The sequence below is a fragment of the Notolepis coatsorum genome (genome assembly GCF_963971535.1).
Source record: "Notolepis coatsorum genome assembly, chromosome: 1".
NCBI lineage: Eukaryota > Metazoa > Chordata > Actinopteri > Aulopiformes > Paralepididae > Notolepis > Notolepis coatsorum.
This window is the reverse complement of record NC_140165.1, coordinates 143,683,796-143,755,884: the sequence shown is the minus strand read 5'-3', so window position 1 is coordinate 143,755,884 and position 72,089 is coordinate 143,683,796. Positions and strand designations below refer to the sequence as shown.

General features: G+C 42.9%; 2 protein-coding genes across 3 annotated transcripts; one reads left to right on the top strand and one right to left on the bottom strand.

Moving 5' to 3' along the window:
• Positions 1–42,742: 42,742 nt before the first annotated feature.
• Positions 42,743–58,204, top strand: tti2 (TELO2 interacting protein 2). 2 transcript variants are annotated; one of them, XM_084314310.1, is made up of 11 exons: positions 42,743–42,859; positions 43,354–43,846; positions 44,124–44,194; positions 44,996–45,213; positions 46,433–46,490; positions 46,889–47,017; positions 47,761–47,853; positions 51,880–52,067; positions 52,271–52,414; positions 54,174–54,268; positions 57,627–58,204. In XM_084314310.1, exons 2-11 carry the CDS (start codon positions 43,360–43,362, stop codon positions 57,761–57,763), a joined length of 1,620 nt encoding a protein of 539 aa, XP_084170436.1. In that variant the 5' UTR covers positions 42,743–42,859; positions 43,354–43,359; the 3' UTR covers positions 57,764–58,204. The 2 variants fall into 2 exon arrangements, with proteins under 2 accessions (XP_084170436.1, XP_084170435.1); XM_084314309.1 differs by having other exon boundaries at positions 54,109–54,268.
• Positions 58,205–59,289: 1,085 nt separating this feature from the next.
• On the bottom strand, positions 59,290–68,986 carry mak16 (MAK16 homolog). The gene is made up of 10 exons (XM_084320558.1): positions 68,816–68,986; positions 68,366–68,415; positions 68,144–68,253; positions 66,560–66,624; positions 64,419–64,570; positions 63,068–63,122; positions 61,961–62,035; positions 61,515–61,628; positions 60,677–60,742; positions 59,290–60,560 (listed from the first exon to the last, which is right to left on the bottom strand). The coding sequence occupies exons 1-10, from the start codon at positions 68,828–68,830 to the stop codon at positions 60,336–60,338; spliced, it is 927 nt and encodes a 308-aa protein (XP_084176684.1). The 5' UTR covers positions 68,831–68,986; the 3' UTR covers positions 59,290–60,335.
• Between the last annotated feature and the right edge of the window lie 3,103 nt (positions 68,987–72,089).

The following is a 72,089-nucleotide window of genomic DNA, read 5'->3' as shown; positions in this document are numbered from 1 at the left end:
TAAATAGTTAATGTTAGTAGGTAAGAACTTTCTAGACAGTAAAACATTCTAGGCCCAGACTCCCCAAAACCCCATAGGATTGTGATAATGTAGTCCTGGGATAATATGCACAGGGACGTGCATTAGGATAGAAGGGGAGAATGTAACCCCGGGTTCAGATTCATAATTATCGATTACATAAATAGTTCCTGTTTATCTCTGGCTACCACTTCCTGTTTTACCATGAGGTCCCACTTCCTGTATATAGGGTATGATGTCATGATTTGAAGGTTCTGGAACCTTTGTGATGTCATCCTATGATGTCATATAGAACGTTCCGGAACATCTTGGTTTCCTATATATTCAGCCAGCTCTCAAGCAGCCAGTCTCTTTCTCATCAACCACTGGACCCGCAACATCACCCAGACGGACCGGACTAACCAACCGACTGGAAGCCGCAAATCTCCACCAGCACCCCGGAGCAGTCCAGACCACCCCTCACCAAGCGTGCTCGGCTGGATAGATACCCGATGGCGAGCCAACCCCGGAACATTTGATAAGACTAATGGCAGCCTGATGTGAATACCCATGAGGCTCACCTAGTGCTCAACTATTGCTACACCACTAGTCCGGTAGGATTGAACTGAACGAGACTACAAGGACTTCCAAGGGAGGCGATCCCGTTCATCTTATGTTATTTTGATATTGTATTTTGTATTTGAATTGATTTAACTGGATATATGGATACAGATATTCTGCCATTGTATGATGTTATAATAGAACCTTCTAGAACATAGAACCTTCTAGAACATAGAACATTCTAGAATATAGAACCTTCTACACCGGTTGTGGTGATGTCATAATAGACCTCGATTATCGCCGAATCACTTCCTGGTTTAAAGAGTTTAACGGGCCAATTCACCTAATAAGGTATTTGCATTCCGAATGAACCCCAATGTGTTGATCCAATCGACCTAGGCCTTGATATCGACCTAACCCTCCCGCAAGGAAAGGTTACTGACCTAATCTAAAAGGGATACTTCAAAGCATAAGTTGTACTTTACGTACGTATGTATTATTACTGTTTATCTAGCGCGCTTTTAAGTAAAACACCGGTTATTGTTATAACTCTGCCTCTGGTCTACAATTCTTTTAATTGTGTATATTACTCCTTGTCGCATTCGAACCTAGAACTGTGCCCGTGGCAAACAGCTGTTACTGGTATTAACACAAGTGCTACATAAATTTGGCGAGCCAGCCAGGAGGAGTATATCACAGTTAACTGGATTATTAGCCTTTAAGGCAGAAGGGTAAATAGCGTGTAGCGATGGAAGTAGTTCGAACTAGCAGCGTGAGACTCACTCATTCACTCCTAGTCCGCGGTATAGTTGATATTACCTCTGACCCTAAACTGCATGACCACCTGCTGGGACGCGGCACCATTCAGAGGACGTTCGTGGTCGCTCCTGACGGCGGCGATCCCGACTCACGGGTTATTATAGAATACGACGGCCCGCAAGTAGTTACCAAGTTCCGACTAGCGACGCCCCAAGCGGAGTACGACATTACAGATTTGGCCAGCGTATATGACCCGGTAGATAGCGACGCGGCTACACAGATGTTTATCCAACATATAGCGGGGATAGCGGCGAGGAGGGGCGAAGCCCTGGGGGCCGTCCTCAAGAGAGAACTCGTCGCCAATTGTAGTCGTCAGGAAGAAGAACGGCGATGTCAGGCTATGCATCGACTACAGGAAACTGAACCTCCAAACAGTAAAGGACTCATACGCCCTGCCCAACCTGGAGGATTCCTTTTCAGCACTGACTGGGTCCAAATGGTTCTCAGTGCTGGATCTCAAATCTGGTTATTACCAGATCGAAATGGAAGAAAAGGACAAGCACAAGACAGCATTTGTCTGCCCACTGGGGTTCTTTGAGTTCAATAGGATGCCTCAAGGAATAACAAATGCGCCAGGCACATTCCAGCGGCTTATGGAGCGGTGCGTGGGAGAGTTGAACTTGAAGCAAACCCTCGTCTTCCTGGACGATCTGATCGTTTTCTCTTCAATGCTGGAGGAACACGAGGCGCGACTCATGCAAGTCCTGAGCAAGCTGAACGAGTATGGGCTAAAACTATCACCCGAAAAGTGCAAATTCTTCCAGACCTCCGTAAGGTATCTAGGCCACATAGTGTCTGAGAAAGGAGTCGAAACGGACCCAGAAAAGACAACCGCACTCACCACCTGGCCAAAGCCAACCACGCTGAAAGAACTGAGAGCATTTCTGGGATTCTGCGGGTACTACCGTAAATTCGTCAAAGACTATTCCAAGATAGTGAAACCCCTCAACGCACTTACTGCCGGATACCCTCCCATGAAGAAGCATGGGAAAGCTACAGTGACCGCCGAGAAGTATTACGACCCTAAAGCTCCCTTCCATGACAGATGGACCCCAGCTTGCCAGACAGCTTTCGACGCTATCATAGAAAAGCTGACCACTACCCCTGTTCTTGGTTTCGCCGACCCCGAAAAGCCGTACATATTGCACACAGATGCAAGCGCACTAGGTCTCGGCGCCGCCCTTTACCAGGAGCAGCAAGGACAGAAGCGTGTCATCGCGTATGCAAGCCGCGGGTTGTCAAAATGTGAAACCAGATATCCTGCCCATAAATTGGAGTTCCTTGCCTTAAAATGGTCGGTAACTGAGAAGTTCCAGGATTACCTCTACGGACGACCATTTCTTGCTGTCACTGATAGTAACCCCCTGACGTATGTCCTTACCACGGCTAAGCTTGATGCCGCAAGCTACAGATGGTTATCCGATCTATCTACCTTCGACTTCCAGCTGCAATACAGAGCTGGGAACCAGAATCAAGACGCTGATGGGCTGTCCCGGCGACCACACAGCACACCAGAGGATGACGCAAAATCGATAAAAGAGATGGAAAGAATACAACAGTTTGCGAAAAGACACCTACCGGAACCAGAACACACAAACATGAGTGAAGACATCATTATAGCCATCTGCGACAGACACTTAGTTCGCGAAGTGATCGACAACGGCTCTACAGAGACACCATCGAGCCGTGCATTGGTGGGATCACTTGCCCTCCACCCAAGTGCAATCCCAGACAGCTTCCAAGGAGAGGATCAGCTGGGTGGCCTACCCGTCGTTCCGCTGATAACTCCTGCCGAAATGAGAGAAAAGCAAAGAGCCGACACCTGTATCAGTCAAGTACTACAGCTAGTGGAGGCAGGGGAGAAACCTCCACCGACACTCAGAAAGGAAATCCCCGAACTTTACCTTCTACTAAGAGAGTGGAATCGGTTAGAAGTATTGGACGGGGTCCTGTACAGGACGAGGCAAGAAGGCGCACAGACCCACCATCAACTGGTGCTGCCGGAAGACCTGAGACCTATGGTCTTAAAAAGCCTTCACGATGACATGGGCCACATGGGCGTGGACCGAACCCTAGACCTCATCCGGAAGCGATTCTATTGGCCCAAAATGTCAGCTGAAGTAGAGACAAAGATCAGGACCTGCAACCGATGTGTACGGCGTAAGGTTCCACAAGAGAGAGCTGCCCCGTTGGTGAACATCACGGCCACACGACCACTAGAGTTGCTGTGCATGGACTTTCTCAGCCTGGAACCAGACTCCAGTAACACAAAGGACATCTTGGTCATTACGGACCACTTCACGAAATACGCAGTAGCGATCCCTACCGCCAATCAAAAAGCGCGGACAGTCGCTAAATGCCTGTGGGACAACTTCATTGTCCACTATGGTATCCCGGAGAAGCTCCACAGCGACCAAGGTGCGGATTTCCAATCCCGCACAATTAGAGAGCTGTGTGAGCTGGCCGGCATCAAAAAGATACGAACTACCCCGTACCATCCAAGGGGAAACCCAGTAGAACGCTTCAACCGGACCCTGCTTAATATGCTGGGCACCCTGGAGAATCAGAAGAAGAGCCATTGGCGAGACTACGTACAACCCCTAGTACACGCCTACAACTGTACTAAGAACGACACTACTGGATTCACCCCGTATGAACTGATGTTCGGGCGACAGCCAAGATTGCCTGTGGACATAGCCTTCAACTTACCTGTCAACTACAAACCAGGCTCACACTCGCAGTACGTCCGCAGTTTGAGATCGCACCTTGAAGCAAGTTACAGAGTAGCTACAGAAAATGCACAGAAGACGGCGGACCGCAACAAAGCAAGATTCGACAAACGAGTTGTTGAGTCTACCCTGCAGGAAGGTGACAGGGTTCTCGTCAGGAACGTCCGCATCAGAGGAAAGCACAAGCTAGCAGACCGGTGGGAAGCAGATATCTATATTGTAGTGAAACACACTGGAAATGTCCCAGTCTATGTAGTGAGACCTGAAACCAGAGATGGTCCACTACGAACGCTCCACCGAGACCTACTGCTACCTTGCGGCTTCCTTCCTACTACCCCTGTGGAGGATGGACCTACTGTAAAGGTCAAAGTGAAGCGACCAAGAACTCGACAGAACCCAAGAGAAGAAAGCTTGAATGAATCGGAGGGAGAGGACCCAGATGATGACTATCTTGATCTCCCTTATCACTATGACCAGGGAGGTCTAGTGGTGGAAACACGACTCTTTCCAGTGTCAGAGGAGAACAATACTAACATGAATGAACTGGAGAACGAACACGATGGACCGAGAAGGTCGACAAGACATAGGGAACCTCCCAAAACCCTGACTTATCACCGACTAGGAAACCCACTAGTGACGATATTCAATATTACAGAGTCTAAGCTCAGTAATGACAGACTCGTTAGGTGACTCTGACTCCCCAGAACCCCATAGGATTGTGATAATGTAGTCCTGGGATAATATGCACAGGGACGTGCATTAGGATAGAAGGGGAGAATGTAACCTCGGGTTCAGATTCATAACTAGCGTAGGAACATAAATAGTTAATGTTAGTAGGTAAGAACTTTCTAGACAGTAAAACATTCTAGGCCCAGACTCCCCAAAACCCCATAGGATTGTGATAATGTAGTCCTGGGATAATATGCACAGGGACGTGCATTAGGATAGAAGGGGAGAATGTAACCCCGGGTTCAGATTCATAATTATCGATTACATAAATAGTTCCTGTTTATCTCTGGCTACCACTTCCTGTTTTACCATGAGGTCCCACTTCCTGTATATAGGGTATGATGTCATGATTTGAAGGTTCTGGAACCTTTGTGATGTCATCCTATGATGTCATATAGAACGTTCCGGAACATCTTGGTTTCCTATATATTCAGCCAGCTCTCAAGCAGCCAGTCTCTTTCTCATCAACCACTGGACCCGCAACATCACCCAGACGGACCGGACTAACCAACCGACTGGAAGCCGCAAATCTCCACCAGCACCCCGGAGCAGTCCAGACCACCCCTCACCAAGCGTGCTCGGCTGGATAGATACCCGATGGCGAGCCAACCCCGGAACATTTGATAAGACTAATGGCAGCCTGATGTGAATACCCATGAGGCTCACCTAGTGCTCAACTATTGCTACACCACTAGTCCGGTAGGATTGAACTGAACGAGACTACAAGGACTTCCAAGGGAGGCGATCCCGTTCATCTTATGTTATTTTGATATTGTATTTTGTATTTGAATTGATTTAACTGGATATATGGATACAGATATTCTGCCATTGTATGATGTTATAATAGAACCTTCTAGAACATAGAACCTTCTAGAACATAGAACATTCTAGAATATAGAACCTTCTACACCGGTTGTGGTGATGTCATAATAGACCTCGATTATCGCCGAATCACTTCCTGGTTTAAAGAGTTTAACGGGCCAATTCACCTAATAAGGTATTTGCATTCCGAATGAACCCCAATGTGTTGATCCAATCGACCTAGGCCTTGATATCGACCTAACCCTCCCGCAAGGAAAGGTTACTGACCTAATCTAAAAGGGATACTTCAAAGCATAAGTTGTACTTTACGTACGTATGTATTATTACTGTTTATCTAGCGCGCTTTTAAGTAAAACACCGGTTATTGTTATAACTCTGCCTCTGGTCTACAATTCTTTTAATTGTGTATATTACTCCTTGTCGCATTCGAACCTAGAACTGTGCCCGTGGCAAACAGCTGTTACTGGTATTAACACAAGTGCTACATATGGTCAGGCCTACGCCAGTCCTCATGACCACCAACTTTGATACAAGTATTGTGACAAATGGCAACACGACAACCCATTCTTACAGAGGGCCGTTGCATGCTAGAATGACACAATACCACTTTGAAAAAACAGTGATATTCGCCACCCCAGCATTCCCCTACGCCTATCCCACAGACACCGAATTAAAGGTCGCTATCATAGAGTTATATCTGTGGGGCGGTTATGCTAAGTGTAAGGAAAACACAATCCTCACAGAGAGCCATAATCCTCTGATGAAAAAAAAGGCATCATAGAAACCATGGGTAATAGCATTGGAAGTGCATGTATTGACGCCGATGCAATACCGGCACACAATTACCTAGGAACAGATATTTCTGTGGCAAATGAAGAACCCGTGACTCTATATGAAGCCGAGAAGGATCATGATATAAGAGATAGTAAGTACCTTAAGTATGGCATTATACCCTATATATCTATTATTAATAACGCAGACATCATACAAAACGACTACGTGGTGATGCAGTGGGCCAAGAGGGAGTTGCAATATATCAGATTCCTCAATCATGGTATCTTGGAATCAGAATGGATTTTACCCAGGACAATACCTGCCGTGAAGGTACAGATGTTATTGACATTGGCCCGGGATCGTCCAGGGGACATGTAGGCGACCCATCTGGAGGTGGGTGTGCAATATCACATTTACAACCCCTATGGCCTCATTGACAGTGCCAGGATGACTAACAGTCTGTTCCTATTTGTCATGACATGATACCAGATGAAAAATGACACCGTCAATGTAGAATGGAAAACTATCAACCAACAAAGTACCATGATAATTGAAGACCGGACACCATTGATGATGAATGTAACAGTCTGATATAATTATATTGTAATAAAGAAATATTGACACAAATTGTATTTGTCTGTATTTTATTATGACATAAAATCGAGCCTACGCCTCACATTCCTCCTCATAGTTCTAACAGCTGGAATAACAGGTGGGAACCAATCTTCAATATCAGTAGAGTCATCATCGTCGATATAGACCACGCCCATGTCAGTAGAAGTTGTAGGTCTCATCAAAACAGCAGGCAGCACATCTACATTAGAAAGAATAGAAGGACAACAAGGTGGTCTCAGTCCCAGTCCCATTGCCACATCATACACCCATCTACGCTCCCGGGTGTAGGCATTCACGGTACCAGATATAGGACAGGGACGTACATACCAATATGGTTGCCTATATTGCCAATCATGCTTCTTGTATCCATAACTCTTCTTCCTCGATTTCCCTCTGTATTGGCTATCGTTGTCAGACCCAGAGTCATCACGATACGAACAGTCATTAGGTACATCATACTTTATCCTGACCTTTTCCATCCGTTGAACCTCTGCCATGTCGGTGAATTCATTCAGTTGTGTGATGGTCACCCGTTCTGCCAATATGCCCAGGGCATTCTCTACGGTCTTCTTGCCACAGAAGAACTTTGTCTGTGTCCACTTAAAACGGGAAGGTGGAAGGTGAGATTGCGTTGCCCCATCCTGTTCATCTTCGGAGTCAATATCAAGGGTTTCCCATTCACCTCCCCATTTCCCCACGATCAAGGTCCTCATGTCCGCAGCCTTTTCCTTACGATCTGTCTCATTATCAGGAATGTAGCTGAACAGATAGGAGCAAGAGCGGAGTTTGTCTGTGGTAGTAGACATGGCTATGGTGCAGTGTGTTCATACTCAATACGTGGAGCTTATATAGGCCATGTCAGTGGATCATAGAGAGAGTGGTAAGTAGTAAAAAACATCAGCCATCTTACATAAACTAAACATACTGTATTCAGAAGTGGTCCAATGTACCCATCTGCATGAGCCTTATATAGATGTAAGGCAGTGATCCAGAACCACTAATCACACACACACACACATTCAGAGAGAGAGAGAGAGAGAACCTACGTCACATGGACACACCCCCTCATAAATCAAAGTCACAATTTCATTCTGTAATGAAACCCTTACTAGCTTCATGTGGGGATCCTGTGATTGACCTTGCAAATCCCTCCCCTTTTCCTCCTCTCTTCCAATGTCCTGTCTCGTGCAGTGCCACATGTCCTTTCCCCCTCCTAGACCCTCCCACACCCCACCCTGTGCGCGCAAGGCGCGGCCGGCCATAGATTGATGGGTGGGCGGGCGGGTGGGATGGGTGGGCGGGCCCGGGCAGATCCCTGTGTATGTACGGCTCCATTGGGCTGTGTGGGGTCGGTGTTTGATTTCCATGACTGCATCGTGCCTTCCATTACACCCCTTTCATTGTGGAAGACGAACCTCCTTGTGGATGTTGTGATCACATGTCCGTCTCTCTCATTCCATATAGCCCGATTTACAATCAGGTCCGGAGGTGGTATCGCCCCTCCACCTCCTGCCGGTTCACCTACAGGTCCCCCTACAGGATAAGGGGCAACGTCAACAACATCCGTACCCTCGGGCCCGGTATCGACCTGGGTAATATCCATTTCGATTACACCATCGTTTGACTGAGGGGTCTGAGATATTGCCGTTTCCTCCTGGCCTACCGTCTCACCGCGTATCCGTTTCGTAGGATGTCCGGGTGTGTCTGGCGGGATCCTCCTCTTCTCCCCTCCTCCGAATGGCCTATCATGTACCAGGGGACGGCCGGTGGAATGTATCGTGTCTTCTAAACTCCCTGCCACTGTAGGGAGTATCCCCGCCTCCCCTAGCCTTATATGGTATCCTCCTCCAATTGGCCTATCCTCTACAGTGGGACGGTCGGTGGAATGTATCATGTCTTCTAAGATCCCGGACACTTTAGGAAGTATCCCCACCTCCCCTAGCTTTTCCTTTATATGGAATATGCCTCTGGCTAGGTTACCCGCTATTCCTGTATTGTCCTCTGATAGCCCACGTAATCTATCGGTAAATATACTATCGGCCTTATTTATTGATATATAGGGTATAATGCCATGGTCGAGGTACTTACTATAGGTTATATCATGCTCCATAGCAGCCTCGTCCACGGGATTAGTGGGTTCCCCATTAGGCATAGAGTTACCTGGTCCCAGGTAATTATAGCCAGGTAACGTTAGTCCATTACTCCCGTGTATTAGAGCCGTCAGGTCCGGTTTATCGTCTTCGGAAGATGTGTCGGCCGTAACTTCGCCAAGCCCAGGGCAGAAGGAATATTCGTTCTGTTCCTCTTCTTCGGAGTGGGCAGATTGTGAAAGCCATGGCGTCATGGCGTCCATTGCCCTCTGACCTTCCGTCCTTTTATCTAACTTCCATTTCCCCCCCCTATTGATCATAGGTTTACAGTTAGAGCCGATAGGTGCATTGATACCGCCATTACCCATGGTCCTATGGTGCTGTATACGGCGGATGTGTACGCCTGTATGTATAGAACGTCAATCCCTTGTCATAACTATCCCACAGATATATCTCTAAGATAGAGAACCTCGATGTCTGTGGGATAAGTGTGTCAATGACTTTACACTGATACTGTGTTATCCTACCAAGCACCGCCCCATGCGGGACATTATAATATGCACGTAGAGAGAGAGAGAGAGAGAGAGAGAGAGAGAGAGAGAGATAGACAGAGAAACAGAGAGAGAGACAGAGAGAGAGAGAGAGAGAGAGAGAGAGAGAGAGAGAGAGACAGAGAGAGAGAACCTACGTCACATGGACACACCCCCTCATAAATCAAAGTCACAATTTCATTCTGTAATGAAACCCTTACTAGCTTCATGTGGGGATCCTGTGATTGACCTTGCAAATCCCTCCCCTTTTCCTCCTCTCTTCCAATGTCCTGTCTCGTGCAGTGCCACATGTCCTTTCCCCCTCCTAGACCCTCCCACACCCCACCCTGTGCGCGCAAGGCGCGGCCGGCCATAGATTGATGGGTGGGCGGGCCCCGGGCCAAAGAGGCCCGGGGCCCGCCCACCCATCAATCTATCGGCCGCGCCTTGCGCGCACAGGGTGGGGTGTGGGAGGGTCTAGGAGGGGGAAAGGACATGTGGCACTGCACGAGACAGGACATTGGAAGAGAGGAGGCTAGTATTGTGTGTATTGAGCTGTACTGCATTCTGCAATCTGTTAATAAAGTTTTCAATCAATCAATCAATAAATCAATCAATCGGTCACTGTACCCATTATACAATCTGTTAATAAAGTTTTCAATCAATCAATCAATCAATCAATCAATCGGTCACTGTACCCATTCTGCAATCTGTTAATAAAGTTTTCAATCAATCAATCAATCAATCGGTCAGGTCACGTGTACCCATTCTACAATCTGTTAATAAAGTTTTCAATCAATCAATCAGGGCCTGTGGTGGTCACGTGTACCCATTCGCAATCTGTTAAAGTTTTCAATCAATCAATCAATCAATCAATCCCGCAGTGCAACGTGACCCAAATCATACGGCAATCTGTTAATAAAGTTTTCAATCAATCAATCAATCAATCCCGCAGTGCAACGTGACCCAAATCAGCCAATGGAAGCGAGGGGTATCTAAGCGCGGGGGACCTCAGCCATTGGGTGGGACCCAAATCACGTGACCAAAATCAGCCAATGGAAGCGAGGGGTTGCTATGTGCGGGGCTTGTAAGCGCGGGGCTTGTAAGCGCTGCGGTCTGACGTTCTGCAGCTGCATACTATTGGAATTAACGGGCGGATGAACGCGACGAGTATCCGAGACGGCGTCTTCCAAACTAGATGGAAGAAAGAAAAAGAGACACGATATTAGTTGACCAGTAAACATCTACCCACGCTGGAGGGGGGAGAAGAAAACGAGGTCAGGGTTACAATCATTTGAACACGCGCATCAAAAACAACGAGGTTAGGTAGCAGACAAATAAAATGACAACAATCAACGAGAACTAAGTTAGACAGAAATGTCAAAAGGAAATAATTAAGGCGCAACAAACCTACTGTTCCTACAGAACGAACTTGCATCGACTGCTGGGCTGGTCAGGTGTTTATAGTCCGGGGAGAGGCAGCATTCTGTAATTGTTCATTAGCACCAGCCGTGAGACGTGAACGTCTCGAGAGACGTACGCCTCGGGGTCGTGTCAACGCGCCACGCGTCCTCAGGGGGGAGCCAACAGGCTGAGGTACCTGCTCAAAAGCAGCCCTCACAACAGAAAAGCCTATATGAAATGTGTGTAGGGGAGAACGGGGGACGTTGTCACACGGGTAGGTTGTCACATTCATTATATTTCACCACCAGAGGATCCTGTCTCCCATACTTTGATATTTAAATGTCCAGAATTGGGGTCAGAGTTCACCTACATTGTCATATTTGGAGTGAAACAGCTGAATTTGAGGTGAGGACTTTTTGTGTTTTTCATGTAAATTTTTTCTTCCATCTTTTCATCCATCTTCTAGGCTTTTACACAATTGGTTTATAATGAAACAATTATTACCCTTAAAAAGTGTGAAGGGATAGCTATAGTTTAGATTGTTGTTAGCTAGCTAACTAGTTGTTAGATGGCTGTTAGCCTTGATGCTATCAAGACATTCCAGTTGGGGTTGGTCGTCACATTTTATTTGGGGTTGGTTGTCACATGTTACAACTATGAATTGAAAATGGGGGACCCTGATGTAAACAAGACAAACGACTTTCTCTGGTCTGCATCCTCTTAACAATTGTGTGTATTGAGCCGTACTGTATTGTACCCATTCTACAATCTGTTAATAAAGTTTTCAATCAATCAATCAGGGCCTGTGGTGGTCACGTGTACCCATTCGCAATCTGTTAAAGTTTTCAATCAATCAATCAATCAATCAATCCCGCAGTGCAACGTGACCCAAATCATACGGCAATCTGTTAATAAAGTTTTCAATCAATCAATCAATCAATCCCGCAGTGCAACGTGACCCAAATCAGCCAATGGAAGCGAGGGGTATCTAAGCGCGGGGGACCTCAGCCATTGGGTGGGACCCAAATCACGTGACCAAAATCAGCCAATGGAAGCGAGGGGTTGCTATGTGCGGGGCTTGTAAGCGCGGGGCTTGTAAGCGCTGCGGTCTGACGTTCTGCAGCTGCATACTATTGGAATTAACGGGCGGATGAACGCGACGAGTATCCGAGACGGCGTCTTCCAAACTAGATGGAAGAAAGAAAAAGAGACACGATATTAGTTGACCAGTAAACATCTACCCACGCTGGAGGGGGGAGAAGAAAACGAGGTCAGGGTTACAATCATTTGAACACGCGCATCAAAAACAACGAGGTTAGGTAGCAGACAAATAAAATGACAACAATCAACGAGAACTAAGTTAGACAGAAATGTCAAAAGGAAATAATTAAGGCGCAACAAACCTACTGTTCCTACAGAACGAACTTGCATCGACTGCTGGGCTGGTCAGGTGTTTATAGTCCGGGGAGAGGCAGCATTCTGTAATTGTTCATTAGCACCAGCCGTGAGACGTGAACGTCTCGAGAGACGTACGCCTCGGGGTCGTGTCAACGCGCCACGCGTCCTCAGGGGGGAGCCAACAGGCTGAGGTACCTGCTCAAAAGCAGCCCTCACAACAGAAAAGCCTATATGAAATGTGTGTAGGGGAGAACGGGGGACGTTGTCACACGGGTAGGTTGTCACATTCATTATATTTCACCACCAGAGGATCCTGTCTCCCATACTTTGATATTTAAATGTCCAGAATTGGGGTCAGAGTTCACCTACATTGTCATATTTGGAGTGAAACAGCTGAATTTGAGGTGAGGACTTTTTGTGTTTTTCATGTAAATTTTTTCTTCCATCTTTTCATCCATCTTCTAGGCTTTTACACAATTGGTTTATAATGAAACAATTATTACCCTTAAAAAGTGTGAAGGGATAGCTATAGTTTAGATTGTTGTTAGCTAGCTAACTAGTTGTTAGATGGCTGTTAGCCTTGATGCTATCAAGACATTCCAGTTGGGGTTGGTCGTCACATTTTATTTGGGGTTGGTTGTCACATGTTACAACTATGAATTGAAAATGGGGGACCCTGATGTAAACAAGACAAACGACTTTCTCTGGTCTGCATCCTCTTAACAATTGTGTGTATTGAGCCGTACTGTATTGTACCCATTCTGCAATCTGTTAAATAAAGTTTTCATCCATTCATCCATCCATTCATTCATTCATTCATTCATTCATTCATTCATTCATTCATTCATTCATTCATTCATTCATTCATTCATTCATTCATTCATTCATTCATTCATTCATGTTGTGTAGGCTATTATTTTTAGGCCGATTTATTGTGTTCTTATTTTGTTATATAGGATGGCCTAAAGATGTGTTTCCTGTTTATGTTCATGTTAAGATGCATTAAGTTATGTATTTGTCAACTTGTCAATGCAATTAAACTTTCAAATTTAGTTCTGCCTTCTTGTCTTCTTTTTAAGATTTTCCCATTAAAACACATGGTGATAACCAACCCCATAGTGTGTGACAACCATCCCCATGATGGGGTTGGTTGTCACAATGTGTCAGAGTGTCTTTGATTAACTCTTTGTTACAATACGTTGGAAAATGAGAGGGATACACATTTCAAGCCAACATCTTAAGCTTCAATTTAATGTAGGAATGACTATTGAGAGATGTTTTGATTATGAGCAATTCACACTACAGTAAAAAGTGTGACAACGTCCCCTGTTCTCCCCTATTTGGGCGGCTGGGTGGCGCAGCGGACTAAGCGTTTGTCACCAACGCGAGAGACACTGGTATCAAATCCGGCTGTCAGCGTTGCCTCCGGCTTGGCCGGCCGTCATACTGGCTCAATTGGCAGAGTCAGCGGGAGGGAAGCCGGTGGGTGGTAATCTGGTCGTTGTAAACAGCGACTCCTACAGGTCGGTCAGGGCGCCTGCACAGCGAGGAAGGGAGATGGTGAGGGTAGTGTGAGCCTCCCACACGTTACACCTCACCAATGAGAGTCCGCGCTGGCAGGTGAAAAGAAGTGGATGTGTCGGAGGGGACATGTGATAGTATCTGTCAACCCTCCCTAGACCGACCAGTGGGGGGCAAATGCGAGCAACGACCAGGAAGGGGAGGGGGGAATTGGCATGACTAAATTTGGATGGGAGAAAAACACAGAAAAACAGGAGGAGAAAAAGTGGATCAAAAAAGAATTATGAAATGTGTGTATTCCAGTGCTCGGGAGCATTCACTCTTTCTCATCCATTGATTGGCCTCTAAAGGTTATCCAGTTATGTTGGCTCTGATTACATCCTCTTGAAGTTGGCAGGCTTTAAATTAGAAAAAAACATTATCTTCATTCACTTTTGAGTTAAAAGTACAATATTTCCTTTAAAATGCAAATACTCAAGTAAAGTACACTCGGAATTGTACTTCAGTACTTGAGTAAAGATACTTTAGTTACTTTCCACCACTGTGGCTCATATGCTGTTATATTATCATACTTGTCATCACGTCTTGCTCTTTGCCATTATGAGATAACTCTTATCTCCTAGCACCTACTGTGCTCATGAACAAACAATTTGCACTCACATGCACGTGACCAGGCCACGCCCCCGCGTCCTGCTATAAGACGCCGGACATGGTCACACTCTACCTCCGTGAACTAGTTGTTATGAAACGCAGGGAGAAATTACACAATGTTGGGTTTTCGCCGGAGGTTCACCAGCCCCTGGAATCTTCTCGGCACATCCTAACGGTGCATCGGTTCCCTCATCTCGTGACAGCGGATCGAGCTACGTCGCGCACAGGTAGGGTCTGCGCTGCCAGGCATTAATGCTAGCATTTGTGATACTGCTCGTTGTCCTGTGAGACAGCCGAGTTGTGTATTGGCGCGAGGGGCAGGATATTTGGGTAAACATGTTTCAAGTTTTCAAGTTTCTTTAATAGTTGTCATACAGAAGTACAGAATACTTTTGTACAAAATGCTTCTTACTGTTGCGCTCCAGAGACTGTGCAAGACAAGATAAGTATGAAATAAAAACATAGTAAAATTAGAAGTAAAAAAATGAGGTCACAGTGTTCAGTTTAGACATATGTACAATGTTCGATGCAGAATAGACGTAGTTACCATACAATATACAATACTGTGCAGTGTACTAATATACAATACTATATAGTGCAAGGCAGAAATGGAGAAATGGGACGAGGTGCAATTTAGGTACAATTCACAGTAGGTGTACGAGTTGTAGTGCAAATCCTTTATCAATAAATATAAAGTGTAAGTGTGTTTGTGTGATCTAAAGTGTGGAGAGTGGGTGCTGCAGTGTGTTTGTTTGAGTGAGTGTGGGTGTGTGTGCTGTGTGCATTTGATGGTTGTTGCATAGTGATTATTGTTCGTTTAGCGATTATTGTTCGTTTAGCAGCCTGATGGCCTGGGGATAGAAGCTTCTTCTGAGTCTTTCTGTGCTCGCCTTAAGACTCCGGTATCGCTTGCCTGACCGCAGCAGTTCAAAGAGGCAGTTGTTCGGGTGGCTCGAGTCCTTAATAATTCTCTTAGCCTTCCCCTTGCACCGCTTGTTGTAAATGTTCTGGAGGGTGGGAAGCCCCCCTCCAATTGTGCGTTCGGCTGAACGTGTCACTCTTTGTAGTCTGCTACGGTCTTGTGCAGTGCTATTCCCAAACCAGGAGGTGATGTTGCCGGTCAGGATGCTCTCTATTGTACATGAGTAGAAGTTCCTAAGGATCTTCTGACTGACTTGGAACTTCCTTAGGCGCCTGAGGAAGTAGAGGCGTTGTCGTGCCTTCTTCACAACACTGTCAATGTGTGTGGTCCATGTCAAGTCCTCGGATATGTGGGCTCCGAGGTACTTGAAACTGTTCACTCTCTCAACCGGTGCCCCGTCGATGCTGAGGGGGCTGTAGTCCTTGACCCCCGACCTCCTGAAGTCCACAATCATCTCTTTTGTTTTGCTGACGTTCAGGGAGAGGCAGTTCTCCTGACACCACTGTGACAGGTTCTCTACCTCTTCCAGGTAGGCCCTTTCGTCGTTGGCAGAGATCAGGCCCACCACTACTGTGTCATCAGCAAATTTGATGATGGTGTTGTTGTTCCGCTGTGCTACGCAGTCATGTGTGTACAGGGAGTAGAGGAGGGGGCTCAGAACACAGCCCTGGGGGGCCCCTATGTTGAGCGTGATGGATGAGGAGGTGCAGTTGCCGGCTCTTACCACCTGGGGTCTGCCCGTCAGGAAGTCCAAGACCCACTGGCACAGGTCATAGTTCAAGCCCAGGTCCCTGAGCTTGGCTATGAGTTTGGAGGGGACTATGGTATTGAATGCTGAGCTGTCGTCATGACTCTGATTTGGATGTTTTCCCGGCTATCCTGGAGCGTGCGGCTAATGCTACGATGCTGGGTCACTGTTCCTTTGTTCCCCGCCGTGGGCTGTCGCCACTCTTCCCTCCTCTTAACCGGTTCATTGCTGAAGGTCAATCGGTGTCTAATGTGTTTTTTTTTGCTGAGGCTTATTTACCCCTTTTACGGGTGGATGGGCTGACAACAGGGCGCAAGTCAGGTGTGCCGTGGCTTGAGGGCCAGGTAGCATCGGTCCTTTGCCCTGGCATGGTTGAACGGTGTCCCACTCGGAAGCCGACGCCAGAGGGCGAGTCGGCCCGGCAGGTGGCTGTATGGGCTGATGAAGTTTATACCGCCGCAGAACGGAATTTAGCAGCGACCAGTGTCATTGCTCAGTTGACTGCTTTTCTGTCTACAATGGTGTCAGGTAGTGGGGCCTTAGGGCCAGCCGACGTCGAAAACATCGCCCGTGTTTTTGGGGTTATAGAGCTTTTAACTCAGTCGCAAGCTATAACCACAGGGAGGACCAGGATGCTGTCAACTCTTATTCACAGGCATCTTTGGTTGGAGCAGTCTTCCTTTGAGGAGGAGAAAATACTTCTTCTCCTCAGGGCTCCCCTCTCCACAGAGGGACTCTTTGGTCTTTCCGCAGGAGCGCGGGCGGTATTTGACATAGGCCCCACACCGCCTCACACCACGCAGCCAGAGGTGAGGGCGCGGCCTCGCCAACGACTGTGGCGAGGCCCTCAACCAGCGGCCATGTTTCCCCCGCCTGAGGTACCCTGGACACAAAGAAAACAGGTGATCGCAAGGTCGACAGCCTTGGCGGCTGAGGGATCGGCTACATTAGATGAGCACGCCCTAAAAAAACGTTGCTGTCTAGCTGTGTCTAGCTCGCTCTCCGGTCACTCCCCCCCCAACACCAGCGGGATACGGGCTCTGATTTGTTCCTTTTTTGGCTGCGGGCCACGTGCCTTCAATGAGGCGCAAGCGGCCCCACATTTCGCTTCTCATGGGGACAAGGGCTGACACCCAGTTGCTGGCTAGGCCTGGGTCTGTCCAAATGGCGGTGGGTGCGCTTTGGGATTATCATCACATATGGCTACAGCAGTGCCGTATGTTGAGGTGGATGGAGAGAACGCTGAGGCGGGGGCTTGTGTTGCAGTTTGCGCAACCCCACCCTCCGTTTTCAGGTTTGGTACAGACCCTGTTGTCAGGGTCAGCAGCAGTGACAGCTCTGGCCGACAAGATCCAATCTCTCTTAGCGAAGCAAGCCATTGTCGTGGTCCCAAAGGAGGACGCGATGTGTGGCGTTTACTCCCGGTATTTTCTGGTGCCCAAGAAATCGGGAGGTGTCAGACCTATTCTGGATCTGTCTGCGTTCAATCGGCTGATTGTGACGAGGCGGTTCAGGATGTTGACCGTCAAACACCTGATAATCTCCGTCAGAGTGGGGGACTGGTTCACCTCCATAGACCTGAAGGATGCGTACTTTCACATCCCGATCTTCCCTCCTCACAGGAAATTCCTTCGCTTCCTTTTTCAGGGTGTAGCGTACGAATACCAGAGGCTGCCGTTCGGCTATTCTCTGGCCCCTCGCACATTCACCATATGCGTAGAGACCGTGCTGGAGCCTCTACTCCACATAGGTGTCAAACTCACGGTCCGCGGGCCAAATCCGGCCCGCCACGTCATTTGATGTGGCCCCCCAAGAGCCCAGGTAAAAAAAAAAAAAAAAATTGTACATTAATATTGGGTTAAAAAATTGCAGTGTTAAAATAATTGTGGGTTAATGCGTTAATAAAGCTTTAACTTTGACAGCCTTAGTTATTACACATTCTTACACATACATGTTGTTAGGGTTTGTAACCGACCTCAAACGCAACGGCACAGAGAGAGTTGTTCAGAGTTAGCCAAAGCAAGGGCGTATTTATTTTCAGAGTTACAAGATGGAATGAAGTTGAGCAACCGAACAAACGGGGAATCTGGCTTGTGAAGATTGTTGCGGCTCTGCAGATACTCCCAGTAGGTGGTGGTGAGGAATTGGCTTGTGACGTCTGAAGCGGCTCTGCAGATCCTCCCAGCTTTCACTCCCGGTGGAAACGGAGAGAGAGGGAAAATCAGAGTTAGCCCAGCGCACAACAGAAGCAGAGAGGTGAATGATCCAGTATATATCCAAGTGACTTGATCTTCGGTGTACAACAACACAAATTAGCAGAGAGGTGAATGATCCAGTATATCTCCAAGTGACTTGATCTTCGGTGTACCACAACACAAAATAGCAGAGAGGTGAATGATCCAGTATATATCCAAGTGACTTGATCTTCGGTGTACAACAACACAAATTAGCAGAGAGGTGAATGATCCAGTATATATCCAAGTGACTTGATCTTCGGTGTACCACAACACAAAATAGCAGAGTCCAGAGAAAAAACAATACGGTAATCCAAGGTGTAAATCCAACACAAAAATAGGTGAGAACAGTACAAACAAAAACGGGATCTCTTCGGTGTTTCACAAACACACAAAAAACTGATGATCCAAAAAGAACTGTTTCCAAAAACTCACCAGAGCGCAACGCGTAAAGCGGGCAGAATACGAGGCGCAGCTCCGAACGGGGAAACAGGTTCTCCACAGGGATTCTCCACGAAAGTCCTGGAGAGCAAAGACAGCGACGGGGAAGGCAGGCAAATGCAGGAGTAATTCAGAACGATCCAACATCGATAGTAGGGGGATCAGAGTATATAAAGCCACAGGGCGCTGATTACAAGCTGTGACAGCTGCGGGATGAAATTGATACTTGCTCCAGAAGCGTGCGGTGGGGAAAGCACCAATCAACACGGTACCTTACAGGAACGGAGCGTGTGGCGGGGAATGCAATTAATCAACAAAGTACCTCAAAGGAACGAAGTGTGTGGCGGGGAGCGGACCAAACCTCACACATGTATGTTGAACATCTGAGGTAACAAAGGAAAAAAGCCAAAAGCACTTACTCCTCAGACATTCTTTGACAATTTTACAGCCCAAAATACAAAAAAGATCCAGGCGGAATAGGTAACAAAGGGTTGAAGAAATATTGTCTGAACTGTCAGATGCAAACTGGCTGTGTGACATAACCGAGCATCTCGCTCAATTGAATAAGAAGCTGTAGGGACGCAAACAAGTCCCACCCAAAACTTGACCAATATAGTTGTGAACTGAGACAACCCTTATTTTGTTATTTTTGAGTACAGTTACAGTTGTGTGTTCATGCAGACACATAATAGCAATTTCATTACGAATTGAAAATGGGGGACCCTGATGTAAACAAGTCGAAAGTCTTTCTCTGGGCCCTATTCCCCGTACCTGGTTCAACTAAGTCGATCAAGAGTCCCATTATCCAGCTTCAGTTAACCCGATGTTTGAAGCCGGGATTTTCATGTTCCTTGAAGGTGGATTCAGTCCAGTCTCGTTAACTAGAACCAGACTTGAGACCCAGGATAAGTGCGCGCGGCCGCTTCAGTTGAAAAGCCATCACGTATCGATAGCAGAGATCCTGATTTTTTAACGGCATTGATTGATTAATTGATTTAAAACTTTATTAACAGATTGCATTACGGCTCAATCGCCTCGCCGACAAGTTAAATGCGTTATCTATAGGCTAATTTTAAGTCCCTCATTACCCCAATCAATCAGATTATATTTCTTTAAACTTGCCTGCTGGCAGTAGGTTTATGGAATGGATAATCAAATGAGATCTTGCTAGCGAAAATAATTAGTTAAACTGTTATACGGAATAAGGACACGGCTCTCTTACCCATTGATTGATGTATGGTGGAACTTTTACTTATCTACACTGTGGTGTAATGGTGTCTGCTTTTGACTTTCACACAGGCGGCCCGGGTTCGAATCCCACTTCTCCTAGTCTTTTCCTTCTTTTTGCAATGTAGGAATAATTCAATTTGGTGCACGTTGAGAGCTATATAAAGAATGACATCCTCAATGCATGTAGATTTATAATATTTTAACTTAAAACTAGGCTACTTCTGCGTATAATCATTAATATTATATTCCAAAAAATTATATTAGAAACACGGGGTTTCGAACACCGGTCGCCCGGTTGCCAGGATTGTGCACTACCGCTGCGCCACTGTGCCAGATGGGATAAAATCATTGTTTATACATTAATGAACGAGAGACCCGTGTTTAGAATATTCTTTATTTTGAATGAAGTTTTATCTCTTTATTCTCATTCATTAATGTGACGTCAACGGCTCATTCAATTTCTCAAATCCATCAAACAGCGCATCTCATCAGACATTTTAATCCCAGTTACAATATCACACAAAATCCACAATCCACGCATAGACACTTCAATTTTATGCTTGAATGAAACAAAATCCAGGCGCTCCTCTCCTTCCTCGCTCCTCATCCACAGCGGAGAATATGAAAGGAATCAGAGCCAAACGAGCGATAGGTTTCAATCATTAAGGATATCCCCGCGGGATTCACATTTGCAATGCTGCGCGTTGTTAAAATAACCACATAATGTGTACATCGCACCGAGCGAGCGCCACGGTATAATATAACGTGCATTATTTAGGACAAAGTGAATTTAGTATCAGCATTTTGGGTCTATTTTACATTTCAAATCTGTCTAATCTGGCCGTCGCTTATCAATGACTTGTTTGCAGTCAACATTTCCAGAAAAAAATGCACAAACAGCTGTTTCCACGTGCTACACGCGTACAGTACGCGTGTATGCTTTCTACAACAGCGTTCACCCTGATGTAAACAAAACAAGTCATTGATAAGCGACGGCCATATTAGACACATAGCCATAATTTAAGATATAGTTTATGCATTCGCAAATGTGAGCGCTCTGTCATTGAAGTGGGTGGTGGCACGCAACAGCGTTCACCCTGATGTAAAGTAGCGATTTTTTATTGGTTTGTCATGACAAACCAATTACATAATCCAACATATGTGTAAAGAAACAACATATTCCAGTTAACGGTATATTTTTTTAATGATTCGTTACGGTATAAATTAGGTTAACTGGAGCTTAGTATTGCTGGCTGGCTGAGGGGCTTTTTGCGGCTCATGCGCATGCGCGGGCGTAAGCGATAACTGGCGGCGATAAGGGGGGCGTAATAGCGTAGGGTCACGTGGGCTTAGTGGCCAATCAGAGGAACCCGGAAACACAACTGCGTTGTAGAAAGCATACACGCGTCCTCCCCGGGTCCCTTCGTTAAGTTTTACCTCATGGACAGGCGGTTCTGAGGTCTGGGACCTCCCCTGCGTCCCACCAGTTGGTGGGCTAGCAGGGGTGTGTGGGTGTGTGCCACGGGGTTCTGTGTCACACGTGGTCCCGCCTGTACTGTGCGTTTTCAGGGGTCTTTGGTTCCCCCTTTTTCCACACTTTAGTGGAGTTGACTGCCTTCCCCCCTTTGTTAGGACGGGCGGGTGGACGGGACTCCCCTCCTCCCTGGTAGTGGGGCTTACGGGCCCTCAGGGGGTACACTTGTCGGGTCACGCGTCTGCTCTGTCCCATATCTCATAATGGCAAAGAGCGAGACGCGATGACCAGTATGATAATATAATGAAAGGTTATCCTATAACCAAGTTATATGAATACTGGCAGAGCGTCTCGCTCTTAGCGCCCTGAGGTCCCTTGGTTGGGTTTTCAGTGTTGGAAACTTTTTTCCGAGGAAGGTAGAGTGTGACCATGTCTGGCGTCTTATAGCAGGACGCAGGGGCGTTGCCTGGTCACGTGCATGTTAGTGCAAATTGTTTGTTCATGAGCACAGTAGGTGCTAGGAGATAAGAGTTATCTCATAATGGCAAAGAGCGAGACGATCTGCTAGTATTCATATAACTAGGTTATAGGATAACCTTTCGTTATAATGTATTATAATGTTTCATAGCGGTTCAGTATGTTCTGTGTGTGTTTTCCACTGTCATAACATTTTAATGAACCAAACATGATCAAATATAAAACTAAAACTAAACTAAACTAAAACGAACTAAAACTTGTGTGGCCGTCACATACAGTAGTTAGACTACATTAATAATTATTAGTCATGTAGAGAGGGAAAACGTGTCCTCGATCCAGTTACATACAGTAAACATGAAAAAAAAGTTATGGAAAAAGATTTTTAGGGACCATTTCTGTTGTATTAGATAGTATACATTGATTGATTGATTGATTGATTGATTGATTGATTGATTGATTGATTGATTGATTGAAAATGTTATTAACAGATTGCAGAATGGGTACAATAAAGTACAGCTCAATACACACAATTGTTAAGGGGATGCAGATAGACAGTACTGTTACATCTAGACATTTATGACATACCAGATCTACAAATATACAGTACTGTTTATGAGTACAAAAAGAGTCTAAAAAGAGAGTATATATATTTGAGGGGGAAGAAACTGTACAGGTTGGGTAGGTGGGGTGGGGTTTGGTAGGTGGGGTGGGGGGGGGGGGGACTGTACATTGGAGGTGGTTGGGTGGGTGGGGTGGGGGAGGGGGGGTTGGGTAGGCGGGGTGGAAGGGGGGGACTGTACATTGGAGGGGGTTGGGTTTGGACATTTACAGGGGCCAGTTTCGAATTGCAGTCTCCCGTAGGTGCTCTTTGAGAGTGGTTTTGAAGGTGGGTAGTGATTCACATTCCTTTACAGCTGTGGGTAGGGTGTTCCACATTGATGTGGCATAATTGCGAAACGTGTTTAGTCCCTTGTTTGAGCCGAATCTGGGTTTAACATGATTTGTGGAGCTGCCTCTGGTGTTGTGGTCGTGGTATTCACTGACCTTTGGGAAGTATTTTGACACATGGGTACTGTAACTGAGGGGTACAATTCCCTGACTGTATTGATAAGTATGGTATCATTAAACCACTACCGCTTTATGTACTTTAATTACTGGCCATACAGTACACGATATATGAATATGATGAACACTTCCCACAATGAAATCGGTTCCAGTCAAAAGTATTAATCAAGTATTTAATGGAGCAAAAGGTACATAGGATACTTTACATTATTCTTTGAATGCACTTGTAAGGCAAAGGAGTATGCGTAGGCAAATCAATAACGAATGTCCATTCTCTGGTTACGCAGGAGGTAATTATACAACCTGAATCTTAGGGAATTATATCTATGGTGCACTAGTAATATAGCGGAGACACTGGAAGGGGTTCCCACTGGTTGTAAGCCAGCAAGGGGGGTAGAAGATCTGTCGGTAGTAGGACGTCTGGTCAACGATGACTAGGGAGACTTCAGGTACAGAAGCCGGTGCAGTAGTCTCTTGATCCACAGACGAATACAGCTTGGTTCTCTTGTAGACTGTAGCTCCACAGGGAAGAAAGCTAGGCGGCCTCAGGCTCTCTGAGCGCAGACTCGACTTGACTCCTCTCGGGGTAAATCCAACACGTGCAGTCGTCGGCGATTATCCGCTCCATAAATCACAGGACCAAAGCAAATATATTCCAGCCGCAAATGGCTATGTAGTCGTCGGGTAGATTAATCCAGTGTACATGTCCATACGGCTCTCGCCTAGGTCTCCTCGGGTGAAAGCGCCATGCGGTCGGCCCAGCCTGGATAAGAACTCTAGCTAATACGAGAAAGCGTTGGAGGTGCTGGTCACTGTAGAATTCTAACCGCACGATACACTATACACAAATAGACTATTAAAGACTCAATAGAAATATGTCGCACTCGACGGTATAGCGCCAAACTCTGACAATTCAGTTACTAATTCGCACGCGGTCTCGATGCTCTATTCTGAGGCCAAACAGGCCATACTTCACCGCACGTTGTATCGTGGGTGAGGCTTCAACTTATCGGTAACATGCTAAGGGTACGGAGGTAAGGGGCTAAGGGGCTTCTACATTCACCTGCGCCGTATTTATACGCACGGTGCACAAAACTAGTTCCACTCTCATTTCTGTCGCGTATCCCTGGGCAAGGTTGGGCATGTCCAGACACATCTTGACGGTGACTTTGAACCTGGCTCCGGAGGCCGGTCCCTGGCGCCGGTGGACCGCTGTCCAATAGGAGAATGAACTATTATGGTCTGGGCTAAAGGGATATTCCGTGTATATGTACAAGGAATATACAGGGGATATCAAACGATATACAAATACTATGCAATATATATCAATAAATAAATATATATATTCGGTTTAATCTGATCCTTTGTAACAGGTACCTTAGTGGTGTAGTGTTATCTTGTAGACCAGGCCCATTGCAAGTTGCTGTACTCTGTCGTCTACTCTAAGCCATCCTAGGTTGTCAAAGTGGGCAGGGGTGAGGTGGGTTCTAGGAGTAAGGTCAAGCAGTAGTCTGACCAGTTTGTTTTGTGATGTTTGTAATCTTGTTTTTAGCGCCTTTGAGGTGCTTTGGTACATCTGAGAGTAACAGTGTGTGCGTGTGTGTGTGTGTGTGCGTGCATGCATGCGTGCGTGTGTGTGTGTGAAAGACAAGCAACAAAGGTCAAGAGTCAGATTCAAATCCACCACCTCATCAGCACATCGTTAGCGCCTTAGAGAAACAGGAAAAAGGGAATTCAGTACATCAGAGAAAGGATCAATGGGTAATATTTGCTTCATCTCAGTGGTAATTACATCCTATAAAGACCAGATCACAACATGCGGAGCCCACAGAAGGATCTCTTTCAAACCACTTCCTAGTGTTTGAAATATGATATGTCTTCACGGCTGAATTCACACAAGCAAAAAAAATAAAAAGATAGGATTTTTAACACATGAAACTCTCACTCCAATAATATGATAAATGCAGTAGCCTGGTACTGCTCATATCTACAGCACACAGTTTAAAATCAGAGGGGATACTCAGAATTCACCTCTGCTGTGTTTGTATTTGTCTACTGTTTCAGTACATGATTTCTCATGCCATTCCAATTTACCCCCCCGCCCCACACACGCACGCACGCATACACGCACGCACGCACGCACGCACGCACACACACACACACACACACACACACACACACACACACACACACACACACACACACACACACACACACACACACACACACACACACACACACACACACACACACACACACACACACACACACACAAACAACTGTCGTCTCCTCTAATGGACTTGTCTCATGAAGTATACTATTACCTTAACAGTACAGTACTCTGCTGTTGTTCTATATCTAAGTGGCTTGCTGCGTTACCCATAAGAGAATAGTGAGGTGATGGAAGAATCATCAAGCAAGATGCAGAGCTCTCATCTAAAGTTGTTGCATTTATTGCATATAAAACACAATGTATTTCTATATTAAAAGGTTTGAAATGTCCAACAAAGCTGAGTCTTTGTTGAAAAGAGTCTATATCCAAATAAATGTTGTTCAAAACAGCGTTGAATCTATCTAGTTGATTCGAGTTCTTTTTTGTCTGGAGAAACCAGGAAGTTCTTTGTCCGATCTCTTTTGTTGTTGTTTGATTCGTTGCTATGGTGATGAGTTCCTCCGTCTGTTCTCGTTTTGCCGTCCTGCCGCTGGGGTGGTGTGTGTTCTTGTTCCTTCTTGTGTGTTCCCAGCGCCCCCTTTTTATCAATGAGAAAGACACGTCTGTGTGACGTCATCAAAGGCCGTCCCCTAGACGTTTTCCACCAATCACAAGTGTTCACAGTTCGAATCTCAAAGGGGGTTGTACTTTGTCCAACTGCTCCGTTTTTCATTGTTTCAAATCAGAGTAATAGAATTAGTCAAAAATAGGCTTAATACTTTTGGTATTAAGCCTCAAGATAGTTATAGTTGAATTCTGATTGATTCCCTAAACACAGACATATTATTCTTGACTCAAAAGCTTTTAGGTTTCAGATAAGAGTCAGTCTTTTACTATCAAGCCCAGTTTTATAGTGTTCTAATTATTTCTTTTAACTTATACAATCTTCTATGCTAACAGTTCTTCTTAGTTATCATTTTAAATATGTCCAACTTGGTTCAAACAATGCTTGATTGTAAACCTTCAATGACTCTTTTATCATAACTACAACATGTTTCATATCCTTACGTTCAAGATTACAAGTACAATATACCAGGACATATCTACAGCTTGTTTGGAGTTTAAATTAAGGACATAAACATACATTTAGTTACTGCAATAGTGAAACTTAAACTCCTCCTCAGACTTCTGTCTCTAAGTGTGTGTCACAGGAGACTCCAGCGAGATAAGAGTCATGTGACCCATTGTCTTAAGCTCTTCCTTGGCCTGGCAGCTGGCCCTAAATAGAATCGTAAATAGAATTATTTGACCACTCACTCTATATGTAAATCGAGCTCTGTTGTGAACAGGCACCAATCAGTCTCTGTAGACACAGACACAATCTATGAACTAAGACACCTTTAGTCAAATCCAGGTCATCAATATTTTTGATTGCCAACCTACTAATCACTTCTTGTTACAGTTTAAAAGTGTAAAGCATTACTTTTGTACATAGCAATCTTTAGGGACATTTCTCAACACATTTTATGAGCTATAATTAGCATAATTTATGACACAACAACAACACAATAGATACAAAGCAATGAGTCATACTCTGAAACCCATGCCCTCCGGAGGGGAAACAATCAGCGAAACATTATGCAACCAAGGAGGGAAACCAAACAAAATGCCTGTAGCTAGTTAAAACATGTAATATCAGCATGTATTATTGTCGGGGCGGGACCAATTTGTGCTCTGTCTCTATAGTAGCCCAACAAGCCATAAATAATCTTTCATTGTTTGATATAGTTGAAAAATGTAATACTGTTTTGTTTGTGATACTGTTTTGAACAAACAATGTCATGCGATGCTACAACAACTAGTGAACTATTTGAACACAATAGCTACTTTTAGCCTGGCATGTACATAGATATGGGTCCAAAGATAGCTTGAGGCCCTAGGTAGGGTCCTACTAATCACCCCAAAGTACCAGAAAATACCCCAAAATACCCCAAAGTATACCCCAAAATACCAGAAAATACCCCAAAATACCCCAAAGTATACCCCAAAATACCAGAAAGTACCAGAAAATACCCCAAAATACCCCAAAATATGCCAAAGTACCCCAAAATACCCCAAAGTATACCCCAAAGTACCAGAAAATACCAGAAAAATACCCCAAAATACCCCCAAAATACCCTAAAATACCCCAAAGTATACCCCAAAGTACCAGAAAATACCAGAAAATACCCCAAAATACCCCAAAATACCCTAAAATACCCCAAAGTATAACCCAAAGTACCAGAAAATACCAGAAAATACCCCAAAATACCCCAAAATACCCTAAAATACCCCAAACTATACCCCAAAGTACCAGAAAATACCAGAAAATACCCCAAAATACCCCCAAATACCCCCAAATACCCTAAAATACCCCAAAGTATAGACACTATTACACACTATTACACTATTACACACTATTACACTATTACACACTATCACACTATTACCCCAAAGTATAGACACTATTACACACTATTACACTATTACACACTATTACACTATTACACACTATCACACTATTACACTATTACACTAGCACACTAGCACACTATTACACACTATTACACTATTACACTAGCACACTATTACACTATTACACATTATTACACTATTACACTATTACACACTATTACACTATTACACTATTACACTATTACACACTATTACACTATTACACTATTACACACTATTACACTATTACACTATTACACACCATTACACTATTACATAAGCACACTATTACACTATTACACACTATTATACTATTACACTATTACACTATTACACTATTACACACTATTACACTATTACACACTATTACACAAAATTACACTATTACACTATTACACACTATTACACTATTACACACTATTACACTATTACACACTATTACACTATTACACACTATTACACACTATTACACTATTACACTATTACACACTATTACACTATTACACACTATTACACTATTACACTATTACACACTATTACACTATTACACACTATTACACTATTACACACTATTACACTATTACACTATTACACACCATTACACTATTACACTAGCACACTATTACACTATTACACACTATTACACTATTACACACTATTACACTATTACACTATTACACACTATTACACTATTACACACTATTACACTATTACACACTATTACACTATTACACACCATTACACTATTACACTAGCACACTATTACACTATTACACACTATTATACTATTACACTATTACACTATTACACTATTACACACTATTACACAAAATTACACTATTACACACTATTACACTATTACACACTATTACACTATTACACTATTACACACTATTACACTATTACACACTATTACACTATTATACACCATTACACTATTACACTAGCACACTATTACACTATTACACACTATTACACTATTACACACTATTACACTATTACACTATTACACACTATTACACAAAATTACACTATTACACTATTACACACTATTACACTATTACACACTATTACACTATTACACACCATTACACTAGCACACTATTACACTATTACACACTATTACACACTATTACACTATTACACTATTACACACTATTACACTATTACACTATTACACACTATTACACTATTACACTATTACACACTATTACACTATTACACTATTACACACTAGCACACTATTACACTATTACACTAGCACACTATTACACACTATTACACACTATTACACACTATTACACTATTACACACTATTACACTATTACACTATTACACACTATTACACTATTACACTATTACACACTATTACAGTATTACACTATTACACACTATTACACTATTACACTATTACACACTATTACACTATTACACAAAATGTGCACATTTTAGTTTTTCATTTTAGGTATTTTGTGGTACTTAGAGGTATATTTCCAGGCACTTTGGGGTATTTTGGGATATGTTGGGGTACTTTGGGGTATTTTAGGGTACTTTGGGGTATTTTGGGGTATTTTGGGGTACTTTGGGGGTATTTTGGGGGTATTTTGGGGTATTTTCTGGTATTTTCTGGTACTTTGGGGTATACTTTGGGGTATTTTGGGGTACTTTGGGGTATTTTGGGGGTATTTTCTGGTATTTTCTGGTACTTTGGGCTATACTTTGGGGTATTTTATGGTATTTTGGGGTATTTTCTGGTATTTTCTGGTACTTTGGGGTATACTTTGGGGTATTTTGGGGTATTTTCTGGTACTTTGGGGTATACTTTGGGGTATTGTAGGGTATTTTGTGGTATTTTGGGGGTATTTTATGGTATTTTCTGGTACTTTGGGGTATACTTTGGGGTATTCTAGGGTATTTTGGGGTATTTTCTGGTACTTTGGGGTATACTTTGGGGTATTTTGGGGTATTTTCTGGTACTTTGGGGTATACTTTGGGGTATACTTTGGGGTATTCTAGGGTATTTTGGGGTATTTTGGGGTATTTTCTGGTACTTTGGGGTATACTTTGGGGGTATTTTGTGGTATTTTGCAGTATTTTCTGGTATTTTCTGGTACTTTGGGGTATACTTTGGGGTATACTTTGGGGTATTTTAGGGTATTTTGGGATATTTTGGGGTCTTTTCTGGTATTTTCTGGTACTTTGGGGTATACGTTGGGGTATTTTGGGGTACTTTGGCGTATTTTGGGGGTATTTTCTGGTACTTTGGGGTATACTTTGGGGTACTTTGGGGTACTTTGGGGTATTTTGCAGTATTTTCTGGTATTTTCTGGTACTTTGGGGTATACTTTGGGGTATTTTAGGGTATTGTGGGATATTTTGGGGTCTTTTCTGGTATTTTCTGGTACTTTGGGGTATACGTTGGGGTATTTTGGGGTACTTTGGGGTATTTTGGGGGTATTTTCTGGTATTTTCTGGTACTTTGGGGTATACTTTGGGGTATTTTATGGTATTTTGGGGTATTTTCTGGTATTTTCTGGTACTTTGGGGTATACTTTGGGGTATTTTGGGGTACTTTGGGGTATTTTGGGGTATTTTCTGGTATTTTCTGGTACTTTGGGGTATACTTTGGGGTATTGTAGGGTATTTTGGGGTATTTAGAGGGTATTTTGGGGTATTTTCTGGTATTTTATGGTACTTTGGGGTATACTTTGGGGTATTTTGGGGTACTTTGGGGTATTTTGGGGTATTTTGGGGTATTTTCTGGTATTTTCTGGTACTTTGGGGTATACTTTGGGGTATTTTGGGGTATTTTCTGGTACTTTGGGGTATACTTTGGGGTATACTTTGGGGTATTCTAGGGTATTTTGGGGTATTTTGGGGTATTTTTTGGTACTTTGGGGTATACTTTGGGGTATTTGGGGGTACTTTGGGGTATTTTGCAGTATTTTCTGGTATTTTCTGGTACTTTGGGGTATACTTTGGGGTATTTTAGGGTATTTTGGGATATTTTGGGGTCTTTTCTGGTATTTTCTGGTACTTTGGGGTATACGTTGGGGTATTTTGGGGTACTTTGGGGTATTTTGGGGGTATTTTCTGGTATTTTCTGGTACTTTGGGGTATACTTTGGGGTATTTTATGGTATTTTGGGGTATTTTCTGGTATTTTCTGGTACTTTGGGGTATTGTAGGGTATTTTGGGGTATTTTGGGGGTATTTTATGGTATTTTCTGGTACTTTGGGGTATACTTTGGGGTATTGTAGGGTATTTTGGGGTATTTTGGGGTATTTTCTGGTATTTTCTGGTACTTTGGGGTATACTTTGGGGTATTCTAGGGTATTTTGGGGTATTTTGGGGTATTTTCTGGTACTTTGGGGTATACTTTGGGGTATTTTGGGGTACTTTGGGGTATTTTGCAGTATTTTCTGGTATTTTCTGGTACTTTGGGGTATACTTTGGGGTATTTTAGGGTATTTTGGGATATTTTGGGGTATTTTCTGGTATTTTCTGGTACTTTGGGGTATACGTTGGGGTATTTTAGGGTATTTTGGGGTATTTTGGGGTATTTTCTGGTATTTTCTGGTACTTTGGGGTATACTTTGGGGTATTTTGGGGTACTTTGGGGTATTTTGGGGTATTTTCTGGTATTTTGGGGTATTTTGGGGTATTTTCTGGTACTTTGGGGTATTTTGGGGTATACTTTGGGGTATTTTGGGGTATTTTCTGGTATTTTGGGGTATACTTTGGGGTATTTTGGGGTATTTTCTGGTACTTTGGGGTGATTAGTAGGACCCCCTAGGGGTGATGTGCTCTGCTCTGTATGCATGTATTGATGTTTTTGCACATAGATTTTAGTTACCATCATCTCCACAGGATATCCATCAGTAAAGACATACCCTATTGAAAAAAAGGTACCACGTCCCCTGAAAAAGCCTGTGCACTGTTTTTTTTTAATCTACTTTTTCTCCCATTTTCAATTTTTCTCCCATCCCAATTTCGTATCGTCCAATTCTACCCTCCCCTGTCTCGAACGCTGTTAGGCCATGCCTCCCACAGGCCGGCTGTAATGTGGACGAAGCCATACATCACGTGTCCCCTCCGGTACTCGAGGTAGCAGCCGTCGCATCTTTTCACCTGCACAGCGCGATCTTTCAGCGTCGGGGGTCTGCGTTTGGAGGGCACGCCGCCCCCGTCGCTTCCTGATTCTACTGCGCAGGTGCACCAACTGACCTGTAGGAGTCGCTGTCCACAACGTCTGATCCCCACCCATCAGCTTCCCACCCCCTAATACTGCCAAATGTATTAGTATGAACGACCAGCCAAGCTGATAGCAATATGGAGAGCTGGGCTCGAACCCAGCGTCTCCTGCATTGGTGGTGAGCGCCTTGCCCACTGCACCACCTAGCCGCCTAAGCCTGTGCACTGTTGTAGGAAGGAACACAATAAAGAGTATCCATAGATACTTTTAGCTTTACAGCCAGAAACCAAAACCATAACTGAAACATGGACGGGATGTCAAACTTGAGCCCCATCTGTCTCTAGAACCGAACCACCCCTGCTGACCTGGGATCAGATCCTGACAGAAGCTTCTTTCCTGTGTCATACCCTACTCTGTCTCTGTCTTAATGAAGACAAACATACGGGTGGACTACTCTCCTTTCAGAAAAAGAAAGAAATTAAAAACCCACCTGTCACTGCTACACAAATTATTTATAGGGCAAACAGTGATGCATACTATCAATACTGGGACCAAACCAAACTATACATTGATTTCAACAACAGTCTTTATATTATATATTTTTTTTATTTCTTTTCTTATATATAATTTTTTTTATCATTAATATCTATTTATTTATTAATATTTATCACCATCATTCTGTCTTGTCAGATGTCACAGTGTGCAGTAGAGAGTGTCAGGGACGAAGGATGACGTGCAACAAAGATGGTGATATTTGTACCCACGTGATGAATATGTTATGTGCCATAGCTCTGGACAGCCACCAAGCATGGAGGTTTATTCATTGGTGATGGATAAGCAGGGAATACAAATTACACACAGCACAGCTGTTGTTTCCACATGGTAAACTGTAATGTCTAACATAATTGATGTTTACCGGTAGAAGTTCACCACAATCTGAAGAGACATAATGGACTCTCCTCAGTCAGTCACCTCAGGAAAAAGAGATGCTGGGAGCTTTCTCAACCAGGGTCGATCTGTTGTCGAAGAGAGGTCCTCAGAGATGTGGACACCCAGAAACTTGAAGCTGGAGACACACTCAAACTTCCATCCCATTTTCTCAGAGATGCAAGCTAAGTGGGGGCATCGCACTGCCCATTTTCCGCCTTTATTACTGGTCTGCACACATTCACAAGGTAAACTACTGGCTTGAGTCTCCTAACACTCCCTGGTGTAGGTTAGAGTCTCGCTACTGCTCTTCATCTTCCCTGCCTGCCCTTATCTATTCTTCTCTGCCTTTTAATCCTAGCCAGTTTACAGATAGCCCAGTGGTTCTTAACACTTTAAGGATCTGGCAGCAACTTAGATGCCATTTTAAGTTCTGTTCTGCATCCACCATGGCCCCAATATGTAAAAAACATCCCCCCCCCCCCCCCCCCCCCCATTCTACACTCAACTTTTTCTCAGTGGCAAAATAAAGGTATTAAGACATTTAAGGACCTATATGTGGATGAGGTGTTCTGCAGCTTTTCTCACTTGTCATCCTCTTTTGGACTCCCCCCATCCCATCTTTTTAGATACTTTCAGCTGAGACACTGTACAGCTACCATTTCCCCTCCTTTCCTTTACTCCCCCCCAAACAGCCTTGGACTGACCTACTCACTTCAAATACACACCAAAGAGCATCTATCTCAAGGATCTATGATACCCTTATGTCATTCAACGACAGTGGTTCAACCAAAGCTAAAACCAAATGGGAACGGGAGCTGGGGATGGAGTTTAATAATGACTGGTGGGATGAGGCCATAGAGAGAATACACACCACTACGTCCTGTGCTCGTCTCAGCCTCATACAACTCAAAGTACTGCATAGAGTTAATTTCTCCAAATCCAGGCTCTCCGAGATATACCCGGAGGTGGAGGATAAATGCAGCAGGTGTCATAACACACCCTGCAATCTTAGTCACATGTTCTTTACGTGTCCAGAACTCCACACCTACTGGAGTGGTATTTTCGACACTTTGTCCACAGTACTTAATTTAGATCTGTTGCCATGTCCACTGATAGCAATCTTTGGAACCCCTAATGAGACACTAGCTCTTAACTCTAAACAAAAAACAATTATCGCATTTACATCTCTCTTAGCAAGACGCATTATATTGTTAGACTGGAAATCCGCCAACAGTCCTTCTATAGCACAATGGCTCAACAGTGTAATGTTCTTTCTCAAACTTGAGAAAATAAAATACACTATCAGGGGTTCAAGTACAACATTTTACAACATATGGCAGCCCTTTATAAGCCATGTTAACAAACTACAGCGTCTGCCTCCCGGCTGATCCCGATATTCACCTGCTCTCTCAAATATAGTCTGGTTTGCTGGGTTTCTCCTTCCCAGGTGAACTGCACTGCGTCTGCTATGTCTGTCAGGCCTCTCCTTTTTGGGTGAGCTGACCTGATGTCCAAGGGGTCTCTCCTTCCTGTGTGAACTGACCTGCTGGATCTATTGGGGCTCTCCTGTACCTGTAGAGCGGACACTGATTAGATGCTAGATCCCACCCCAGCCACTCCCAGTATACTGTACATGAAGCTTGTGTGTGTGAATGTGTGTGCATGTGTGTGTATAGGGGGGGGGGTTACGGGGAGGGCTTATGTAACCCAGGTTTCAGATTCATAACTATTTAGTTATAGGAACATAAATAGTTAATGCCATTGAATAAGAACATAAATAGTTAATGCTATTGTGTAAGTGTCACCAGAACCCAAATGGAAAGTACCCCAGTCTACAGCTAGAAGGTGCAAGCGCACAGGTGTACTTTCCCAAAGAGCTCAGCTGATCATCCCATACCAGATTTCCCCAAGACCACAAGCAAGACAAGGAGAGAATGTTTGAGATACAATAGGTAACACTTTATTACAAAATATGATATATAACACATGAATTCATACGTTTATTTAAATAGCAATTTACTAGACTAACTAAAATACCATGCCCTTAGGCCTAGGGTAGTTAAGAACGGAGACGCTCCCTGCACTATAGGTCAACCCCCCCCCCCCCCCCCCCAGCTGTTATTCCCACCCACCTACTTGCCCTGCCCCTAAAACACTACACACGTGAGGAAAGGTGCTGCACTGCACACAGGTCTGGACACTATCACACTATTTGTCCAAAGTATCACCACACACTTTCTCAACTTCACGGCAAAAGCCTGGGCGTATATCACACTATTTACCCCAGGGAGGCACAGCACAGAATGATGAATAGTAATATTAAAATAATGAACACTGAATATAATATATATATAAAAGATAAGGGGGCTGTAGGGTAGTGGGGGATGTTGAACACTAAGTGACACAAGTGCTACACTTAGTTTGTTTATTGTAATTTAATTGATCATTTACTTAATTAGTGTATCTGTCTTACGTACCCAAGATGTGAGTTACATTTATTTAAAGTCAGCTTGTTCATAATTTTTTTTAATTATATTTCTTTTCTTTTTCTATTATTATTATAAAAAATAAATGTTCTCGTATTCGTATTTCAATGTCAATCTTTCAATTTCAATGTATTTTTGTCGTTTGTTGTTTGTGTAAAAAGGAAAAAAAACAATAAAAATATATTTAAAAAAATGTATAATTCCATCCCATTTTTGATGAGACTGTTGTGTTGTCTAAAACCTGGTAATGGTATTGGAGCCATGCACAAGAGGGCAGTTGTGGGTGAAGAGGGAGTAGTGGAGAGGGCTCAGCACACAGCCCTGTGGAGAGGGTAGAGGAGGTGAGATTGTCTCACCTATACATACTGGGGTCTGTTGGTTCGGAAGTCAAGTATCCAGTTGCAGACAGAGGGGGTGATGTCGAGGTATACATGGTTTTCACAAGGTCATTGAGTTTGGTGTTGGAGTGTAGAGCTGAGGAGATTATCCTGTTCTCACGGTAGGCAAATTGGTATTTGTCCAGTAAAGGTGATAGGGCTGATTTGAGGTGAGTCAGCCTCTCGAGACATTTCATGGTGATGAGAATTAGTGCAACAGGGTGGAAGTCATTAAGGCTTGTTGCAGAGGAGTGTTTCGGCACAATGGAGGTGGTTTTGAAGCATGCAGGAACAACTGCCAGGGCCAGTGACAGGTTGAAAATGTCATTCAGGACCTCAGTCAGTGGCTCAGTGCAGGCCCGGTGGTGCCATCAGGGATGGGAGGGGGGGTTGGACACACACGCAGATACACACAAAAAATGGATTCTTAAAGTTCCCCCAGAGTGGTAACCACTAGAATCGCAGAGCAATGAGATAGGGCGGGGAAAACACAGGAACACTGAATTAATAAAAATAAAAGCTACTGAACACACTAAACACAAGGATCAGAGGAATGGGGAAAACCCCTAAAACAACCACCACTGCCTAGCAGTTAAAGGGAGAGGGGGGAACAAAAGCACTAGAGAGAAATAAACCTAGAAACTGTTCTCAGAGGTCTCAAGAAACACTCTACTACTGATGACAAAAGTGTAATGAAGCATCAGGGCACAGGAAACCCAACACCTGACACCAATCAGGTGCCAGTCAAGCCCACATACCAGCCATGCCAATTAACCCACAGAGAGTCCAGTGATTGACAGCTCACAAGAGTAAACCCAAAATAAATCCATAGTTCAAAACCCTAAAACCCACATTCTATGCATTAGTCCTGTTTAGTGCAGTATACACCTCGGTATACACCTCGGCTGGTGGTCACCTTCTTAGTACAGCCTTCTTAGTTTACCTGTTAATGACACAGATGAAAGTGGGTATATTCATGGGTATATTCATGGCCGCCAGTTATAGTTGAAAGTGGGGGTGCAAGATTATTAAGTGACAGGCAAGGTGTGGTTTGGAGGTGTTCTGGCACGAAGATTTTTTATTTATTTAATGAAATCCTGTACGTGCAATTTCCTGCAATATAGAGCCTTCAATCTTGACCAATACAGCTGCTCTTTTCACTATAAAACTCAGTTTATATTGCAGTATGATAGCCAATTACAATAATAATAATAATAATAATAATAATAATAATAATAATAATAATAATAATAATAATAATAATAATAATAATATATTAATATATATATACTGTATATTGATTTTTCGCTCTTTTATTTTTATTAAATCAATCTCCTTTCAAATAGGCCAAGTTTTTAATAAGCAAGAGAAAAAATATATATTTCCATTACCTGTAACTCTTGTGTCTTTTTCTCTCCTTCTCTGCCTCCTCCCTGAGTCTGCACAGTCACCATATCATTCTACATTAAGGAGAGCAATACACTTATGAATACACTGAACTGGTTTGAATTCACAATCTTTATGCTACTCTGTAAAGAAAGGGAGAGAGGGGGGGATATATGATCCAAGTATTTGTGTCTTAATTTGTTATGTTATCCTAAAATTAATAATTCCATCCCATTTTTGATGAGACTGTTGTGTTGTCTAAAACCTGGTAATGGTATTGGAGCCATGTCTGATATTTCCATTACCTGTAACTCTTGTGTCTCTTTCTCTCCTTCCTGAGTCTGCACAGTCACCATATCATTCTACATTAAGGAGAGCAATACACTTATGAATACACTGAACATCATTATGAAACATTTCTATTAGCATTTCACCTCTTTCTTATGAAAATTGTTCAACTAGTCTAAGGGCGGGATCCACAAAGAATGGATTGCACGGTGCTAATTGCACCCTTACTTACAATTCATTATGAATTGAAAATGGGGGACCCTGATGTAAACAAGACAAAAGTCTTTCTCTGGTCTGCATCCCCTTAACAATCGTGTGTATTGAGCCGTACTGTACTGTACCCATTCTGCAATCTGTTAATAAAGTTTTCAATCAATCAATCAATACTGTACCCATTCTGCAATCTGTTATTGATTGATTAAAAATGTTATTAACATATTGCAGAATGGGTACAATACAGTACGGCTCAATACACACAATTGCAGACCAGAGAAAGACTTTTGTCTTGTTTACATCAGGGTCCCCCATTTTCAATTCATAAAGAATTGTAAATAAGGGTGCAATTAACACCGTGCAATCCATTATTTGTGGATCCCGCCCTTTGAGTCTTTGAGATATTAGGCTACTAGGGTTCTTACTTTGCTTTTTGGTGTACTGAAAAATTCTTTCTTTTTTCTGCCATGTTACCTGGTTGGACACACACACACACACACACACACACACACGCACACACACACACACACACCTACACACACACGCACACACACACACACACACACACACACACACACACACACACACACACACACACAGTGTGCAGGTTATTTACAGGAGATGGGCTTCTATCATATTATCTTCAATCATTCTATAATTCATTCTTCTTTTATTTTCATTTCAGGTATTGTACCTTAAGATAATTGAAGGCTGGCATCTGTAAATGCAGATATAAGTACTTTATTCTTATTTTATTATCATTATTATTATTATTATTATTATTATTATTATTATTATTATTATTATTATTATTATTATTATTATTATTATTATTATTATTATTATTATTATTATTATTATTATTATTATTATTATTATTATTATTATTATTATTATTATTATTATTATTATTATTATTATTATCATTATTTTCTTTCCAATGAAATGAAAATCAGAAAATAAGTGGTATTTGATGGAAAATATGAAAGTCAATGCTTGAAGGAAAATGGACTTCGGAAATCAGTTTTTTATTTACTGTTCTGTAAAAGTCTTGTCGAATGTAATGTTTTATGTTTTGTGTGGACCCCAGGAAGACTAGTTGTTGTCATGCAACAGCTAATGGGGATCCTAATAAACTCAAACTCTAATGGGCTTCGATCTACCAGGTAGCTAGCTAGTCAACCACACACACACTGGTTGATGTTAGTAGATAGCTAGCAAACGTCAGGTAACAGCTAGCTAACATAAATAGTGATTTGTAATTCAATGCAGCGAAAAAAGAGAAGGTGATGATTATAAATGTGTCTTATTGTATTGAGTGGTAGACATGTCTAACATAATCCTTTGTTTGAACAACTTACTGGAAAAGTCTGCCACCAATGACAGACTCGGTCGCCTGTGACACACTGTCTAGTTACACATTGGTTCCGAAACATGTGTTCCAGGCTGCAATTAAAACTTTGAATCTGAGAGAGCTCTGGTCCTCCAACATATGTGTAAAGGCACACACAACATATTCCAGTTAACGGTATATTTTTTTAATGATTCGTTATGGCGTAATCAATACTTCCATGCGTATAAATTGCGTTCGCGACCTCCATGTTTTGGGGCTATTCATCAGAAAACTCGGATCCGGGATTCGGCTCCCAGACGTCAGGCAACAACTGTGGGTTTTCAGCCTCTCTCTCTGGAGCTTAACGGAGTTTCGACTCCTGGCTAGAGGGGCTTGTCGCGGCTTATGCGCATGCGTGACGCCTGTATCTTTGCCCATTTCCGCCAGCATGCAAACTACCTAACGCCTAGTTTATCACTGGTTAAGCTTAGGCGACTCTTTTCGAAGTGGGCTGGTGTTCTATCGCCCTGCTCTAAGACAAACTCGTCTCTAACCTTAGCCTTAACCAACTTCGAAAGAGTGCCTAAGCTTAACCGGTGAAAGAAACAGGCATGTCACAAAACAGTCACATCTAGAGACCTCAAAACTTACTCTAGAGAGGCCTTTAACCTAGAACTGGGGAGCTTGGACTGGTCAGATGAGCTCAGTGGTACACAGGTTGAAGAAACATGGCTTGGATTCAAAACCAAATTCACAGCAATACTCAACAACATGGCACCGATAAGAACCACCAGGGTTAAAAATCGCGCTGAGGCATGGATGCACACTGAAATACTGGCCGCTATGAAAACCAGAGACAAAAAATGCTCTGAACTTCATAAAAGTCAGACAAAGCTTTCCAAAAGCTCAAACAGTGAACTCCAAGCCCACGTGGTTGAACTAAAAATCCAAAGAAACAGACTAAGAAATGACGTAAACACCATGATCAGAACCGCAAAAAGAAATTTCATCAACGACAAAACTGAGGAAAACAAAAACAAACCCCGCGAACTTTGGAAATTACTCAATAATCAACTAGGCTGCAGTAAAAAACTTAAAACCAGATTCTCAAACATAAACATAAAGACGGACAACACGCTCATCACAGACAAGCTGGATGTAGCCAATTACTTAAACATCTTCTTCACAAACATAGCCACAACACTGGTAAACAAACTACCCTCCCACTCAGGGCATTATGGGGTAGAACACATAGTAGCATACTACAAAAACCTAGGGGTCCACAAAGACGACTTCAAACTTGAAATGGTAACAACCGATGAGGTACTCAAAAAATTGAGCGCCCTCCAACCTAACAAGGCCACTGGCCATGACAACATCCCCTCCAAATTCCTCAGAGACGCAGCAGCCGCCATCACCCCAGTCATCACACACATAATAAACCTCTCTATAAAACAGGGGCACGTCCCCAAGGACTTCAAAATTGCGAGAGTGACCCCTCTACACAAAAAGGGCAGCAAATTAGACCCAGGCAACTACCGCCCTGTTTCTATTCTTACCTCCATCTCGAAAGTCATGGAGAAAATAGTCTACGAACAGGTCGAAAAGTACCTGGCGGAAAAAAACCTAATCTACGAATTCCAATCTGGCTTCAGAACGTCCCACTCCACTGACACATGCCTCCTCTATTTGAACGACCACATCAAACAAGAGGTGGACGCTGGCAAATACTGCGGCATGGTCATGCTGGACCTACAAAAGGCCTTCGACACTGTCAATCACTCCATTCTAATGGACAAGCTAAAAGCAATTGGTTTTGATAGCCTATCAGTGAGCTGGATGCAATCCTACCTGGAGGGGAGAGAACAGATGGTAGAGGTAAACGGTACTCTATCCCCCCCCCTCACAGTGAGCTGTGGTGTTCCACAAGGAAGCATACTAGGACCGCTACTCTTCCTAATTTATGCAAATGACATGTCGTCAGCCTGTGACTGCAACTTGTTCCTGTTTGCGGACGACTCAGCCCTGCTGGTCTCTGACAAGAACAAATTGCAGGTTGAAAAAACCCTCAGCACGGAACTAGGCAAAATCTGCATATGGCTCGCTGATAACAAACTATCATTACACATGGGCAAAACAGAGTCCATTCTCTTCGGTTCAAATAACAAACTCAGCAAGACCGACGGCTTCTCAGTTACAGTGGGTGACAATATTGTCACAAGGAAAGACGAAATTACCTACCTGGGTTCCATCCTAGAGGCAAATCTTTCCTGTGACAAAATGGCATCCAATGTAATAAAAAAAGTCAACCAACGAACTAGATTCTTGTACCGGATCTCCTCTCTGGTAAACAAGAATACCCTGAGGACTCTGGCAGGAGCACTCATTCAAGGGTACTATGACTATGCGTGCACCTCATGGTACCAAAGCACCTCAAAGGCGCTTAAAACAAAATTACAAACATCACAAAACAAACTGGTCAGACTACTACTTGACCTGAACCCCAGAACCCACCTCACCCCTGCCCACTTTGCCAACCTAGGATGGCTTAGAGTAGACGACAGAGTACAGCAACTTGCAATGGGCCTGGTCTACAAGATACACTATACGACCGGGGTGCCCATGTACATGTCAAAATACTTCCCAAAGGTCAGTGAATACCACAACCACTACACCAGAGGAAGCTCAACAAATCATGTTAAACCCAGATTCGACTCAAACAAGGGACTAAACACGTTTCGCAATTATGCCACAACAATGTGGAACGCCCTACCCAAAGCTGTAAAGGAATGTGAATCCCTGCCCACATTCAAAACCGCCCTTAAAGAGCACCTACGGGAGGCTGCAATTCGAAACTGGCCACCGTAAATGCCCAAAACCCCCACCACCTCCTAATAGACAGTCTCCTCCCCACCGCATGTATATATTCCCTCCCCGCCGTATGTATATTCCCCTCCCACCCACCCACCCCCTCCTAATGTACAGTCCCCTCCCCATCATATGTATATACTCTGTCAGGATCTAGGGGTAACAGTACTGTATATTTGAATACCGCCTATGTCACAAATGTATCAGTACTAAATACCTATATGTCCCTATGCCATAAATGTCATGTATGTTATGTATGTCATAAATGTCTATATGAATTGAAAATGGGGGACCCTGATGGAAACAAGACAAACGTCTTTCTCAGGTCTGCATCCCCTTAACAATTGTATGTATTGAGCCGTACTGTATTGTACCCATTCTGCAATCTGTTAAATAAAGTTTTCATTCATTCATTCATTCATTCATTCATTCATCACACGATTGGGCGCACATGTCACATGACCAGAAACGTCAATGGCCAATCAGAGAGCGTCTCCGCAAACTGCGGCTACGGAAAAAAATCACGCAGCAACGGCTGATTGATTGATTGAAAACTTTATTTACAGATTGCAGAATGGGTACAATACAGTACAGCTCAATACACAATTGTTAAGGGGATGCAGACCAGAGAAAGACTTTCGTCTTTCGCCTCCATCATAAACTACGAGTTGACGAGTACCGACCAAACGCACGGACGGTTCGTTTTTCTTTTCCCTTCAGAAAAGAGGGTAGGAACCTTTGACGGGACGTTACCACGGACGGAAGCTAATTGTTCATGCACGCGTGGTCGGTCCGTCTCAGTAAAATGTTAAATTTCGTACTGTCGTGAAGTCAGTGAAAATGTTATTTATTATCGCATTTGTCTAACTCGTCATTGGTCTAAAAATACGGGGAGTATAACTTTAAGGTAATTTTTCAGCTAGTCTGCATATACTAAATACCTATATGTCCCTATGCCATAAATGTCATGTATGTTGTGTATGTCATAAATGTCTATATGAATTGAAAATGGGGGACCCTGATGGAAACAAGACAAACGTCTTTCTCAGGTCTGCATCCCCTTAACAATTGTATGTATTGAGCCGTACTGTATTGTACCCATTCTGCAATCTGTTAAATAACGTTTTCATTCATTCATTCATTCATTCATTCATTCATTCATTCATTCATTCATTGCTAAAATCGTCAAACCTCATTTTTGCAGTACCATGCGTCTGGTAAATAGAAATGTGTAACGTTAGTAGTAACTATCTGTGTAATCTAGACAACATACTATATATTTATGTATGGTATACAACCTCTACCATATTGGATAATGCATTCTACTGACTCTATCTACATTAAAAACTGTTTACTGCCTTACTGTATATGTCTAACGTTATCTCCTTGATCTCTTGCCAGATCAGTATGGAGTTGTCCTCCATCCTTCAACAGCTCGAGATGTCCTCTGCATCACCAGGGACCTCCCTCTCTCTCCCGTCACGGTTCCATGAGGGACACTCCTGTCCTCCGATCACAGAGGTCCTGGGCCAGCTCCTGGTGAAGCTGATTGGTGCCCCTGAAAAAGCTTCAAACCTGGAGGCGACAGCTATTATCGGCCACATAGAACAGTTATTCAGAAATGCAGATCCTCATTGGCTGTTTTCTGTTAAATTCACCAATCAGGATGATGGACTACAGAAGGCCAATCAACAGGTGGAGCTAGAGAAAGCCTACATAGGCCTGGTCCAGTCCCTGACCCAGTGGGTAGCTCTGCCTTTGTGTGAGACAAACAGTGTTTCCCTGCCAGCTAGTTCATACCAGGGCATCCCTGCCAGGGCCCTGCCTGTCTGCTCTGCTCTGGCTGCCCTGCTGCGGAGCCTGGGGGACTGGGAGAGAGGGAGAGGGACTGAAGGTGAGAGAGAAATGAGGGGAGACTGGGAAGCTGAAGGGAAATGAGAGCGAGATGCTGGGGTTGGGACTGACACAAGGGCAAGTGGATGAGAGAGAAACAGGCTGAGGTCAGGCAGTTCCCTCGAGTGGAAGCTGAACTCATGGCCAATGTCAGGAGCTGGAGAAATGAAATCCAACGTTCATTTCCTGTATTATATTACTCCACTGATCTCAAGAATCTGTTTACTTTTGTGCATTATTATAATGCAGATTGACCCCTCCTTGTTTTCTGCTCCTAGGGCCTAGGTCTGTCTCCCTGGTCCATAGTGTGGCCTCGCTGTGCTGTGTCTTTGCTGTGACCCACTTCCAGGTAGGCATCAATGTGTCTTTAAATAAAAGATGAATCAGGTTTTGCAGAAGTAACTCGCTCAATTATGGGCTGACATGGAACTCGCACTCTGGAACATACTATGCTAGTTGCTCTCAGTAAGCAGTTTATTCCACCATTATACAGCATCTAGTTCCAAACACTTCTTGTGATTGGATGAGAGGCATTCCATGAGTCCTTAGAAGCACAATATAGGAATGTGTTGTGTACCTTATTGGTATCGCTGTACCTTGTTTACATTGAATCTATACCAAATCAAAGAAGCAAGCAAGCCAGGGTGTTTATTGCCTCACAATGTGAAAAGTTTGTTTGTGGAGGACCAAAATAATCTGCTGTATCATAGTCATTGGCACTGGTGTGCTACAACCTCAGCCAAATGTTGTTAATAACCATGATATAACCCCTGTGTGTTATTGCTTAAAGGACCATGGTCTGGATATGAGTTTTAGCCCGTTTACTAATCACACATATTTTACATTACCCCTGACCAGAGCATAGCTTATTCTTTTTATTTAACATTTTATTCTTTAATTGCGAACGTTCTGTTGATAAACTAGAATTTTATAGAAGAAACCTACTCAAAAAGTATCTGCTGGTCATGCTAACAAATTGGTCACTCTTTAGAAAACATGTTTTAGTTTCTCTCTCTTTCTCCATATCCATTGTGACTTCCTGGTCCAATGCGTGCATCAATTTCTTTGACAAGAGGCGACCAGGAGATACATTTTAACACGCCGCCCGGTATGGTCCTTTTAAGTGTTGTATTCTGAATTGTACTTCCAGGAGCAGCCATGGACTAGCGCCGCCTCCAGAGATGCCGCCAGCAGCCTGTTACGGGGTCTGCTCAGGAGTGGGGGGTGGAGGGACCCAGGACACCTCCTGATGGGGAGTAATGAGGAGGAGGAAGGAAGGGGCAGAGGGGAGCAGATGTTGGGAGGCAAGGGGAACAGGACGGGGATCTTGGGAGGAATCTTGGATATTCTTCAACCTGAGCTGACCAAGTGAGTTCCCTTCCAGCTCTTTAACACTTGAACTGGATCAGTGAGTGGGTGGAAGGAGAGTCTCGGGAGGTATATTTGATTCACTGTGACTGAGTCCCTCTACTTTCACTTCAGTAGTTGAATTGGATGAATGATATTCTTGGAGGAAGCTTGGATATGCTACAATACCACTCAATTGTGTCGTTGTCTATCTGATCTGTGTGTATGTATATCATTTGGTTTTGTGTGTGTGTGTGTGTGTGTGTGTGTATGTAGTTTCACTTATCAAACTTCCGTCACATCAGAAACTCTCTGTCAACAAAAGCAGCAACACTGTATTTTAATGCCATTATTATGTCACACTTAACATACTGTCTGACTAGCTGGACACAAGCCTCCTGTACAACATTACGATCTGTACAGGTATTTTACCATCAGGCTGTGAAAGTTCTGGACAGGAAAACAAACAGCCACCACCATTGTTATAGCATAGCAAACCAGAACCTACTGAGCTGGGACAATCTTGTCAAATTCAAAGATGCCTGCCTTACCTATAAAATCCTACATGGCTTGGCTCCTCCCCCCCTCTGTACTTTCATAAAACAGAAAGCATTTGCTGATAGATATACCAGGTCTGTAGTCAGAGGGGACTGTGTAGTCCCAAACAGGAGGTCTGCTTTTAGTCAGACAGCCTTTTCCGTGAGAGCAGCCCACACCTGGAACAGTCTGCCAACACGGCTCAGGGAGTATCAAAGTTACATCTCATTTAAAACTAACTTAAAATCATGGTTGAGAGATGGTCAAGTGTGCGACCATTTGAACTGAGGGGTTGTATTTTGGTGTATTTATTTGTATGTATTTTAGTGTATTGTAACCTATACTGATTCCTACTGTGTTTTAATTACTGTACTATGTTTTTTAACTGAGGGGTTGTATTTTAATGTATTTGTTTGTATGTATTTTAGTGTATTGTGGCCTATACTGATTCCTACTGTGTTTTAATTATTGTACTATGTTTTAACTATTGTTGTGCTCATGTCACCTGCCCCAGAGACTACAGTTGAAAATTAGCCAACTTGGCTAAACTGGCATATTTACAGTCAAATGTTCCTTAATATGCACTGTCTCTGTATTTTAAACCAATAAATACAAAATACAAAAAATTTATCTGATCTGTATGTATGTATGCATGCATATATCATTTGGTTTTGTGTGTGTCTGTGTATGTGTGTGTATGCAGGGAGAGATGGCAGCGTTGTGAGGCTGTGAAGCTGGTGTTTTCTTGGTCACTGCTCCAGGTGGGTTTATTATCAGTTTTGAGGAATGGGGTTTGGCGACAGTGAGCCAAAGGAAATGTGTTTGTCAAGTCCTTGAAAGTTTTATCTTTTGTAGAAGAATTTTAGGTTATTATTTGACCGAACTTGATGGAAAAATGTGTCTTTACTAGACAGAAAAAGTGTGCTCTTTATGGTTGTCCTCAACTAAATAAATTCTTCTAATGGTCATTTGACTTGACACTTTGACAACTGGGACAGGTGCTTATGATTCTTTCAGGGAATAACTCATTCAGCATGGAAAAAAAGCACAAGAAACAACTAAGACCAAACTGACCGATTACTCAACCGAGGAGGCACAGACCTAGTACTCTTATTAATCATTAAGTAGCCTCTTAGTAAAGCTCTATATTTGTGTCCAGATTCTCCGTCCGGCCCTGTCGCCCCATCTGCCTCGTCTCTTCCCCCCGTCCCTCCTCTTCTCTGACCACCACATGCTGGACAACAGAATACTAGGAGTCACATGTCTTCATCACCTGGTCCTAAACACAGTAAGAAGTGTGTGTGTGTATTATTATATTTAGTGTGTGTGTGTGTATGTCAGGTCAGGCTGTCACAGTCAACAGTGCTACATGACAATGGTTGGAGTAACTTTGACACTGCAACCTGCTTAAATTAATTAATACCTTCTATATTGATATTGTGTGCAACCGGGTCGAGCTCTGCTGAAGGCATTACAGTGTGAAGGAGGCCTTTCTGAGCCTTACAAAACTTGCGTTATGAACAAAAATAACTCTACGTCAAATCAAATAGCAAGAGGTTTTATGGGAAATGTGGCTACCAATGGGGTTGTTAAGTCATGACATATTGGCCAAGCTTCCTGCGTTGTGCTGTGTCCCTTGTTGTTTTAATAGATCTGCATCATAAAAAAAACAGTTTGGGGTATGTGCTCTTAGTATCTCTCACTGGCCCTGGACATGAATATACTGTACTTCACACATGGCATCAGACTTAACAATCAAATTGTTTCAGCAATGGTCCCATTTGATTACTGTAATTATACCAAAGTATGCTTTTGTTGAAAACTCCTTTTTGTAGCTTTAATTTTCTGCATCATCACATTTAATATATTATTTCACTCGACGTGACTGTAAATGAAGGAAACCTCAGTTGCCTTTCGAGTTTAAATAAAGGTTTGAAATATGCTTTAGGGTTTTTTCTTTTTTAAAGAGGTGTATATAAAAAGTAATTCTAATCTGTATGTATAATATGATGCATGTTTTCTTTTCCTCAGCCTGCAGCAGATCTGCGTCAGTACAACAGGGCTGAAGTGCTCTACCAGGCCCTATACAACCACCTGTACACTAATGAAGCTACGCTAATAAAGGTACATACTGTAAATTAACAAAGCTATGCAAATACATGTACATACAGTACACTAATGAAGCTACTCTAACACAGGTACATACAGTACACTAACGAAGCTACGCTAACACAGGTACATACAGTACACTAACGAAGCTACGCTAACACAGGTACATACAGTACACTAACGAAGCTATGCTAACACAGGTACATACAGTACACTAACGAAGCTATGCTAACACAGGTACATACAGTACACTAACAAAGCTACTCTAACACAGGTACATACAGTACACTAACGAAGCTACGCTAACACAGGTACATACAGTACACTAACGAAGCTATGCTAACACAGGTACATACAGTACACTAACAAAGCTACTCTAACACAGGTACATACAGTACACTAACGAAGCTACGCTAACACAGGTACATACAGTACACTAACGAAGCTACACTAACAAAGCTACGCTAACACAGGTACATACAGTACACTAACAAGCTACGCTGACACAGGTACTGTACACTAACGAAGCTACGCTAACACAGGTACATACTGTAAGCTACACTAACACGGGTACATACTGTACACCAACGAAGCTACGCTAACACAGGTACATACTGTACACAAACGAAGCTGACACAGGTACTGTACACTAACGAAGCTACGCTAACACAGGTACATACTGTACATAGGCTATGTCCTCCTAGCCACAGACCCCATCATATTTCATTCTTATGTCACAGGGCTGGGCGATATAACGATAACGATAATTATCGCAATATATTTTAACACTGGTCGCCAAAACCGCCGTACGACGTCTTTCCTCGCCATGCTCATTCTGCCAAAGACGCCGTACCAAGTCTTTGATATCAATATTTCAAAAATCTGTGATCGAAATCATATTTCTCCCCCGGAGACTTGAGATCTACTGTTGAGCCCCTCTCAACTCTCCAACGGTTCAAGAGCGCCATCTGGTGGCCGATCGGCGGATCGCCCAGGGCGGAAACAGGAAATGAAAGCTGGTGCTCATTTCAATTCGGTCCGATCACTCGGTAATAGTCTCAGGACTCGAGCTGATCACAACGGATAGCAATCCGTTACCAATAACTCGATAAACAACATGATTTGGACGTATATACTATTATACAACCTGGAAATGGATCGAATATTTCTACATCCCATAATAGGAATATTTCTGTTCCACGCTCATCGCCCAACGGCGCGAGGAAGCTACGGTAAGATTCAACGTTATTTTTCAAAGTGTTCGATACTAACTGCTAATGATCATATCACCCACACTAGATGAATCATCTAACGTTGGCCACGGAATTATAAACGACCCCCCCCCCCATCCGGTCATCATCAGATCATACGTAGTAACTTCTAGAAGTACGTCCAGTTGAAATTTTTTATCTTGCGCATATTCCTATCAAACTGTATTTCATCATCAATATAATGCATTTGGAGCTATAAATCACGTTCTGGAGAAAGCTGCAGAAAACGATAAAAACATACTTATACTTTAGACCGTATTTTAGTATGAATATGTGAATGAAAAAGTATAACGTTACTACACCCTGAACAATAGATATAGGACGTTGAATGGGCCATAGTAATGTCAATTTAGCAATACAATTTAAAAAGTTATAGCCCTGCAAAGAAGGGGAACTTCTCCATGTTAAATAGGGCTGGCGAAGGATGGTAAATTATGAATTTAACCCTGGCGATCAAAGTGTTAATAGTTGATATCGGGAAGAAGAAAAAATCGGAAAAAAATACAGATTTTTTATTTTTATTTTTTTACCTGCAATAGGGCAGTTTTAAAACCAGAGACAGTGGACATACTTGTCTTTCTTGCCTGCAACTTAAAGTAATGGCTTTGCTTGTCCAAATGACAATACTGACCAAATTGAGATTTATTTTCCTCTTGTCCATTTATTTTGTTTGCTTTCTAATTTAACACTATGATCGCCGGGGACGAGTTAAGACGTCATTCCTAGCCATGCTCATTCTGCCGAAGACGCCGTAACTCGTCTTTGATGTCAATATTTCAAAAATCTGTCATCGAAATCATATTTCCTTTCCCGGAGCCCTGAGATGTACTGGTGAGCTCCACTCAACTGTCCAACGGTTCGAGAGCGCCATCTGGTGGCCGATCGGCCAAGAGGGAGGGGCGCGCCAAACAGGAAGTGCTCATCCATATGTGCTCCGGGCACTCGCGATCGGTAGCCGGACTCCATCTCAACACACTGGATGATCAATCGCTCGCCCTAACTCAATAAACAACGTTATTTGGACGTATATAGTATTATACAACCTGGAAATGGTTCATCAGGATCAACATCCCATAATCGAAAACGGTCTACTCCACGCTGATCGTCCAACGGCGCGAGGAACATACGGTAAGATTCAGTGTTATTTTCTAACGTATTCCATATAAACTGCTATGATGAACATATGACCCACTCTGGATGAATCATCTAACGCTGCCCACGGAATTATAAACGATCCCCCGCCCATCCGGTCATCATCAGATCATACGTAGATCATTCTAAAAGTACGTCCAGTTGAAATTTTTCATCTTGCGCCGATCGCTACCAAACTGTATTTCATCATCAATATAATGCATTTGGGGCTATAAATCAAGTTCTGGATAAAGCTGCAGAAAACGATAAAAACATACTTATACTTTAGACCATATTTTAGTATGAATATGTGAATGAAAAAGTTTAACGTTGCTACACCCTGAACAATACATATAGGACATTGAATGGGCCATAATAATGGCAATGTAGCAATAGAATTTAAAAAGTTATAGCCCTGCAAAGAAGGGGAACTTCTCCATAGACAAATAGAGCTGGCGAGGGATGGTAAATTATGAATTTAACCCATGGCGATTAAAGTGTTAAAATACAGTTTGAAACCGTCTGTACACAGTAGGCTTTTTTTTTTATCCACTTTTTCTCCCATTTTCTATATTTTTCTCCCATCCCAATTTCGTATCATCCAATTCAACCCTCCCCTGTCACGAACGCTGTTTCTTGCCTCCCACAAGCCGGCTGCAATGTGGACTAAGTCATACATAGCACAAGTCCCCTCCGGTACTTGAGGTAACAGCAGTCGCATCTTTTCACCTGCGCAGCTCGATCTCTCAGTGGCGAGGAGTAACGCGTGGGAGGCTCACGCTGCCCCCGACACTTCCTGATTCTACTGCGCAGGCGCACCAACCGACCTGTAGGAGTCACTGTCCACAACGCCCGATCCCCACCCATCAGTTTCCCACCCCCTAATACGGCCAATGTGTATTAGTACGGACGACCAGCTAAACTGAAAGCAAATGTGGAGCGCTGGGCTCGAACAGGCGAGCCCAGCGTCTCCAGATTCCGTGGCGAGCGCCTTGCCCACTACGCCATGTAGCCGCCCACCTGTACACAGTAGGCTATGTGCTAGCAGAGCTAGTCTCCAGTCATGAGTCACGGTTTACATTTTGTCCACCAAAAAAGCGCCAAAAGATAGAAAAGAAACTAGCAGAGCCAGAACTGTTCAACTCCCCTGGAGCCACAGCCAGCAGAGAAGCCGGTTTACTTTCGCTTTCAAACCAGCTGCAGCCTGAGAACTGGAGTGTGAGGGGATGTAACACTAAAGATGGCGGCAACGAAAAGAATTGCTGCAAAATAAACATCTGTTGTTTAATAATTTTTTTTTTTTTTAATTATTTATATTTGTTTTAATACTAGATTTCTTTTTATTGAGTGATATGATATTGTTATCGATATCGCAATATCATTTTTGGCCATATCGCCCAGCCCGGCTTGTGACCTTATACCTGTGTCAATAAATTTTTATTTGCAGGCTTTTATTACATAATTATTTACTCTAGTATGCGCTGTTGATTTTAAAGGGGTCACATCAACAAATTCAATAAAATGCCGTCATAACCATCTCAGAGTTTGACTGTATTTTCATTAACCGTCTTTGATAGAATACCTAGTATATGAATATAGGAAGATTCTCTCATTCTCTCTCTCTCTCTCTCTCTCTCAGGTGGTTCTACCCTGTCTACTGGACCTTTTACCGGTCTTAGAGAAGCCCCCCTCACACCCCTCCCCCTCCCCCAGGAAGCCTGGTCGCCATGATGACGTGCTGAGGCTGCTGCTGACTCACATGGAAATGGAACACAAGTTGGCGCTGCGACGCGTCTATGCCTCATCTCTCCCACTCTATATTGACAGGTCAGTCTTTGTGTGTCTGTCTATAACTCACCACTACAGCTCTATACAGATGGGTACATGCATGTATAACTGTGTGTCTGACTATCTGATTGTTTGTCAGCCCATCTGTGTGTTGAGGAACGTGTGTGTGACACCTGAACTGGGTGGCGCTAATGGTTGTGGAGGGAATATTTATGGTGTGTGTTTGTTTTCCATTCCTCCAGGATGGATATAGCCATCAGCAGACACCTGAAGCGGGTGGAGCGGGTGATTACGGGGTACCTGGAGGTGAATGACGCCCCAGAGGAGCAGTCCAGACTAGGAGTCCTGGACGCCCTGGAGAAGATACTGAGCATCGCCTGGCCTCGGTTAGCTACCCTCTATACTCCATACAACATAATGATCCACCAATCCAACTGTCTTTGAGACAATACTTCCTCTGTCACAATCAAAAGTTAGGGGGCGCACTGAAATTATGGCAAGGGTTATTAGCCCCCTAACTTTTGATTGCAAAGTCTGACATTGACCCCCTTTGCAGGAGTTGACCTAGAGCCCACCAAGGTCATGCATATCAAGTTTGGTCAATGTCAGACCTTGCAATACACTGTAAGGCTACTGTCCTGCCTCACTTCCAGTGATGAAGCTAAGCTATGCTAACGGAGCGTCTATTCCCAAAGCTAAAATGCACGCACAGAGACAAAAAAGGTATGTATCTTCTTGTCTAACTCCAGGGAAGATGTTAAATAAGCTAATTTCCCAAAATAGTGGAGTTATCCTTTAAGTCAGTATTCAACCAACAACCAAACCCAGCATTCAACATAAGGCTCAATGGTGCCATCTACTGGCAAAACTAAGGTGTTGATCTAAAACAGAGGTTCCTAAACATTTTCAGCCAGTTCAAACACAGATTTAGTCTGTCCCCGGGACCCTGTTTCATTACAGCATAGTAGTACTTTAGTTAGTACTAGCAGACAAAGTACCAGGATACAGTTTGGGTGCCAGTCCCAAGCTCATGGCTAGAAGGTATCTGTATTTTGTTGATTTTTCATCTTGAAAGTTGTGGCAATAGTGGCAGGAGGACGCGACTAGCGGCCTCCAGGCTCCACAACAGGGGGCAGCGACGGCTGCCAGACATTGATCTAAGTCTTATTGGAACCCAAGGAGGACAATACACTACCTAAAGCATACACTACCTAAAGCACCTAGTTACACTGAATACTGGAATATATATTTCATATTTCATTTAGTTAGATTTAAATTATAATTATATTGACCAAATTGTTTACCCCATGCTCAGTATGCTCAGTATATTCTTACTGTATTTATTTCTGTATATTTTATTTCATTTAATTGTATCCTATTTTATTTTACTCTACTCTTATCCTAGGCAACTTGATTTGATTTGTGTTATTATTCTAATTTGTGACCTGTCCTGTCTAAATGTTTAAATGTTGAGCGATTTGCAGTGTCTAATTTCCCACGGGATAATAAAAGTATTTCTATTCTATTCTATTCTATTCTTATGAACCTAACCCTTATCTTAACCTCACTGGAGACATCACACACCACCTTAACCTAAAATATAGATACACATTTTTATTTGTGTGTTCATCAGTTTTCAAATTTACAATGCATTTCAACTAAATGACCCACGCTTTAAGGAACAAAACTCTAAAATGTTTCATGATGTCAAACGATGTCTTTCCATTTATTACTACTACTATTACTACTATTCTTACTATTACTACTACTATTACTATTACTACTATTATTACAACTACTATTACTACTATTAATGCTACTACTATTATTACTACTACTATTATTACTATTATTACTACTACTATTAGTTACCTCCTTGTCTAAAATAATTTCAGTAGTATGGGTTTTAATGGAGCATCTTGTCACGTCACCTGGTCTGTTTCCTGGGTCGTCTCCACCACGGTAAGACAACATTTGTGGTTGAAACACAGGCCATAAGAAAAGGTATTAGGTTGTATTACTTGACGGTATCTTACTTGGGCTTCTCCCTTCTTCTTATGTCTCCTTCCTCTCTCTCTAGGATGGAGAGTCGTGCACCTGTCTTGCTGAGGAGTTTATTGAGGCTGCTGGTTGATGTCTCCTCAGATTCACTGCTGTCTGCTTCTGTCAGAGAGCAGCTGATGGAGAAGACCACCCGCTGTCTCACACTTCTGGACCACTGTACTTCTGGGAAACTTCAGGTGAGTGTCGGGTCAGTTCACTGTACTTCTGGGAAACTTCAGGTGAGTGTCGGGTCAGTTCACTGTACTTCTGGGAAACTTCAGGTGAGTGTCGGGTCAGTTCACTGTACTTCTGGGAAACTTCAGGTGAGTGTCGGGTCAGTTCACTGTACTTCTGGGAAACTTCAGGTGAGTGTCGGGTCAGTTCACTGTACTTCTGGGAAACTTCAGGTGAGTGTCGGGTCAGTTCACTGTACTTCTGGGAAACTTCAGGTGAGTGTCGGTCAGTTCACTACTTCTGGGAAACTTCAGGTGAGTGTCGGGTCAGTTCACTGTACTTCTGGGAAACTTCAGGTGAGTGTCGGGTCAGTTCACTGTACTTCTGGGAAACTTCAGGTGAGTGTCGCGTCAGTTCACTACTTCTGGGAAACTTCAGGTGAGTGTCGGGTCAGTTCACTGTACTTCTGGGAAACTTCAGGTGAGTGTCGGGTCAGTTCACCTTTAACAAACTTTCCTCCAAAAACTCAAATGTTGAAAAAAAGCATTTGTATGAAATTGCAGTGTAGTTTAAATTTTTTATTGATTAAATTGAAAGGGAATTGATTCCCTAAAGAAACACGGCAACATTACCAGTGCTTACCGTCTTCTCCAGAGTCCGATAAGAAGATAGATGCCAATATCCTCTCTGTGCATTCAGTAGAAATCTATCCACCTGCAATCTAACCTAGTTTAGCAGAAATTAATGGAAGCGGATACGGACCACTAGTCTAGCTTAAGGGAGAGGTGTTTTTGGTCAACAGCTAGGCTAGCTGGTCCATATCCGCTTCCATTAATTTGTGATAAGCTAGGCTAGCTTTTTACTCAATGCACAGAGAGGATATTGGTCTTCTTTCTGGAGAAGGTAATCACATTTCCCATAATGTTGGCGTGTTCCTTTAACACATTGGTCGCCAAAATCGCTTTTCAGCGTTATTGTCCGCCATGCGTTGACCGCCAACATCGCTGTACAGCGTTTTTTTTTTATCAATATTTCATTTTTTCGCCATGGCATTCATAATTCATCCACCCAACCACCGATGCCCTAGCGGGACCCTAGATGGGACTGCAATGGCTCAATACCGCCGCCTGGTGGATGGTCGGGCGAGTTACACACTCGCAAAAACCGGAAGTGTCATCGGTGCATCGAGGAAATTCCTCCGGCAGTCACATCTCGCTACGGGACTCTTGACAGACACTATAGTACATATGGATCGCTTTCTAAACGTAATAATCGATATGATTTCGGCGTTTATTGCGCCATACAAACCGGAAATGGACCTAGGCGATCGGCGTCGAATAATTGGGATCTTTCACCGCCAGTCTCATCGGCCCACGGTAAGAGAACAGTAACGTTATTTTCAGCCCGATTGTTTATTCATTTCACTGCAAACCATCTGATCAATATATCACCCATACTACATAAAGCTGTTACTGATGATCAAGGAATTATAAACGACCCCCCCCCCCCCTTTCCTCCACGCATGATGAAGTATAATGTATACCGATCATATACATTTGAATTTTTTAATATAGCGTGTATGGGAAAGAAACACCAATTGATAATCTATCATATGCGTTTGGGCCTATAACTAGCGTTTTTGGAATTACAGCAGAAAAGATTAAAAACATACTTATATTCTCAAAGGTATTAACACAACAATCTATGGATGAAAAAGTATAACGTTCCCACATCCTGAACGATAGATAATCGATGTTGAATGGGCCATAGTAATGTCAATATAGCAATATAATTAAAAAAGTTATAGCCCTGCAAAGAAGGTAAACATCTCCATAGGCTTTTAACGGTGGCAGAGAGGGGTATAACATGGGCACAACCCCCGGCGGTCAATGTGTTAATAATCATGATTTTACAACGACCAAATAGGACACTGGCCCAAGTATCTCAGGCTCATAAGGGATTTCTCAGTAACACTTAGAAATTAATAATGGCCACAATAATAATGATTTATTACTGAGAAATTATATGATTAACTATCAAATACTCAAGTCTCAGACCTGATGTCTCCTTCCAGAATGGCTACTACTTTGCTTCCCACATTCACTCAAAAGCTAATCCCTGTTTTTCACCTGCTAAAAGTAAACTCTGTTAAATATAATATTTGTTCCTGCCCTTGTATGTACAGTAGTTCCTCATTGGTTCCTAGGTTATTCATCATTATTACATGATTGATTGATTGAAAACTTTATTAACAGATTGCAGAATGGGTACAATACAGTACAGCTCAATACACACAATTGTTAAGGGGATGCAGACCAGAGAAAGACTTTCGTCTTGTTTACATCAGGGTCCCCCATTTTCAATTCATCAGGACATATATGACATACATGACATACAGATAGTCAGTACTGCTACATCTATACATTTATGACATACCAGATTTGCAAATACAGTACTGTTTGTGATACAGAAGGAGTCAGGAAAAGGGAGTATATACATTTGACGTAGAAACTGTACATTGGAGGAGGTTGGGTCAGGGTGGGGGGGGTTGGGTACACTGGGATATTGACAACCATACTGGGTAATCTACATTGGAGGTGGTTGGGGGGGGGGGGGCACACTGTATATACAAGCAAAACTGTACATTGAGGGGGGGGGGGGGGGAGACACTGTACAAACATACAAAATTGTACATTGGACTATTGACAACCATACTAGGTAAATGACTGTACATTGGAGGGGGTTGGGTTAGGATATTTACAGGGGCCAGTGTTGAATTGCAGTCTCCCGTAGGTGTCCCTTGAGAGAGGTTTTGAAGGTGGGTAGTGATCCACATTCCTTTACAGCTTTGGGTAGGGCGTTCCACATTGATGTGGCATAATTGCGAAACGTGTTTAGTCCCTTATTTGAGCCGAATCTGGGTTTAACATGATTTGTGGAGCTCCCTCTGGTGTTGTGATCGTGGTATTCACTGACCTTTGGGAAGTATTTTGACATGTACATGGGTACCTTGGTCGTGTAGTGTATCTTGTAGACCAGGCCCATTGCAAGTTGCTGTACTCTGTCGTCTACTCTAAGCCATCCTAGGTTGTCAAAGTGGGCAGGGGTGAGGTGGGTTCTAGGCGTTTTAACATTCGCCTAATTGACCTTCACTGCGTTTAGAACACCGAGGCGCAGTGTCGGTCAATTATTTTGCGACAATGACCTTGTAGCTATACATTATCCCTTACTTATTTGTAAAGTGAAGTGTTACTGATTTCTCTCTAGACCTGATGGTTGTATCTAGTATCTAGCCGTCTATCTCTGAGTTTCTATCTGTCTACTTGTCTGAGTCACTGCCGAATGCCGATCTATCTCTCTCTCGGTCTGTCTGTCTCTCAGCCTCTCCTTCAGCAGATGGACAGCAGCTGTGCCAGTGGTCCTGTGCTGAGTTGCCTGGAGATGGTAACCATGGCGACACAAAGGTGAAAAATCATGCACACCTGGCTGGTACCAGGAGCCATGGACAGTCTGGCTAAACACTGTACTCTAGATTGACATGAGAAGACTGGGACGCAGCCACAATGCTCTCACAGAACATGTTCAGCACCAGGAGAAAGTGTAAGTGCTGTTCCCAGTCTCCCAATGGTGAAGAGGAAGCCTTTTCTGTCTGAGGAAAGCAACAGTTGTGATTGGAGGATCAAGAAAGGAGGGCAGAGTTTGAGATAGGTCAAGTCCCAGTCTCCCAGTCGTAAAGAGGAAGCCATTTTCCAATGATTTTATGACGACACAAACTCATTCTTGTTTTATAATCCTAGACTGTATTGGGGAAATAAGGGACTGATAGCAAACAGTCTGCAGTGTCATTGGATAGAAGCCTCCCTCATAACTTTACTTAACCCCCAGGTTGCCTCTTCCCACTAGAATGCATTTAGCCTAGCTTGTAGATACTTATATCTGTGTACTGTACATACCCTGGATGTTTTATATTGAATAAACTTTGATTTATAAACATGTTATATATTCCTTAATTGTGACATTTTCCAGATTCTTTTTTTCAACTAATGTGATGACACACTTTAGGTAAATTGTGGCTATTTCACCTCTTAATGCATTCCACTGTGCTGAACTGTTTTTTTTATTTTTATTTTTTATCCAAACCCTGACATTATAATTATAAACGCAAAACTATCTTCTGATCTTCACCTTCTCCACGACTGGCTGCAATCCAATCATCTAACTGTTAACATTAAGAAAACAGAATGTATGTATTTCCGATCCCCTAGAAAAAACATATCTATGTCTGACCCCATACACTTTGCAAATCACACATTAACCATAACAGAAACATACAAATACCTTGGAGTAACTCTTGACACTCACCTCACTTACAAACATCACATCAATAGCTTAGTCAAGAAGGCCAATCAAAAACTATTTGTTTACAGCAAGATCAGACCATTTCTCAACCTCACTGTTTCAAACACATATCTACCGTACTTGCAATTTTTCTTTCAACAATATCTTACTGTCTCCCAATCTGGTCCCTCACAACAAAGGAAATTATATTATTATATATTATAATATATATTATATATAGGATCAGCCATCACCGTATATCAATATTTCTAACATGATTACTGAAAATATGTTACAATTATACAAGTGAATACAGTAACAGTAATGCCTGGTTGGATCCAGGATTATTACTGTTCCATCATTGGATGCTGTACTTTATAGCCACCCCCCTTCCGTAATTTTATTTTTACCATTTATTTATTTGAATTTTTTATTTAAAAACATTTTTTTTTTTACTTCAGTGCTGACCTTCATTGTTTGTTGGTTGTCCTTTTTATTGTCCGTCAACTGCACTGAGCTACTGGATACCTAAATTTCCCTAAGGGGATGTATAAAGTATCCGTCTATGTAAAATGTTTTATTAATGTACGCCATCCCCCATGATCAAATAAAGTAAACCTAATCTAATAGTTTTCTAAAAAGAGTCTTTATAAAAGAAAAGATTCAAACATTTCATATATTTATTTATCAAATATACAATTGACGGTCTTGACCAGCTACTGTATCATTCAAATACACTGACTCAACTCTTCCACCTCCAAGGTTCTGGTCATAGTCTTCTCATCTTTTCCACACAAATAACATTACCAATATAAACCAAGATACCATCAGGAGGAGGTCCATGGTATCAGGCTGGTCAGTCCTCATACACATTATAAATTTGCAAACACTTATCATCAGCCATGTAGAGGGGCAGTTTCCCACAGACCGCACCATCATCTTTCCCAAAATGCTTTCAAATAAGGAACGATGATGACATCTCTGGAATTCTTATGGAATATTACCCATTTAAAGATCCAAGGAGAAAGGATTACAAATTAAGATTTTCATGTGGAAATCTATCCTATACATGTTAATTGAGACCTCATCAATGCCTGTTCTAGGTGAATAGAGATGAAGACAGGATCCCCGTCTCTGCCGTTTCTATAAATACACAGGAGTGAGAGAGTCAGAGCTAGAGTTTGATCAATACCATGTTTGCTGACCAAGTACTCTAATGAACGCTCAGCAGCGCCACTGTATAGAAAAAGGCACCGATTTACTATATGGTGTATGGGTTGACATTGCTACACCAACAACAACCAGTCTGATTTGGGGAACCATTGCAACATGGTTTGTAAAAGGAAGGAGGCCCCTGCCTGAAGCCAGGAGTCTCTATGTGAGAATAGCCGTGTGTTCCAACTGTCCAACCATGTGCCCCAAAGATAGATGCACTCCTTCACTGGCAAAGTGGGACAGTTTTAATTTGGAAAATGCTCTCAAAGGAAGCAAGCTTAAAATACACTGCGATAGTAGTGTCTCATACACTAGTACAACGCATATGCCAATATAGTGAACAGACTAATTTACTTGGTGGTAGAACCATATGACTACATGGACACAGACACTTTCAGTCGACGAGATCAAGTGAAGGAGTGTGTCCCTGAGGGCAGTCCAGAGGGTGAGACACCCCACGCAAGGAGTCCCGACCCCAACACAGAGAACCCCTCGGGTGGAGCATAGGTGGGGGGTAGAGCGAAGGCTCCGCGGGAACTACGTAGCTTTGCTCTTGGAGGACGGCTCTGTCTCCTGTTCGTACTCGATCTCCACATAGGCCCTCTTCTTCGCGAATGCTGGGCCCTTCGCCGGAGCTTTGCCTTTAGACTTGGCAACAGACGTCTCCATCTCCTCCTCAGACTCCTCTTCGTCGTCCTCCTCGCTAGACTCCTCCTCACCACCTTCCTCTTCATCACCACTCCCCTTCAGGTTATCCATGTCCTGTACGATAGATTAAAAACAAGATATTTATGTTTTTATGAAATTAGATCAACGTGATGCATCTCCATTTGAGCCATTCCAGAACCGAATGTGGATGAGGTGAAAGCCATGTTTACCTCAAAATCGCTGAGGTCACTCTCGTCAATCTCATCCTCGGCCACAAACTCTTTCTTGCCAACGTCCTGCAAACGTTTACGGAGAATTTAGTAATCCAGCGAATACAGAATCACATACAATATGTAGACCAGGGGTCTGCAATTAAGTTTGGCCTCGAGCCACATTTATTCCAAGCCATTATGTGTTGGGCCAGAACCAAAAACAATGGCTAATTTTATAAATTGATAGTGAAAATGTTTTAACTCTGTGACAGACCACCTTATAACAGAGACAATAGATCAAAATAAACTAGCTGCATAGGTGGCATACTGTAAACGAGCAGTTTATTCTACTTTCCATTATTATATATAATAAATGTTTGCACTGAACCTTTGATTATACCTTTGTCTCTATCGGTCTATCCTACATTACACACAACCAGCGTGTCTATCCGACGGCCCATTCTGTGGAGCGGACTGGACTATTGAGAAACAATAGGAATTTTCAACAATTTCTAGCATTTCCATTGGCTAGTGACAGACATAGATATATGATAAAGATAGATACAGCGGATTAAGCGCAGTCCAGCGAAAACAACCAATCTAGATATTTCACTCTGAGGTCTCTCTCTCAGGTTGTACAGGTTAACAGTAGTCTCTCAGGTTGTACAGGTTAACAACAGGTTAACAGTAGTCTCTCTCAGGTTGTACAGGTTAACAGTACTCTGAGGTTGTACAGGTTAACAGTAGTCCCTCAGGTTGTACAGGTTAAGTAGTCTCTGCACTCTAAGAAGGTCCTCTAGATTAAGGTCCTCCTAGTTATAACATCGCTAGACATTAATCCTAAAACTTCGATCACCTCGTCATCCTCTTCCTCCTCCTCCTCTCCCTCCGCTTCCGACTCGCTTTCATCATCCTGTTTCTCCAGAGCTTTGTCAAAGGCATGGACTGGGAAGTTGTAGATGTCTCCATACTACACACACACACACACACATGATTACTGGCTCTATACACAAAGATTACTCATTCTTACTCAATTATGACTCAAATCGTTTCTAAAGAGTAAAAGTACAGCTTTGTCAAAGATGTGGACCAGTAAGTTAAAACAGGTTTCTCTATTGACACTGATAGTTAGAAGAGTAAATATAATGCATATACTGTCCATTTCTGTCCTATACATTGCAATGTTTAAGGATGATGCAATGTCCACTCTGGAACAATAAAGGTCTCGTATAACAAATGCATTCAGTGAAAATTCATATTGGATGTTGATAAGAGTTAAATTACAGAACACATGTCACATACCGTTCCCTGTTTGAGTCTCTCCAGCAGTTCTTTCTCTATGGCGTTATCCAGCTGGGCGGCGATAAGGGCTTTTTCCTATAGGACAAAAACACAGTTGCTGTATTCAAATTCTGATCAACAATACACACATAGTGTACATTTTCAGCACTACGTTTGTTTAGCAATGATTGTAAGTATTATTAGCTAAATATGAGAGTATAAAGAATCTCCGCGCATTGCATCGGAAAACGGATGATTAGATGAGAACAAGAAGCACTCATGAAATCGTTGTAGTCCAGAGAAAGTGGAGACCCAGGGCTTTCGATGGACATCTACATTTCATAAAACTACACTACCCAGCTCACACCAGCCGTCGACAAAGGAAGGCCATTTTTTTCTTACAAGCATTAACTGGAATATCGTGTTTACATCTCACGGATGGAACAAACCTCAATGTTATTGCCATAAAATACAACATATATCGTTTCTTTACCCTTCTGTGAACATCTGAAAAGAAACGTGATTATACAAAAGTAACTATACTAACAGTAGATTTCATTCACGGTCTTTGCTGCCCTCTACCGGGCGAATAGAATAGAGGAGATTTTGGCCTTTCAAATGATGCATCAATTGACCCTATAAAGTCATTTATAGGCCTGGCCTTTTATATTCATATGTCATATTGCATTGTGTACAGGTGGAAAAATTCAGTACTGCATCTACAAAAAACCCTGTAAATGATCTGCCCATTGTTAATTTGCTTAGATTATTACTATACTTGATCTCAAGAAGTAGCTGAATGAGCTCAGTGGCATATTTTAGCCATTGTCAGCATGGTGTTATTCACTGTCAAAGATGAAGAAACCCAATCATTTCTTTCCATAAAAATTTATATTCTCCTTTGGTTCATTACTATTTACTCAAGCATAGTAACGGACACAATATTTCTGACACTGGGAATACATTCCCCTGAGGTCCATAGATGTCCCTAGATACAATAACATGCTAATGGACTTGGGTATGTACTTTTAGGCGTATTTTCAGAAAAATAATATACACCGTATATATATATATAAAATACAATATAGGGTCAAATCGGTCTCTTTCTTCATTATTTCAAACACAGACCTCTTTCCTCTTCTCTCTGGCCTCCACTTTCCTGCTGAGAGGCACCAGCTTCCTCCTGAAATCACAACACAACAAAATCAGTCCAGCTCACAACTTAACACTTTGACTGCCGGGAGCCGTCTTTAGACGTCTTTGCTGGCCATGCTAAAGTTGCCGGGGGACGCTGTACGTCGTCTTTATATCAATATTTCAAAAATCTGCGATCGGATTCATAATGTCCCTCCGCTGGCCTGAGATCCACCAGCAGGACCCACTGAGCTCTCTGGCGGTTCAGGAGCGCCATCTGGTGGCCGATCGGCGCAAGCGCTTAACAGGAAGCGCACTAGAGGTTTTGCTAGACGTCCGTATTGCTTCCGGCCACTCGGTACATGTTCCGTGACTCTAGCTCGTCACACTACATAGCGATCGATTGCCAATAACTCGATAAACAACATGATTTGGACGTATATACCATTATACAAGCTGGAGATGGACCGGGTAATAATATATCCCATAATGATAAAATTTCTACTCGACGATGATCGCCCAACGGCGCGCGGAGACTGGGGTGAGTTTCAGCGTGTAACGTTACCGTCTTCGATAATAACTGATATTATCAACATTTGACCCACATTAGATGATTGGTATAACGCTGCCCACGGAATTATAAACGCCCCCTCGCCCATCCGGTCAACATCAGATGACGTGTAGTAACTTCTAGAAGTACGTCTAGTTGGAATTTTTTATATCGCGCTGATTGCCATCAAACTGTATTTCATCATCAATATAATGCATTTGGGGCTATATATCACGTTCTGGAGAAAGCTGCAGAAAGAGATGAAAACATACTTATACATTAGACCATACTTTACTATGAATATGTGAATGAAAAAGTTTAACGTTGCTACACAATGAACAATACATATAGGACTTTGAATGGGCCCTAATAATGGCAATGTAGCAATAGAATTAAAAAAGTTATAGCCCTGCAAAGAAGGGGACTTTCTCCATAGACAAATAGCGCTGGCAATCTATGGTATATCATTAATTTAACCTTAGGCAACCAAAGTGTTAAACACAAATCCACACTCACTTTTCTGTAGCAGTGGCAACTAGTTGGGGATCATTTTTGTTTGGGATTTTCTGTCCCGGCTGGGTTCTAGTTTAGGTGCTACAACTGATCTTATATGGATAACTGCTAATCACAAACACTGGCCCGAAACTAGGCTCTTTATTGAGAGTAGTTTACACTGTGGTGGCCCAGTAACACTGCTGAATAAAGTATTAATTATGACTGCAAAGAAAAACAACTACCACCAATAATGCTGCACTCGTTACTACTAGTAATAACACTGAATTAACAATTACTTACCGTCGCTTGAGTGTCAGTTTGCGGATACGGATAAGATACTGTGTGATCTTGGTGAAGCGTTGTTTGCATTTATGTCTGATGAAGCGCTGCCAGTAGATCAAGTTCTCATCTATCTGCTCCAGAGCCTTCTCATAGTTCTTACTGAGCTTCACCTGGAGAGACACACACCAGAACAATGGTAAAGTCATTACATCTTAAGTGATCTAGAGCCTTAGTCATAGTTTAACACTTTTTTTTTTATCCCCTTGTAATTATGTAAATAAATTAAAAAAGAATAGCAATAGCTATCGTTTTTGGACGTCATGACAGCTTTATGGAACTCTGCCCTTTTAACTAAATTCCAAAGGTTTACTGTATTTCACTTGAGCGAAAAATGGGCACTTGCATGTTAAATAAGACATTTCTGAGAATTAAATTTCACGCTATACCCCTAGCCTGGCCTATACTAAGTCATCTAAAAAGACACAGAGTCAATCATACATCACCACAAAACATGGACAAACCAGATGACAATTAACTCTAATCTGCACCTAGAGAAGCACAAGAATGTGGCTTTTGACACGGAATTGCTTAGCACTAGGGATTTACTGATAGACACTTATCAAATATCAGTCCGATACCAGGCTAATATTGAAATCCAATACCAAGAACCATGTGTAACATGCCAGAAATTGCAAAGTTTACTGCATCTATAAGACGCATAAGCATGTTAGATCTCTCTAATGGAGAAAGGTCTATTATATCTCAATAATTTCATCAAACTGATGATCTAAGTCTGTACTGTTCAGTGAAAGTGATGGATCGGTACCTCTGTATTGGCCGAAACTGAAAACGTTAGCAGGGTTCAAACTAAATACACACACCTATGTTTACATAGGCAATCTGAGTGAGGGGTAAATACTATTAAACATTTCCAAGACAACATCGATTTTTCCCTAGGATATTTGGTAATTTTTGTCAATTTACCAGGTTTTCCATGACAAGTGGGAACCCTGGTCATTGATTACTGATTCAGAATGGTTATGGCAGTGAAGAAGTGGAATCTAGAGCTGCCGCGATTACCGCATTACCGCGGTATCGCTGTTACATCACGGCCACCGCAGAGTAGGCTGAATACCGCGTCACCGCTGTTTTTTATAATAATAATAAATTACCCTCCTCTCGTTGGGCTTGCGGCTCTGCAGATATACCCTACTACTCTATCGAGGTTCCAAGCGACCCTATTGGGTACCAGAAAAGTCACGTGAAACATTGCAGACCACTGATTGGTCAGAAGAGAGACGCGTCACACGTTGTAGCGTCATGCAGTGTGTTACCACCAATCGGCAAGCGCGTATTAGTTTTTTTATGTCCTGAATGTCAGCTCATCACAACACGGCTAATAACGTTAGCTTTAACTCTCCGCCGGAGTGGACTACCATCGCGCCTCAGGAGTACTAAACGAGACATAATGATTTTACTGTCTGCAACGAATGTTATAATAAAAGCCCTTCGTTCTATACACTCGTCTGATTGAAAACTTTATTAACAGACCGCAGAATGGGACAACTCAGCACGCTCTGAGCAAAGAAAGGAACTGAGATATGAATAGAGTATTGCTTGCTATGGTCCGGTAAATACGCTGATGTTATTGAACGTATAACTATATAATGTCAATGCCACAAAACGAATGCCTTTATTATAAAGTAGTAACTTTATAGTAATAATAATAAGAAAGGGTCGGGGGGGTTAGGGGTAACTACCCCTGCCCGCGACACCGAGTGAACTGCGCACGACCAGAGGGGAAACTTCGAATCCGTGTTTCACTTTCAATAACGAATGCGTGCTTGCCGAATCCCAAACAATATTCATGCTGCAAAGTCATCCTCTAAAGATAGACATTTAGACTAGAGGCAGGCTATATGCTATAAAGAGTAGACTACTACTAAAAAAAAAAAAATGCATTCAAACTTTTTTTTTTATTTTTTGTGTGCGTGCGGTAATAACCGCGGCGGTAGGAAATATTTTGCAAATTTGTGCGGTAAGGAAATAATCAATACCGCGGCAGCTCTAGTGGAATCGGTGCTTCCCTACCAAGCACAATCCTTTCAGACAGTCTAGACTCTAGATGTTATTGGTGTTGAAACACAGCATCTACTGACCTTCTCCCACATCCTGGCAGGGAAAGCTGCTCGCTCTATGACCTTCATGTACAGGTAACACTGACCTGGAAGTACAAAAACAAAACATGCCATTTATAGCCTCTACATGTAGGATTTGGACATCAATACATCATTGTCAATTCAATGTCCATACGGCATAATCCCCACCCCCCGAAAATAAATCTCTATTTTAGGTTAGGGTGAGGAGTGAGGTCTCCACCGAGGTTAAGATCAGGGTTGAAGTAAGGGTTAGGCTTATAACAACTTTTATTTAACAAAAACAAGGGTGGGAACAAACCACAACACCTCCTTTGCAACAGGAAGCATGAGGTCCATAGATGTCCCTAGATACCAAGAACATGCAAATAAACCTTGCAGAAGTGGAGCAATCTTCCATTTACTTGGGTATGTACTTTTAGGTGAATTGAGGCAATCTGAAAATATGGCTATGGCTTAAGAGGTTAAAGTGAGTGTGTGCATGTGGATGTGTGTGCAATGAGTGTAGATGGATGGGTTGATGTTACATAGTCATTGAGCATAGAAGGGGATAGAAGCTCCTTCTGAGTCTTTCTGTACTGGCCATGAGACTCTGGTAGTGCTTGCCTGACCGCAGCAGTGCAAAGAGGCAGTTGTTTGGGTGACTAGAGTCTTTGACTATTCTCTTAAGCCTTGACTGCATACATTTCTCAGTATAGGTGGCCCCGGAGGGAATCAAACCCCTAACCCTGGCAGTGTTAGTGCCATGCTCAGAGAGTGCCAACTGCCAAGCACGCCTGCCCACTTTGACAACCTAGGATGGCTTAGAGTAGACGACAGAGTACAGCAACTTGCAATGGGCCTGGTCTACAAGATACACTATACGACTAAGGTACCCATGTACATGTCGAAATACTTCCCAAAGGTCAGTGAATACCACAACCACTACACCAGAGGAAGCTCAACAAATCATGTTAAACCCAGATTCGGCTCAAACAAGGGACTAAACACGTTTCGCAATTATGCCACATCAATGTGGAACGCCCTACCCAAAGCTGTAAAGGAATGTGAATCCCTACCCACATTCAAAACCGCTCTAAAAGAGCACCTACGGGAGACTGCAATTCTAAACTGGCCACCGTAAATGCCCAAAACCCCCACCACCTCCTAATAGACAGTCTCCTCCCCACCGCATGTATATATTCCCTCCCCGCCGTATGTATATTTCTCTCCCACCCACCCACCCCCTCCTAATGTACAGTCCCCTCCCCATCATATGTATATACTCTGTCAGGATCTAGGGGTAACAGTACTGTATATTTGAATACCGTTTATGTCACAAATGTATCAGTACTAAATACCTATATGTCCCTATGCCAAAAATGTAATTTATGTTGTGTATGTCATAAATGTCTATATGAATTGAAAATGGGGGACCCTGATGGAAACAAGACAAACGTCTCTCTCAGGTCTGCATCCCCTTAACAATTGTGTGTATTGAGCCGTACTGTATTGTACCCATTCTGCAATCTGTTAAATAAAGTTTTTCATTCATCATTCACACAGGAGAAAACATATTTAAAAATGGCGACCATTGTGACAGCATACCTTTCTCCTCCCTGATGGTTGCATATTGGCTGTTGGCGAGCGGGCAAGACGAGCGATTACACAGCCCTGTGATGCTGTATTCATTACGACAGAAGTTCTGAGTCTTGGTCCTGAAGAGAGGAGGTAAGAGACACGATGGTGAGTTAATGGGATGTAAAATAGTACCCGCAATGACACATGGGTGAGCTTTTTTTATAACATTAAAACAGACGCCGGGCTTACGTGGCTTTGTAGGAGCAGAACTGTCTGTTTCCAATGATGTCCCAGATGACCTGAAGAAGCGAATCAGACCGGTGGTCGTTTGAGATTGTTAACGATAAAAACACACAACACAAAATGTTTTGGAAACAATATTAGTTGGGCGAATGCAGAAAGACGGGGATCTCCCTTGGATCAATATTATAAGTAGTCTATCAAGAAAGCAGAAATTCGAAGACACTACTCTAAACGTGTAAAGCCAACACCGCGTGAACACAGAGTGTCGACTTCAACAATCTCGCTACGCAGTTAAAGCGACGACAATATATCCCAGAACATTTACAAGCTGTACAGATGATCCGGGTTATACACCGTGAAGCATCGGCATGGCGTGCTCCATTTAAAGCTAAGCAATAGCATAGGTTAGCCAACAGTACCGATGAGCCATGAGCAGCCACAAATATCACCGCTTACGTCGTCGTGTTGCATTTTCGTTTCCTCGAAGACCCGTCGTATAGAAGTATTCTTCTACACTCTTACTTCAGATGTATATGTTATTAATTATGTTATATAATAATAACAATAATGACTAGAATAATTCCTCTCGTCAGCGCAGCCACATGGACATACAGGAAGCCGACATTTCTCACGCGTAAACTCTCGTTACGTCACGACACGTCACGTTAGATATCGCGGTGCTTGGTGTAATCACGGATACGTATTTAGGTTTCATCTTTTTCATGTTGTGTGAATGAATGAATGAATGAATGAATGAATGAATGAATGAAAACTTTATTAACAGATTGCAGAATGGGTACAGTGCAGTACAGCTCAATACATACAATTGTTAAGGGGATGCAGACCAGAGAAAGACTTTCGTCTTGTTTACATCAGGGTCCCCCATTTCCAATTCATCGTACATGTGTGACTTTGTTTTGAATGTAAATGAAAAGTGACATCCGGTTGTCTTTATGTATTAGCATGTTTCTCTGATTAAACAATCTTTGTACGTTATCTTCACTATATATATATATTTGTTTACTTTACTGCCTGTTTTATTTAATTTATTTGCACTACATTTATTAGGAGTATTAGACTCAATGGGGGACCCTGATGTAAACAAGACGAAAGTCTTTCTCTGGTCTGCATCCCCTTAACATCCCCTCTTACCTCCATCTCGAAAGTCATGGAGAAAATAGTCTACGAACAGGTCGAAAAGTACCTGGCGGAAAAAAATCTAATCTACGAATTCCAATCTGGCTTCAGAACGTCCCACTCCACTGACACATGCCTCCTCTATTTGAACGACCACATCAAACAAGAGGTGGACGCGGGCAAATACTGCGGCATGGTCATGCTGGACCTACAAAAGGCCTTCGACACTGTCAATCACTCCATTCTGATGGACAAGCTAAAAGCAATTGGTTTTGATAGCTTATCAGTGAGCTGGATGCAATCCTACCTGGAGGGGAGAGAACAGATGGTAGAGGTAAACGGTACTCTATCCCCCCCCCTCACAGTGAGCTGTGGTGTTCCACAAGGAAGCATACTAGGACCGCTACTCTTCCTAATTTATGCAAATGACATGTCGTCAGCCTGTGACTGCAACTTGTTCCTGTTTGCGGACGACTCAGCCCTGCTGGTCTCTGACAAGAACAAGTTGCAGGTTGAAAAAACCCTCCGCTCGGAACTAGGCAAAATCTGCATATGGCTCGCTGATAACAAACTATCATTACACATGGGCAAAACAGAGTCCATTCTCTTCGGTTCAAATAACAAACTCAGCAAGACCGACGGCTTCTCAGTTGCAGTGGGTGACAATATTGTCACAAGGAAAGACGAAATTACCTACCTGGGTTCCATCCTAGAGGCAAATCTTTCCTGTGACAAAATGGCATCCAATGTAATAAAAAAAAGTCAACCAACGAACTAGATTCTTGTACCGGATCTCCTCTCTGGTAAACAAGAATACCCTGAAGACTCTGGCAGGAGCACTCATTCAAGGGTACTATGACTATGCGTGCACCTCATGGTACCAAAGCACCTCAAAGGCGCTTAAAACGAAATTACAAACATCACAAAACAAACTGGTCAGACTACTACTTGACCTGAACCCCAGAACCCACCTCACCCCTGCCCACTTTGACAACCTAGGATGGCTTAGAGTAGACGACAGAGTACAGCAACTTGCAATGGGCCTGGTCTACAAGATACACTATACGACCGGGGTGCCCATGTACATGTCAAAATACTTCCCAAAGGTCAGTGAATACCACAACCACTACACCAGAGGAAGCTCAACAAATCATGTTAAACCCAGATTCGGCTCAAACAAGGGACTAAACACGTTTCGCAATTATGCCACAACAATGTGGAATGCCCTACCCAAAGCTGTAAAGGAATGTGAATCCCTGCCCACATTCAAAACCGCTCTTAAAGAGCACCTACGGGAGGCTGCAATTCGAAACTGGCCACCGTAAATGCCCATGTATATATTCCCTCCCCGCCGTATGTATATTTCTCTCCCACCCACCCACCCCCTCCTAATGTACAGTCCCCTCCCCATCATATGTATATACTCTGTCAGGATCTAGGGGTAACAGTACTGTATATTTGAATACCGTTTATGTCACAAATGTATCAGTACTAAATACCTATATGTCCCTATGCCATAAATGTCATGTATGTTGTGTGTCATAAATGTCTATATGAAATGAAAATGGGGGACCCTGATGGAAACAAGACAAACGTCTTTCTCAGGTCTGCATCCCCTTAACAATTGTATGTATTGAGCCGTACTGTATTGTACCCATTCTGCAATCTGTTAAATAAAGTTTTCATTCATTCATTCATTCATTCATTCATTCAACAATTGTATGTATTGAGCTGTACTGTACTGTACCCATTCTGCAATCTGTTAATAAAGTTTTCAATCAATAAATCAATCAAGGAGGACCTGCAAGTGAATACCAGGAAAGCAGCAGGATCGGCCGGCATCCCCTGATGCGTCCTAAAAGTCTGTGCTGACCAACTGGCCCTGGTATTCACTGACATAATTCAACCTGTCCCTAGAACAGTCTGTCATCCCCACCTGTTTGAAAAGGTCCACTATTGTCCCTGTACCCAAATCCACGCCAGCTTGCCTCTACAACTATTGCCCTATTAGTGCAGTGGCTTAGCACCAGATTTGAGAAGGATGTGGACACGCCGGACAAAAGCACCAAATTTTTCCCACGTGTTCCTCATCATCATAGCTTTCATTTTGGGGTAGGGGCCACGTCATGATGGATTTCAAGATGGCCGCCATGTAAAATCAAGGTTCTGCCCATTAATAAATATCTTGGTCCATAGCGCGCTCAATATTTGAGCGAACACAAAGGTATTGGTATCCCTGTAAACTAGAGAAGCTAAGCTTTCCATTGGTATCATTTCCATTAAGCCCAACTGTTGGGAAGGGGGTTTTAATAGGCAATGATTAAAAATTATGTTCAATTTTCGCCTAGAAAACTGCCATGCTCATCTTCCAAAAGGTCCCTTGGCCGTTCACATGAATATATCAGAGTGAACATTGGTTTTATAGGTACCCACAAGCCTCTTCTTTCCAGACATACCCACTTTGTCCAACTTTCATGCTATTTGGGGAAATAATCAAGCAGGTTTGTGCATGTGGTACAAATGTGTTGAACATTCTAACAACTGCCAAAAATGTGAATGTTGGGTTAGGGTTTGTTGTTAGAATGTTGAACAT

Excerpts from the sequence above, each read along its gene's own strand:
- tti2 (XM_084314309.1), top strand. The coding sequence starts at position 43,360 with ATGGAGTTGTCCTCCATCCTTCAACAGCTCGAGATGTCCTCTGCATCA. Across the intron at positions 47,854-51,879 it reads ATGAAGCTACGCTAATAAAG|GTGGTTCTACCCTGTCTACT; the intron begins GTACATACTGTA and ends TCTCTCTCTCAG. Across the intron at positions 54,269-57,626 it reads GTACTTCTGGGAAACTTCAG|CCTCTCCTTCAGCAGATGGA; the intron begins GTGAGTGTCGGG and ends TCTGTCTCTCAG.
- mak16 (XM_084320558.1), bottom strand. Across the intron at positions 64,571-66,559 it reads CTGCCAGGATGTGGGAGAAG|GTGAAGCTCAGTAAGAACTA; the intron begins GTCAGTAGATGC and ends GTGTCTCTCCAG. Across the intron at positions 62,036-63,067 it reads CCAGAGAGAAGAGGAAAGAG|GAAAAAGCCCTTATCGCCGC; the intron begins GTCTGTGTTTGA and ends TTTGTCCTATAG.